The sequence below is a fragment of the Arachis hypogaea genome, chromosome 2 (genome assembly GCF_003086295.3).
Source record: "Arachis hypogaea cultivar Tifrunner chromosome 2, arahy.Tifrunner.gnm2.J5K5, whole genome shotgun sequence".
Taxonomy (NCBI): Eukaryota; Viridiplantae; Streptophyta; class Magnoliopsida; order Fabales; family Fabaceae; genus Arachis; species Arachis hypogaea.
In genome coordinates, this window is record NC_092037.1 from 89,253,182 (window position 1) to 89,306,475 (window position 53,294).

Sequence of the window (53,294 nt, forward strand, 5' to 3'; positions counted from 1 at the left end):
TCCGTAATGTTTCTGAACTAGATTATGCAAAATAATTTGAAAAATACTTTGTTGAATTTAGTAAATAAATAACAAAAATGATTATGACAAACATGTTGAATTTGGGTTGATAACCCAAGTGGGTTTGATGATGTTGTTTAAGTGTGCAGGTCCAAATTATTTTTGTTGCAGTCCAAACAAATAAAACTAAATACTCTCAAGGCTGCTGAATGAAAATGATTCATTAACCTAGCCTATTATCTTCCAAGCAAAAGGAAAGCAACCCTAAGCTAAGCTTCAAACAAGTTCACTTCGGGTAAAGAACAGAGAGGAAAGGGAGCTCCACTTTTTCATCCAAACATCAAAGTTGAAGAAGGAAAAAGCTAATCAAGGCAGCTAATGTCAAATCAAGTTAAGAAAAAGTAATCTAAGTAGAGTTCAGAGAAGTTAAAGGTAATTTGTTTCTTTTAACATGCAAGTCAATTGCTTCACATTTTCTCCTACTTTCTGCATCACCATTTCGGGCAAAATAAAGAAAGTGGTGGCAAAGTTTCTCTGCTGTGAATCAATGGTTAAAATTATTTTTTAGAGACAAAGCACAAATCTAGGGGTTTGGATTTGGGAACCTCACTAAGCAAGCAAGTTGTTGATGCACCTTCCTCATCGATTAAGCCCCAAAACCAGATTTCAAATCTCTAATTTTGTGGACTGAATGAGTAAAAGGTAAAAGGGATTACAGATAGTTTAAAGACTAAGGAGTTGACTTTTGGGGAAGAAACCTTAGCCGTGGCTCAAGGAAGATACAAAAAGGAAAATGTTTTTCATTTGAAGACAAGGAGAGAGAGCTAGAATCTAAGTTTCATTGAGAGCTTCCCTGTGACAGTTCAATATTTTGGACAGTGTTTCTACATCAAAGAAACCTTTCGCCAAGATGGAGAGCTTTATGAGAGAGTGCTGAATCCGGTTCAACTTATAGCATAAAGGATGTGAACCATCATCTCCTTTATGGTTTATTATTTAAGATCCTGTTTCAATGTTGTATATTTTTTTGTATTCATTCAATGTTTAAAGGAAAGAAAAAGTGCCATTGAAAAAAATTCATTGAGAGAAAAGGCTGAGAAAAATACCTGGAGAGAAAAGGCAAGAGTGATTTCAGATTTCTTTTGGTTGTATTTCTATTTTGTGTCATGTACTTGAGAGGTATCCTTTGCTAAGTTGGGTAAGCACTTAGTGTGTTGAGTCTAGGTAGTTACATAGCCAAGTCAAGTTTATGTTGAAGCTTGATGTGTCTCTAATAGGATTATGTTGAGTCCTTGAAATTGGTTTATGTAATACTTAGAAAGATAGTAAAATTTCTAACATTGTAGTGGAGTCTGGATGTAGGTAGCATTGTACTAGGCAACTAAACCAAGATACATGGCTGTGTCATTTTCTTCTTTCCTGCTCTGATTCTGCTTTTGCATGATTCATGAGATAAAATGAAATTGTCTCCTGTATAATTGACGTGAGCGGAAATTGGCAGATTAAGAATTAATAGGGAAATGCCGTTGCGAGTACAGCTCTTAACCGGAAAAAATCCACTTGTCAATTTAGAAAAAAGGTTGTCACAAATTTTAGAAATAAAATACTGGGAGTATGAGTCCCAGGTCGTCTTCCAACGAGTTACAGGAAGATGTGCTATTTTATCAATCAGAGGTTTTCAAAAGGGGTTTTGAATTTGATGAACAGAAAATTAAATTAGAGAATTTATATGATTTAAATAAAATCTTGACCGGGAGAAGATTAATTGGAAGTTCTATCCTTGTTAGAATTTTATCAAGAGCAATTAATAATTGGTCATTGTTTATATTTAGTTAACCCTCAACGAATGAAGAAAAGTCAAATTAAAAGTCAACTTCTATTCACAAGTCCTAATCCTCTACCTTGGAAAGGATTAGAGTTAGCGACTAACAAGCCAACCAATAATGAACCAATTACAATTGAACTCTTGAGTATTCTAACTCAAGGTTCTCCTTTTAATCAACTCCCAATCAAGTTGAGGGACTACTCCATCATCATAATTATATACTTAACAAAATCAATGGGAGAAATAAGAGAAGACATAATAAATAATAATGAAAGAGATTAATTAAAAGTAAAAATAGTTTTGCATTAATAAACTATGAAAATAATCCAATGTCAACTCTGGACAAATTAAGAATATGAAAGAGTAAATGAAAAGTAAATAATAAACTATGATGACCAGTACCAGAGGTAGACTCTTCTCAAAAGCTAAAGCCAAAAATCTTCAAATCCTATTTTATGAATGTCAAAAAGAGAAACTTAGGGGAGAAGTAAAATCAGATCTAAAAACTTGAAATTGTGCGGAATGAATTGTTGCTGTTGTCTCTGCATGTTCCCTGACTCTAATCTGTATTTCTGAGTCGAAAACTGGGTTGAGGTGCCGCCCAGAATCAGTGCCAGCGACTTCTGTAATTCTGCAGTTCGCACACGTCACGCTGCCGCGTCATCCATGCGTTCGCGTTACTCAGCGTTTTTCGTACCACGCGTGCACGTCGTCCACGTATTCGCGCCGTTCGTGTAGCTTTCAATCCGCGCGGTCGCGTCAGGCACGCGAGCGCGTTACTGTGATTTCTTCCATTTCGCGCGGTCGCGTGAGCCATGCGACCGCGTGACTTCTCGCTGGTCATCTCCTTAATTCCTTCTGTTCCTTCCATTTTTGCACGCTTCCTCTTTATTCCTTATGCCATTCCTGCCCTATGAAGCCTGAAAAACTTAACACACAGATCACGGTATCGAATGGTACGAAGGAAAATAAAAATATACAACTAAAAGGTCTTTAGGAAGCAAGTTTTCAATCATAGAATATTTTTAGGAAGGAATTGTAAATACATGCAAATCATATGAATAAGTGGGCGAAGACTTGATAAAACTACGCAATTAAACACAATATGAATCACAAAATAGCGATTTATCAATAATTCAATACACAAACCAAATTGAAGCTAAGTTATAAGTTCTTGTTTGAGACTTCATTAATCAAGTTTTAAAGCAGGCCATAGATTTAACCCCCTTCTCTAAGCCATTAAAAATCTTCAAGTGGTATCAAGAGTTAGGTCTCAAGAATCAAACTTCACAGCTTGGAAGAAAGGTCTAATGGTACACAACTTGGGTGCAAACATTGTGGCCTACACTCTAACAGAGGGTCAGTCAAACAACAGGCATCCCTTCTTTAATGGGAAGAACTATGCTTACTGAAAAGAAAGGATGCAAATCTTTATTTAATCAACCAATTACGACATATAGAAGATAGTTGTGAATGGTCCTAAAATTCCTACAAAGACTAGTATTGATGGAGTGTTGACTCTAAAAGAAGATGACGAATGGAATGATGATGACAAAAAAGAAAGTAGAGCTGAATACAAAAGCAATTAACTTGATGCACTGTGCTATCAGTTTCGAGGAGTATAGAAAGGTATCTAGATGCAAAACGAAAAAAAAACTAGGAGAAACTCCAAGTCACACACAAAGGCACCAAACAAGTCAAAAGAACAAGGATTGATATGCTATGAAAAGAGTATGAAATATTTATCATGAAGGATGCAGAAAGCATTAATGAGATGTTTAAAAGATTCTCAATCATCATAAATAGCCGAGATACTATGGGCATGATCCACACTAAACAAACTCTGGTGAGGAAGGTCCTTATAAGCCTTACAAAAGAGTGGAAAATAAAAGCTATTGTCCTAGTCGAGAGCAACAACCTGAGCCATTAACCTATGATGAGTTGAGAGGAAAACTTTTAGCATATGAAATCACACGCACCAGCCAAGATACTAAGAAAAAAGGAGTGGCCCTAAAATCAAATGTTGAGTCTTTAGAAAGTGATTCAAGTGACAGTTTTTCGGATGACAAACTTGTCTTTTTGCCTAGGAGATTAAGGAGGCTGATAAAGAACAAAGGCAGGAACAAGGGCTCAAGTTTACAGGAGTACAAGAAGGATTTGAGCAAAGTAATATATCATAATTTCAAGGAGGAAGGACACTTCAAGTTTAACTGTCTAAAACTCAAGAAAGAGGATAAGGCAAAAAAAGAGAAGAAGCAAATGCTCATGGCTTCTTGGGAGGATCTCAATAACGATTCAGATGAGGAAGAAGACTCTAAAGATGAAGCTCAAATATGTTTCATGGCTAGTGATGATCAACTAGAAGAGGTAAATTATTATGACTTATCTCTTAAAGACTTACATGTTATTGTTGATTATCTCACCACTACAAGAAAAAAAATAATATTTGTAACAAAAAAATTTGTTACAAAAAACTAAAATTTTGAAACAAAAGAAATTTGTAACAAAAAAAAAAGGTTGTTGCAGTATGTCCCGTTACAAAAAGTTTTTATAACAAAAAATAAAACTGTTACAATTCAAAGTAATATTTTGTAACAAATTTTTTATACAAAAATCAAAATTTGTTACAAAAGTGATAATAAATTTTTATCTTCAAAATATTTTTTGTGACAATATATTATTTTCTATCATAAAATTTTGTTACAAAATATAACTTGAATTTGTAACATTTTGTTTTCTTTAGTTACAAAAGTACAATATTTTTGTAACAATTTTTTTTAATACAAATTACATACATAATTTATCAAATTATTTTTTTAATTAATTGATATATTAACTACTTTATTGAGCAAGTCAATATTTATATAATATGTAAAAATATAGATAATTCAAACATGTTTCATTTAACTAAAATTGTTTTAAAATAAAATAATATTAATGTCTACATTGATTAGTTCTACAAGTTATATTTATTACACAAGTTCAACCAAAAGTTAAAAGTCTAACATAGATTAGTGTCTCTATGAATCAAAATATTCTTGAGTCCTTTAGGTAGCATGTTGTCACCATTTTAGCACTCCTGTAAATAAGAAAAACCGAAACAAAAAATTAGAAACAACATATAACACCAATTACAATTTTTTCATTAACTTTTATTCAAAATTTTTAGAAAAAAAGTTGGCAAAATCCTCCTCTAAAACTTGGATATTTTCACCATCTACGGTTCCATCAATAACAACTAATTCATTACTTATTTCTCAGCCAATACACAACCAAATTTATCAAACCAAATAATAGGAAATTTGTCATTTACCAACCATGATACAAGTAAAATGTAATAAATATATTCATATACAATTGAACTATACTAATAATATATGAATCATCTATGAATATGTATTAAAACCATGGTTCTGAAAACAAAATTGGACCGGCCGGTTCAATCGAAAAAACTAGAAACCGGTCATCTAGCCGGTCCGGGTAAAGTCAGAAACCGCCTGGTAAAAAAACCGGTGAGAAAACCGGTCGAACCGGAGGTTAACTTGTGAACCGGGAGAATCGTCCGGTTTTTTAGCGGTTTTTGGTTTGGAAATTAAACTACTAAACGGCATCGTTTTGAAGGTGAAAAAAAGAGGAAGGGCTAAACGCAACAAAGCCCTAATCCTAATCTCAGTCTCACACTCTTCGAAGGTAGGAGAGAAAGCACCCACGGGCCACAATCGACCAGCCCCTGTTCGCCGTCACATAGCCACCACCATCGCCACCGCATCCCACCACCATCGCCACCGCATCCCACAGGCACAACAGCGACGGCGTTGACCACCGCAACCACCACGGCGTCCTGTTTCCTCGCCGAGCGCACCTCCTGTTTTGTCGTCTCCGAGCTCCTCTCCTCGTTGGTCGTCGCCGAGCTCGCCTCCTCCATCGTCGTCACCGAGCTCGCCTCCTCCTTCGTCGCCGTGACTCGCCGAAGGTAATACTCTGTTCTTATTCGTTTGTGCCTTCCACCTCGCTTCCTGTTTAATCGTCGCCTCCTCCTTCCACCTCGCTGCCTTCTGATTTATTAGCTTGCGATTTGTTCATGATTTGTTATCTGTGCTTTATTTTATAATTTTTTTGTTCATGATTTGTTATCTGTGTTCATGTTTTGTTATCTGGATTCATGATTTGGTATCTGTTCATGATTTGTTATTTGGATTCATGATGAGGTCATCAGAAAAATTATGTTTGAGGTCATCAGAAAAATTCTGTGTTCATGATAAGGTTATCAAAAAAATTCTTTGCTGCTTCTTGATTTTCTGAGGTTATTTGTTCATGATGAAATGAGTTGCTACTTCATGATTTTGGCTGCTGAATTATTTATTTGTTCATGCTGGATTACATGATTTTGGTTGCTGCTTCATGTTTATCTGGATTACATGGTTTTCTGAAGCTGAATCTCTCTACCCTGCATCGCTCCGCCGCTCGTGCCGCTCTCTGCGCCACCGCGAGCTCATCCGGCCACCACCAACTCTGGGCGGCACTACTTCTGCTCTTCTTCCCCTTTCCATTTCCCAGTCTGTCTCTGCTACATTCCAGGTCCTCTGCCTCATCCTTGCTTCCTGCTCTATTTCTTTACTTTCTTTTATTAATTCTGTTGTTAATTTTAGTTAGATTGCTGATTAATTCTGTTTGTTAGGATAGATAGATATATATGCTGTTAGGTAGCTAGGTTGTGGTTAGAGGATTCTAGGCCTGATAATTGTTCCGTTCTTGATTATCCAACATGGCTTAATACTGCTTGTTTGCTGAATGATGTTGGTGTGATCATTACTGTGCTGTTTCTGTTTCATGTGACCTGATTCTACTTACTGCCCTGCTGAACTGCCCTTCTAGAAATTGCTCTGTTTTTAAACTTGTTACTTAAGAGTTGAACGTGGCACTTTTCAAATTCTTAGTATCACTATATTTCTCTTCCTTAATGATCTATGAAGTTGTTTAGTTATAAACTTTGATGTTTGAAGTTGTTTGTGAACCTCTAATATTAAGTTATGGATAATTTATTATGTGAAATTTTAAATTTTATTAAGTTAGAAATTATTGAATTTATATATTTAAAATTATTTTTAGGTTTTTAATAATTTTATTTAATATTTAATTAAACCGGTTGAATTCCGGTCGAACCAGTGAACCATTGAACCAGTGACCTCACCAGTTTATTGACCTGTCCGGTTCTCACAACATTGATTAAAACCATAAGCAATTTTAGGAGTACCTTTAATTGTCTAGTTTCTTTCATTGTTAAAGCGCGCTATGAAAGAGTTCACAATGGCTTGTTGAGCTTCCAATTGAGCTTTTACTCGAGCTAATTCTTCCTCTTGCCGTGTTCGTTACTTTTCAAGTTTTTCTTTGAGCACATCTATTACACAAGAAAAATTCAACTAAAAATTTCAATAAATTAATTTAGTTCATTGTATCTACTAAACAAGTTAATGTATCCTCTAATTTGACGACCTTCTTCTAAGTTATCACATACTTAAATGATTCAGTTAGATGATTTACATGAACAAATATAAAACTTTCTTTTGTATAATTATTCATTGATAAATAATAAACGCTACCTTGCAAGGTACTCATTGCAGTTGCTGCACAAGCTGGATTTGCAAAATTCACAAAACAACGAATAAGAAGATCTCTACAATGCTGCAATGAACATGCATTTCAACGTAAAAAAAGTCACAGTGAATTTCAACTAATATCCACACACTCAAAATTAGAGAAGCTAATAATATTACCAACAATATACTACATATTTTGATTCTTTGCTCACAAGCCTCACTTCTCTATATCCAATAAAAGGGCGAAAAATGTCTAAGATAACATCAAGGGATGTGAAAAACTGAATAAGCTTAGTTTAAGAATGTGAAATTAGACTAACAATCAAACTACTATTCTTTAATAATTCAGAAGTAATCAAATCAATTTATTCAACCATTCATCATAACACAGTCACAAACAACAAACCAATCAAACCATTGAATTATCAATATATTAATACTGAAATTAATTACCATTCACTTTCACAACCAAAATCCTATCACAATCAGAGCCAAAATCTAAACTCAATAACATTATAATTTTTAACATAGTTGACACAACATAGTTAGCTAAAATTTAGAATTTCAGCATTCTCAAACGATCAAGAAATCAATTATAATTGCAGTCACGAATCCAATAATCTAATCAAAACTCAATACACTAATTGAAACACCAGAACATCATCCCAATACTAAACTAAGCACAATTTTACAACCTCAAACCAAGCCTATTTCTATCAATTAATCACACAAAATATTTATAAATTATTTGCAGTTACTCACTAAACTTCATTGGCATTCATAAGTTAAAACGATTAATTTTAAAATAAATTCCTACTTCGATGTCACAATTAGGAGAAATAGGAAGCGAAATTATTGCGGTAGCAGCATCAACCAAACAGTTTGCAATGGTAGTAGTAATGGCTCAGCTAGAAATTAAAAAGAACATAGCAATAGGCGAAAGCAGCTTTAGTAGCGACTTCCAGTAATCCAAGCAGCAGTGAGGAGCTCCGGCAGTGACGCATTAGCAACAACAGCACTGTTTCCCTTTCTTACCTTTGATTCTCGCGACGCTTCTCTTTTCTCTACACATAGCGGCAATAGTTTCTTCCGACAGTGGCTCCTTCTCCGATGAGCTTCAATGGTGGCAGTGGCAGAACAGAACGACGGCGACACTAACGGCGAAGCCTCGAACCCCTCTTGCGTGTTCTGTTCCTCGCATCAACGGTGCCTCAGTAGCGACTTCCCGGGCTCCTTCTCTCCCTCCACGACCTCGCACTGGTGACGGCCTCCTCGCGGCTCCACAATGGTGATGATGGCAAGCTTGCAGCAGATGCGATTGCAGCTCTCTCCCCATCGACGATCTCTGGCCTAGCCCACGGCTCTTCTCTCCATGCATCTTTTTTCGACGAAATCGATGGCAACGGCAAGGCGTGTGACGGTGACAACAGTCCCCTTTTCCATCAACGACATCCCCCCTTCTCCTCTTTTCCTTCTCCTGGCGCACCTCTCCCTCGAGCCTTCTCTCTTTTCTCTTTGTTTTGTGTGTGTGTGTTAGGTTAAAGGGGAAAGGGAGGGGGTTAAGGTTAGGGTTTGTAATTGAAAATTAAGGTTTTTGATTTGGGAATTTAGGGTTAAGGTTAGGTTTTTATAAAGGAAAATAGATAAAATAGATATTTTGATAAAATTGAATGCTGGAATAATAATTTTAAAACTAAGTATACTTCATTAAAAATATTTATGAACACAATTTATCAACATATTGTTGAGTTCTAATAATTATTTTTAATTTAAATTATAAATTAAACATATTAATTATAATTTATAAAGTACAATTTAAACCCGAAATATCAATTCTTTAATTTAAATTATTTAACTCTTCATTATTTTTTATTACCAAAAATTTAATTTTAAATTATATAAAATAACCAATTATAATAAAATTCACAAAAATATTAATTAACTTAACTCTAAATATTCATAAAACTAATTTAATTACTTTAGATTAATTTCTAACAATAAAGAATTCAAATTAATAAAATAAACCATAATTTATTCATAATAAAAATTACTTAAATTAAACTATATAATTCTTCTATTACTGAATTTTAATCTCTATCATACAAAATATTAAATTATAATAAAATTACATAAAAATCTTGATTAATATAAAAATTAGCTTATCTCCGAACAGATGCTTTGCAACGACGACAAAGCGGTGAGGACATGATGGAACAGACACAACGACGCCAGAGCGGTGCAGAATCACCATCGATGATTACGACGGCGACAACGGCTTCACGCAACTCCAATGGTGACAACGGCGACGGAGCTGGCAATGATAAGGGCAGCCAGGCTCCCCTCTAATGGCGGCGGCGCTACTTCCTCTCTCCATCGCGAGCTCGTCTCTCTTCTCGCGTTATGACTCTCCCAACGGTGGCTCCCCTTTTCCCCTCTCCTTCCTTCTCTTTCTTCCCCCTCAAGCTCCCCCTCTCTCTTTTCTTTCCTTTTCTTTCTGTGTGTGTATGTATGGTGAAGGGATAAGTGTGTGTGGGTTGGGGTGGGGGTTTGGAAAAAATGGCGAGGGTTAAGATTAGATTTTGGAGAGTGATATAAATTAGGTTACTTTTTATTAGTAAGAGTTAGAATTAGAGTTTTTATTTTTTATATTTATTTTTATTTTTAAATTTGCACTATTTTTATTTAGATTTAACAATTAATTTTTTTAATTTAAAAAATTAACTTTTAGTCAACATTCAAAACTTGATTATTAGTAAAAATTATATATTAATTTTATAAAAGAATATAAAATAATATATACCATTTTTAAAAATTAATCAATTAATCTTTAATTTTTTTATCAAAAAAATAATTAATTAATATAAAAATTAAATTTTTAAAACAAAATAAAATTATCTTAAAGATTTTAACATTTTAAAATAATTTTTTTAACTTACAAAAATTATTGTATTTTGTGACAAACAAATAACTTGTTACAAATAATATTGAATTTTGTGACAAATTATTTTTTTGTTACAAAATAATTAGAATTTTTGAAACAAATGGATATTCTTTTACAAAATATTTTGAATTTTTGCAACAACTCCATCTTTTGTTATAAAATATTATAAATTTTTGCAACAAAACACCGATTCATTACAAAAGCCAATATAATTTATAACAAAAAAATAAGTCATTACAAAATAACAAAAAGTTTTGTAACAAAGTATATTGTTATTACAAATCATTATTATTATGTAATAATTTTAAATTTATTACAAAATTTTGTTACAAATATTACATTTCACCATTTCAAAAAATTGCTAAATAAATATAACAAATGCAAATTTGAAAATGAAATTTTGAAAGTTGAAAATAATTTTTTGAAAGAAAAAGTAAAGGAGACCGAATATGCTATTGATTTTGTTGAAGAAAATAGATTTTTAAAATTTGAAATTGAAAAGTTTCAAAAAAAGCACATTGTTAATCATTCTCAAGAACTTGTTGCTGAAAATCATAGATTGAATGAAATGATTAAAGTTTGAATAATGATTTAGTAAAATTTGCATATAGTTTGAGCAACTTGGACACATTACTTACTAATCAAAGACCATTATTTGAAAAATCAGGTTTGAATTATGTAACTAAAAATGCTACAATTTTTGAAAAATTATTTGCTAAATTCACATCACCATCTTCAAAAACAAAATCCTCATTTGATAAATCTGATCTTGAATATTCATCTAACAATGATGCTGCCTTTAAAAAGTCATATTTTGTTAAAAATGCATTATCATCAAGAACGGATTCTACTTCAAAAAATTCTAGTCTGAGTTGCTTTACAAGTAATTAGTTTGTTTCTAAAAAATCACACTTTGACAAAAGAACCTCATATTCAAGAAACTCATTTGTGTAAAAAAAATTATGGTTTCAGTTATATTTCAAAAAGAAGTGCCAATGCTAGAAATAGCTTTGTCAAAAGAAATGCACCTTTTCTAAAAATTAAAAAAATTCTAAACCTTTAATCACCATCAACACCATAACTTCAATCGGTTTTAGCAACATGCACACAGAAATCACTGCTTTAATTGTAATAAACTTAGTCACTCTTCTTTTCAATGCTTTATTGACAAAAGAAGAGTAGAAAACAAAATTACAAAGTTGTTTGTGATTTCAATGAACTTGGGCAACAAAGATAAATTAACTTCAAAGAATCCAAATTAGTTTGGATACCTAAAGTTACTTAAGAGTGTGTGCAGATTTGCCTAGTATCCAATAAAAAAAAAAAGACATATAGTATTTGGATAACAAATGTTCTAGGCACATGACGAAAAAATCAACATTATTCTTTGTCAAACTCAACAAATATGATGGAGAATTTGTGACTTTTGGTGATGACGATAAAGGTAAAATCATTGCAATTAGAAAAGTAGGTAAAGATCTCTATTTTCATTGATGATGTCTTCTTGGTTGATGGTTTGAAGTACATTCTTTTGGGTATTAGCCAATTATGTGATTTGGATTACTTGGTAATTTTCAAAAGATCAGAGTATCTTGTTGTGAATGAAAAGTCTGATGAAGTATTATTTGTTGTAAATTGTTGTGATAATGTGTATGACCTCACTCTTGATGAATTAAAGAATCAAAATGTAGCTTGTTTTTATTTTAAAAAATTTAAAAAATGGTTATGACACAAGATTTGGTCATGCTAATATGTTTCAAATAAAGAAGCTTGTTAAAAAGGATTTAGTGAAAGATCTTCTTAAGATTAAGTTTGACAAAAATATCACATTATCAAATAGAAAAACAAAAAAAGAGCTCTTTTAAATAAAAGAAAGACATTTCTATTAAAAAACGACTTAAGTTGCTACATAATTCTTCTAATTTTTAATAAAAAAATATTTCAAAGATAGCCTGATAAAAAGAGTGATAAAATTTTTCATAATTCTTCTAATTTTTAATAAAAAAATATTTCAAAGATAGCCTGATAGAAAGAGTGATAAAATTTTTCATAAGAGATAAACTATAACGAAGTGACTTAATAAAAATAGAGTATAAAATTGTTATTAGTACTACTGTTTTTTTTTTTTGCATTATTATACCTAAAAATATTAATAAAATAAAAACTAATTATTTTATTAAAATTAATATAATTATTTATTACAAATATGATAAAAATTAACTCTTATTGAAGAGTTATCAATATACCAATGTGTTTAAGAGTAGATTCATGAATCCTGATAATACTTAATAGGACATGGAAGTGAAGTATAAAAGATTAAATGGAAAAGAATATATGAAGAACAAAGCAAAAGCACTAGGGAAACGAAACACATAAGTAGTGGAGAAGTGGAGAAGTTACAATATCAGAGCATATTATTACGCAATGCAAGTAGTGGAGAAGTTACATTTAATACCCAAACAATACCAGGGAAACGAAACACATAAATTTTCAGGTGTGTTTTTGTGAAAAGAAACCAAGTAAAAAGAGATTAATAAAAAGACAATTTAATTTTTATTAATTACTCAAATAAACAGTGCAAGAATGAAAGATACAGAAAACGATAGAGAACAAGTATTGAAATTTTCAATGATGTTACGAGAAGATAAATTAAGCATTTTAAAATTTTATGAAATTTTATAAATGAAGAAGGGTAGGAGTACAAAATTAGAAATGTTAACGTTTATCTGAATTTATTGTTTGTAATAATTATTTATTATAAATTTAATTTTTTTAATTTAATAATTTAATAATATGTTTTATCAGATATATTTAAATATTAATATAATGATCTGATAATGAAAACTAATAAATTTTAAGTGAATGTTATGGTACTTAAAAAGTGGTGTCTATTTACTAAAAGAATTAAAAAATTTTATTTAATTTAAAAGATATAAAAATAAATAATTTTTAAAAATTAAAATTTATTACAAAAAATAAGTTAGACAAAATTTAAACAAAAGTTCGTAGGTATCATAAAATTGGCCTAAATTCTAATGATTGTGTAGTTAGCATTCCTCGTGCAGAACGCAAGCTGAAGCAGCTTCCACCACCACTACAAACAAAATTCACGAATTCAGTTTCAAAACCCACAAGAACATAATCAATAGGGCTAAGATCAGAACAAATTTCTTGATAATGCTGCCTGACAAGTTGGATGATGTTATCCTTTTGCTAACTGCACCTCTGACAACTTTCCTCTCTATTTTAGATCCAAAACTAGGGACATCATCATCGGATGTTACCCTAATTACTGGACCTCTGGCAACCTTTTTTTGTATTTTAGAATAAAAGGTAGGGACATTATCTTCATCAGATTCAGATGTTACCCTAACCGGACGTCTGACTTTTTTATCTATTTTTGAACGGAAACTAACGACGTCTTCACGGGAGTCGGATGTTACCCTAGCCGGACGTCTGGCAACTTTCTTCTGTATTTTTGAATGGAAACTAACGACGTCTTCATCGGGGAGTATCCTAGCGGGACGTCTGGCAACTTTCCTCTGTATTTTTGTACGGAAACTAGGAACATCATCGTCACTTGTTCCCTCTCTAAGCCGATCCATTACTGATGGCAAATATAGGACCAGTTGGAACGGCTTCTTCTCTTTCTAGCTACACATCTCAGAGCTCATTCACCCGAATGTTCTATGTATAGTATGATCTCGACCTTGAGACAGACCAGGGCCATATATAATGATGGAAGGATTTGTGGTCATATTCATCAATTACAGCCCAAGTAAATAAGTAATTTTATTAAGAATCTTTGGTCAACATTATATTTTCTTAAACAAAACCCCTATATACTTTTAAATATATATAATGAAAGACTAATTAAAAAATGACTAAGTCTAGCTCCCCTCAGTCAATGAGTTCATATACATGTATCAGTTAATTATCCATACAAATTCAACCTACAACCGTTTTCTTTATATAATAATCGAAGCCAACATCTATCTTGATTCTTAAACTGGAAAAAATTATATTACACAGCGATAATAATGAGGATTGCAGGATTAAGTAATGATAAGATCATAAGAGAGGAAGGTTAGCAAGCCTGCAACTTTTTTTAGTCAACGTTAATCAATTTTTTTTAATTGTGTTATTTATGTTAAATTTTATATCTTAGATTATAAATTTTAAATTTTAAATTATAAATTCTTAAAAAATAAAATCTTTTTGAATTAAAAAAATTAGCTAATATTAATTATTCATAAGTATTTTAGTCTTTTTAAATTGAGAAATTATCTACAATAAAATTGTAAAGAGTAAGTTGAAAATATAAAATTGTCACAATCTTTTTATTCTGAAATTGTATGTCGTTTCCAATGGTAAGGATTGTACCTGCTATAAGGACACATACACTCAAGTTAATATGCATTGCAAGAGACATTAAATTAGAGATTATATTTATATGTGAGTACATGTATTTAGAATAGTATCTATATTATGAGACGATGATATTATTATGAGTTCATTTTATATGATTCCGAGATTATGAATTGTCTTTTAAATTTAGTTGATAAATGAGAATAACTTTTTTTTTTTCTTTATGATTTGTTCATAAGATGTTTGATCAAGGGCAATGTATGAGAGAGCAAAGCAACGACGATTGAGTTTAATTTCTGTTCGGAAGGCAAAACTGTATTTAAGGCAAAAATTTATACAAATTTGGACAAGACAAAAATTTGGGTAAGCTCTAAAATATTCTGTATTAAAATGTATTTATATAAATAAAAGATTAAACTCAACGATGATTTTGTATTAAAATGTATTTATATAAATAATTATACAGTATTAAAATGTATTTATTCCAAATGCAAAAATTTAGAATTTTGAAACTTTAGAGGATGTAGATGTGGTTCTAATTATGATTAATTATGAATAATGTTATATATATTTAAATTTTATTGTTAACTAATTATAATTAAGTTGATATAATATAACAAAAATTAATTATAACTAATATTATTTTAAATCTTATTGTTTAATTTAATTAGATTTAATTCAAAAAAAATTGAATATATAACATTATTCAATTAATTATAAAGAGTGATGATATAGATAAACACAAAAACTAGTCAATATATAATGGGTTTGTAACCTGTGTCTTAGAGCACGTCTTAAAAGAACTATAAAAAAATATTTGATTAGAAATTAATAAAAAATTATTATTTTCAATACATTAAATACATTAAAATTTTAAAATTTTATTATTATTATATTTTTAATATATATTTTAAAACACAAAATAATTAAATTCGCATATATTATATTCAGTAAAAAGAATGGAAGAAGAAAAGAGAATTCGTCAAAAGTAGAGAGGTAGCTAGCTATTATATAATATATAATTTTGGAAGGTTATCAAGTGTACCACCGTATGAATATGGAACATTTCAATTCCAATAAATTGATCCGTCTAGATTTAATATAGATAATGGTGATGGTGTTGATGCAGTGTAAAGAATGTATTGTGAAAAAACAGCAAAAGAGGCCCACGGTACTCTGAAAACCGATACTATCGTTGTGCATAGTTTAAAAAATTGAACGCCAACTTTGTGGTCATAGCTGTGACAAGTGTGCCAAATTGAAGTGATTGCTTTTTTTTTTTTGATCAAGTGGATTGGACAGTCCCCAATCTTAAGCATTACACCCATGTTACACACACACACAACACACTCACACACACTACCATGGATAATTGGGTATCATGGGTTCCTTAAACCAACAACCAGCCTCAGCTGGGACTAGAACTCGAGTGCAGCATTGTATGAGGCAGATAGTTAAACCATCTGTGTTGGACCTCTGCTGCGAAGTGATTGCTTTAGTTGGGATTAGGAAACTTAGCCGAGCTGACATTCAGTTGGGCTATGGGCTCAAAAAAATGGACTTAATATAGGAAGTTTTTTTTTATGGGAATGTTATAATGGAGTAATTTTTGTTGGGATAACAAAAACATAGTGGCATGAAAAAAATTGGTGAGTACAAATTAGATAAAAAAAATTTGTGAATACAAATTTTTGGAAATTCTTCTGATCCTGCTTTTTCTCTGGTGTGATCCCATTCTCGCGCTCCCAAGGAAACACTGCCGCCATTAGTGGTGGTGGCTTGGCCACAATCGGAGAAACACACCATGACCGACTTGCAGCCGCCACCGCGTTCATCTCGGAAGCCTTCGCTTCAAGCACCGCTCATCTGTTCCTTCTTCCTCCTCGGTGCCGCCTCCTCTGTTTGCCGTTGTAGCGTCGTCGGCACCGCGTAAGAGCTCAGATGTGGTGGTTTTGGTGGTAGTCACGGTACCGTCACCTCTGTCGGTGATGAATCGGCAAAGTTCACCCTCTCCATCGCGACCACGCCGCATCGAGTCCCATTACTGTTACCCAAATTGGTCTCATCCACTGCTCGTACATCCATCTCGACACCGTCAATCCCAATCGCGCTAGGTAATTCCAAATATGCCTCTGAATCTTCTAATTGGTGAATTGCTTGCGAAACCCTGTAATGTTGATTGAAATACTGGATTGATTGGAAATTTGGCTTGTTCTGTATTTGCTGTGAAAAGTGGAACTGACGGATAGATTTGAATTTCTGGGTTTGAGATTTGAATTTTTGCTTGATCTGCACTTTCTGTTGAATCCTCTTGTTGTTGTTAAGGGAGGAGGATCTGTAGATGTTCGCTCGCAAATGAACTGGTTGGATGTCATTTCCTTCAACTAATCAGACTAGATATCTGTTTGTTGTCAATTATACTTTTCTTGGAAGAAGTCCTGTTAAGTAATTATCGCACTAAGTTTATTTGGGTCGTTTGAGCAGAAGATGATGACACTAACTTTTTGCTCCTTTTGGCTGTGGATTCAAGGCCCTTTTGCACCACTTTGTTATGTGTCTTGGGCAAGGTTTAGCACATGCTAGAACCTATATCCCGTGTTTATGTCAATAGTGTACTGGAAATCAACTGATGTATGACTTATAAATTTTGTTAAGTTGAACTTAGGGGATCAGCTGCTCCTGTAGCAACTAAAACAAGTCCATTCATGCCTTGGATGATTGGCCTTATTTTAGTTGTGTGACCCTGAATCCCTGTGTAGGTTCTAATTATGTGAAAAACTTATGAAATGTTGCATCGTATCTTGTTTTCTTATTCGCACAGGTAACTTAAATAGTTACTAACAATATGTAGATTTTCAACTGAGTTGGCGATATCATCCTTTCAAAATCGCGTGGTGACCTCATAAATTAATTTCTCGCTTAACATTTTTAGGTGTAGTTATTTCACTCGACTTGAGCTACGGAGGAGAATTGAATCTCCCAACTTTCCTGCCGATTATATTTGTGCCTTGCCGCTTTTGTTGAATACGGAATGAGGCGGTTAACGTACATGTCTAACTTATTTTACATTTAAACAGTATTCATTTATCCCAATTCTAATAAAAACGGTCGGAAAGATGAATAATGTAGATAATTGAACAAGTCATGTCCAACATAAAGGAGTTTTAGGAGAATGAGAGTTGAGTTAATAGCAAAGGTTCAGCTACTTGGATGGGCAATAAAAAAAATCCACGCAACACAGAATTGTATAATAAAAAGAGAAATGGGAGTTTTTTATGAACTTTAAGTCTTTTATCCTCCTTTTAAATCAGATAAAATTATTTAATTAAATCTTAGTTAACCACATGGCTTTGTTGGAGATAAACATGTTGGTAACTTAGTTTAAGTTAAGTATTAATTACAAAAAATTCTCTCATTTCCTATCAACTTCAGAGAAAAGTTACCTCATCATTCTCTGTCATTTCCTTAGATCATGCTTCTCGAATTTTATTATTGTTATAATACCCTAACAAGTTACGAAAATATTTTTTAAATACACCCAAAATCTCAAATTTATAATTTAAAATTAGACATTAAAAACATGGTTTCATACTATGTTAATATCTTATTAAAAAAAAGCCTCTAAATCTTAGTATTTCTTACTTTTTATTTTTAGTAGGTTTTTTTCATGAATTACATATTTGAACGTGTTAAAATGATTAAGATGTATCTCTATAAAAAATAGTTTTTCTTTTCGTTTATGACACATCGAAAGTAGTGTCTAAAAATTGTTTCTAAATTGTATTTTGTTAGTCATCTAAAGTGGCGAAACTGAAATGAAAGTTTTCAATTTTAAATCTTTAAATTAAGTTTCAAAATTAAGATTTAAAATTCTAAAATTCAGCTTTGAAATTTTCAAGTGTAAATTTTATACACTTTTTTATAACAAAGAATTTAAAACTGATGCTTATTAATTGTTTGCACAGTTGCGTAACTCAACCTAAGCTGCATGTGATATCTTGTATGTATTCCTGCTAAATGTCAAATGAGGTACATTTGGACAAGGTAAATTTCAGGTTATAGTAATAGTAATTGAGAAGTACAGTGACCCAATAAATCTATACCAGTCTCTTGTTTGTACATGGAGAAATGTTTCTAAAATTTAGTAAATGAGTACTCTCATGTACTTGCTGCACTCATGCGATGACTTCACTCTTAAAATCATCTTTGGGGTTGCTCTCAGATCCAGGTGGATTGCTTTGAGAATCAAAACTTTGGATTGTTATATAACACAGGTTGATTCGGTATAATGAAATTGCACATACTTGCAAATGAACCACCATGTTCTATGGGTCAAGCTGATGGTAATCACCATGGTTACCTCATAACGAATATAATAACCTCATTCAGATTAAGAAGAAAAATCTTCACACAAAATTAATTGACACTGCGGGATTCATCTCTTTAGAAACATTTAACATATTCAGTTCAGTTTGGACATTTCTTTACCTGTTGCCAACACACACCTCCCAATTCCTTCATAGCATCTCACCCTTACCATAAATCCTTCTTTTGCGTTCAAATTTAGCATACTTTCGTTCGACGGTTGTTGCTTTCATTGCCAGCATATGACACCTGCAACAGATTAAAATCATGGCTTAACATCGACTGTCCCCTGTAACCGAATTGACATGCTTAAAGAATTTTATGCTTATGCCATCTCCTCCTGTGCGCAGGCAAGTACTCCACAAACTTTTGAGGCAAAAGATCATGGTTATGGTCATCCACAAAACGTGCCACAAACCACTTTCCCGTTCCAATCCTTGGCTTTATCCGCATCTCGGCAGGACACCCATAACGGGTGACAACCTTGTGCTCTCTTTTGCGATCCTGCTTTTCTAACCATTTCTTGTCCCGAAAACCTTCTCTATTGCACAAATACGTAATCTGCACAAATTTCCCTCTCTTGTTTTTTATCTTCTTACCTTGTCGAACAGCAAAACCCTTCACCCGGCTGTACTCTTCATATATACGAGCAGCTTCCTTAGGATTGTTGAACTCCATTCGCAAAAAATCACCAGCCATTATTGTCACAACTTCAGCCACGTCCATTTCATTCTCAACACTTTGCTGTCCTCCAGCTACCTCAACCTCATCATCTTCCATTCCCATATGTTGTGCTATTTCCTGAAAACACAATTAATTCATATATTGAGTCCACATTGCCAAACTTAAATAATGAAGCTATTTGCATATTCACATTGGGTTGCCGCATTGTAAAATACATCTTTTAACCAAACCTCCTTACCAGATACCTCTTCGAAGGCAATGTCCCCCACCCTTTCACTCACTCCATCCAATACCGCCTCATCCGCAAATGTGCCTTCCATCCAGGACCCCATTGCGAATCACTTTGTCTGACCTGCACACCACCTAATCTCAATGGCTCAAAACAAGCAGGTGTTGAAATTATTATTTTCAAAGATATCTCATCAATTCCAATTTCAACAAGCAATTATTTCATGCAACCTGACTGAAACAAGAACAATTCACAACCATACACCTCAAACACTATCATTAAACCAGTAATTTCAATTTCATGATCGTTCACATTAACTCAACATACTCTTTACATGCAACAATTAACCATTTTTCTATCTCACTTGTAATCTCCCACTCAAATCCTTCCCAAATTTTAATTCCTAATGACCACGTTGCGAGCACACTCCCAACATTACTGCAGTTCGCTCATTCATACTTTCCACTGCATTAGCAGCATTACCCACCTCTCCTACAATCCAATACTCAATAAACCACCATCAATGCCTCACAATACACCATTCTCAATTGCAAGCAAACTATTAAACATGTATATACTTCATCATAAACATCATCTACATCTAATGTGTCTTTATTACTAACCTTAGTTGTAGTATTTGTCCGTCTAACTTTGTCCACTTTGGTCTCGATGCATTCAAGTGAAATTCCCTTCTTAAAATGATGGTCCACCGTATCCAACATCTCCTAACGCTGCCCGTCGCACCCTCCGTTGCCATTTCTACCGACCCTCAAGCCTTCACCGTCTTCCATTTCTGACACCACTGGAAGCCCCAATTTTGCTAACTAGCGCATTCAATCCCAACACCAACTTGGTTATTGCTCTCTCCTCACTTCAATTCAGCTGAGTCTGTTACCAACTTGGCTATTGCTCTCTCCTTATTCCAATCCAGCTGACCCTGTATGTAATTTCCTAAATAAAAAATGAGGATGTTATTGTAATTTCAGTGTTTGTATAACGACAAAAAAAAAACACTTCTACCCGTTAGTGCTAGGAACAATGCTATTCCAAAAAGGACAATGGCATACCTGATAACTTTCCTATAATTTTTTGTGCTAACTCCATCATTTTTCATTTTATATTTTTTTTCTATTATTTCCATCATTTCCAACATGCCTGAGGTAGAAAAGAAAGGTAGATTATTGTTCTGGACCATAACTTCAGACCTATTATTTCGATCCACTAGGTCGGTTCATTACTGAGGTCCGAGGTCTGAGGATGGAAAAACTCTTTAGACCAACAAAGAAAAGATTAATCCCGATATCCCTCCAAATTCTGAGAAATTTGATTTCTCTAAAATGAGATAGTTTGTAAAATAATTAAGTAAAAAATTAATTATTATTAATTTTATAATTTTTATAAAATATATATTTTATTATCTTAATTTAAGAGTAATTATTTTTTTATTTTATCATTTTATCAGCTTTTTTACTTTAGAGGATTTTGATTCAATTTTAAGAATAACTTCTTCGACTTTTCCAAAAAATATAATTGTGAGGATCTTCTCAAATTAAGAGATTTTCGACAGATTCTCGTAATCATTGGAGATAGAAATTTTAGACTCTTCAAAAAATATTAATTTTAACTCTAATTTTATTACACTTCTTTATGGTAGATTGAATTACAATGTATTTTAAAAAATCATAAATATTATAAATTGAATACAAATTAAAAATAGAGAAATACAATTTATGTGCCCTTTTCTTTTGGGGTTGAAGTGCAGTAGAAAAGTATTTGAAAGAAAAAGAAGGAATTTGTCCATATATAGTTACATTTTTTTTGCTTTTTTCTTTTTTATTTCATGTCATTGGAAATTAGGAGTTTGAGATAAATAACCTAATAATAATAAGTGTGGTTGGACTAATATTTTTAATATTTATGTTTCAAACTCATAGTTTATATTATTTTCAAATTGTAGGCTATTTTTAAATAGATCCAAATTATTATATCGATGCATGTTAAATCCCATAATATATATAACACATGTTACCTGATCAATAGTCATTATACATTTAGTTTGAGAGTACATTTATACTCCAAATTTGTTAGATGATAATTAAGTTAGTCAAGCTTAGTTTGTTGAAATTTGTATAGTAGGTTAGTTTGTTAGTTTTTTAATTGTAAGCATATATATTATAGAACTTGAGTAAGTAGTTTTTTGTATGGTTCATTCTCTCATTTTGGAGATGCCAACACTCATGCTTTTTCTCTCTCAAAACCAACTTCTTCTTCCATCTCTTTCTTCCACTTTCTAGAACTTTCTTCTTGTTCTTCATTCATTCTTGATTTCTTTAGTTTTCTTCCTCCATTTTTTCACTTTTCTTCACATCTAAGCTTACACGACATAAATGATGAGAGTTGCTTCACCTCAATTCATGGTTCTTTAACATGGTGCGGTGAGCGTGGAACAGAGGTGAAGGCTCTAATCACGAGCACTGATGTGAAAGATCTAATAGGTTTGAAGTTTGAATCAAACTTGTGGTTTTGAGCATCCGAATCTTGAAACTTACAAGATCATTGAGTTGAATCCCTAATTTTTAGAAAGAATGGCCAACCAAACCTCGAATTTCGACATTCAAACACTTGCAAACCTCGTTAATCAGGTTAATCAATTGCAATCAGCAGCAAATCGAGCGAACAAAAGTCTGATTATGGATCCAATGAGTCCGTATTTCCTGCATCCTGGTGAGAGTCCAGGAACTCCTTTAATTTCTGTGATTTTAGGTCCCAGTAACTATCATGCTTGGGAGAGAGCTATGTCTAGAGCGTTGAGATTTAAAAATAAATTGAAGTTTGTTGATGGAACTTTAGTAAAACTATTGGAAGATGATTCACTGTTTGATGCGTGGGATAGATGCAACACATATGTGGTGTCTTGGTTGAATTTGTCTTTAAGTTTAGAGATAGCACACAGTGTGGTGTGGATGAACGTTGTTGCAGATATATGGCGTAATTTGAGACATCGCTATTACCAAAGAGACTCTTTCAGAATGGCTGAGTTACAAGAAGAATTGTTTAGCATAAGGCAAGGAGACCTCAAGATTACTGCATACTTCACCAAATTGAAAGGAATTTGGAAAGAGTTAGATAATTTTTGCCCAATTCCAGCATGTAAGTACTGCACTGGAACTTGTGATTGTGGTTTAGATGTGATGAGGAATTACCAAGAAGATGCCAATGTAGTGAGGCTCCTCAGGGGACTAAATGATCAATTTGTCGTTGTGAGGTCCCAGATCATGTTGATGAAGCCGCTTCCAACGGTAGATGCAACCTTCTCACTTTTTTTATAGCAAGAGAGACAAAATGCAGATATCATTGAAGGAAAAATATTGATAACCACGGGTGACACTAGAGCCAATCAAGGCTTTAACCCTCAGATCAATATGGCCACTAGAGGAGGTAGGAGCCTTAGAGCCAGAAGGGGTAGATTAAATGGAAGAGGAGGCAGAGATCAAACTTACAAACAGTGTATATTTTGTGGTAAGAGTGGACACACTGAGAATGTATGCTATAAAAAGTATGGATACCCACCTCATATGAGGAGTGGCAGTGGCAGTGGAATCATCAACATGGTTACTGATTTGAATGGTGATAATATTAGTAACAACACTCAAGAAGCAATTAGCAAGTTAGAGGCTCAGTTCTCTGCAGATCAGAGAGCAGCATTATTGGCACTTCTTGAAAGGGAGAATAATCAACAACAGAGTCATAACACAGGTTCTAATCACACCATTTCTCTACCATCAAATCAAGATATCGCATTCATTATGTCTTTGGCCATATTTAGTCCAAATTCCTGGGTCATAGACTCAGGAGCTAGTGAACATATTTCTTTTTCATTAAAATCATTCAAAAATTTGTATCACATAAAACCTATACGCATTAACTTGCCTGATGGTACTCAAACAGTTACTGACGTAGCTGGAACAATAGAATTTAGCAACACATTTCATCTAGTACATACATTATACATTCCCAACTTTAAATTCAATCTCATTTCAGTATCAAAATTGACTACTGATCTGAAATGTGAATTCGTTTTCAATGATTCTACTTGTGAGACACATGATTATCTCTCCAAGAAGATGATTGGAGTAGTTGAACAAAGAAGAGGATTATATACATTTGAGAATCTAACAACTATTGCATCACCAAAACTGCATACAGCATTATCATCTCTTAGTTGGCCTCACAACTCCAATAAACATGAAGCAGGAGCCTTATGGCACTTTAGACTAGGACATATACTATTTCAAAGAATAAATGTAATGCAAAAATCATATGAATTTTTGACAAATAAAGGATTTATGGATCCTTATGATTCTTGTCCCTTTGCCAAACAAAGAAGGATAGCTTTTTCGCATAGTTTCTCTTAATCTTTAGTTTTATTTGATCTTGTACACATGGACATATGGGGACCTATAGGAACACCTTCCATGGAAGGTCACAAATATTTTCTAACAATAATAGATGATAAAAGTAGATATACCTGGTTGCATCTCATGCGCTCTAAAGTTGAAACTGTTTTCCATGTGCAAAATTTTGTCAATTTCGTACAAACTCAATATGGCAGCACCATAAAAAAAATTAGAACCAACAATGGTCTTGAGTTTAAAATGCCTTCTTTCTACAATTCCAAAGGCATAATTCATCAAACAACTTGCGTTGAGACACCTCGACAGAATAGAATTGTAGAAAGAAAGCACCAACATATTTTGGAAGTTACTAGAACATTAATGTTTCATTCAAATGTACCTAAAAGTTTTTGGCATTTTGCTGCAGCTCATGCTGTCCATTTAATCAATAGGCTTCCTAGTGTGTCCCTCAATGAATCATGTCCTTATCAAATTTTAAAAAATAAATTACCTAAAATTGTTTACTTGAGAGTATTTGGTTGCCTTGCCTACGCATCTACATTGACTGCACATGGGAAGAAATTAGATACAAGAGCTAGAAAATGTGTACATCTTGGTCATAAAATTGGAGTTAAAGGATATCTTTTATAATGATTTGTCAAATAGAGAAGTGTTTTTGTCAAGAAATGTCAGTTTTTATGAATATGTACTACTTTTTTTACAAACTGAGAAACTTGAATCATCATTACAACATCATGCAGCACCCTGCATACCTACACATTATACATTTTTTGACCCTTTTGACTCACCTCATCATAATATCATCAATAATAACACAAATCACACAAAATCTAATGGTACTTAGCATGCATCTCATGACTCTCAACACACTTCTGCATCCATTGAGCTAAGCAATGACAATTCTAATCAAATTGCACCTAATAGTCCTCAATTAGAAATTACTCTTAGAGGTTCAGCACCCCAAATAATACTTCATCAACATACATTACATGAAAACCATGAGTTGCATTTAGAGATACGAAAGTCACTTCGCCCTAAGAGACCACTGTCTTATTTGAGAGACTTTCATTGCATGATTGCCTATTCCAATAGTTCAGCTACTACCAACACCACACATAAATATCCCCTCTCACAAGTAGTCTCATATGATTCGTTGTCCCCAAAGCACAAAGCATTCACACTAGCTGCATCCATGCATTTAGAATACAAAACTTATGATAAAGTTGTTAAGGATTCGAACTGGAAAGAAGCTATGAATAATGAACTTTCTGCTTTGGAGATGAATAAGACCTGGACACTTACTGAATTGCCTATTGGAAAAAAAGCAGTGGGTTGCAAATGGGTTTTTAAACTCAAATTGAACTCGGATGGATCTATAGAGAGACACAAAGCACGCTTGGTGGCACAGGATTTTTCTCAAACTAAGGGTGTTGACTACAAAGACACTTTCAGTCCTGTAGTAAAAATGAACATGTTTCAAATAATTATGGCTATTACAGCTATCAAGAATTGGCATTTGCTCCAATTAGACGTCAATACAGTGTTTTTACTTGGAGATCTCAATGAACTGTCTATATGAAACCTCCACCAGGTCTCAAAATTCACAAACCAGGTCTGGTATGCAGATTAGATAGATCCCTCTATGGATTAAAACAAGCAAGTAGACAATGGAATACAAAACTTGCTGGCTCTCTAACCAAGACTGGCTACACTCAATCTAAGCATGACTATAGCATGTTTACCAAGAACACTTCGAAGGGTTTCACTGTTATCTTGGTATATGTTGACGATTTAGTGGTTGCAGGTAGTGACTTGCAGAAAATTCTTCACATCAAGACTTATTTGCATAACTTGTTCAGAATTAAAGATCTTGGGGAGCTCAAATACTTCCTTGGCATGGAAGTAGCTCGAAGCAAGAAGGGCATTTCTATTTATCAGAGAAAATACTGCCTTGACTTACTGCATGATTATGGAATGCTTGTTGCCAAACTAATATCCACTCCTATGGATTATACCACTCATTTATCAAAAGACTCGGGAACCCCTCTAGCCTCAACTTTAGAATATCACAGAATTGTTGGAAGACTCTTATATCTAACAAACACAAGACCTGAAATTTGTTATGCAGTATTTAGATTAAGTCAATTCTTAGATTGTGCTACAGATAAACATTTTCAAGCAGCATTGAGAGTGTTGAGATATCTCAAAGGAGCACCAGCAATGGGTTTATTCTTTTCTTTAACCACTGACCTCACTTTCTCTGGCTTTTCAGATAGTGATTGGGGAACATGCCTAGATTCTAGAAGATCCATCACAGGGTATTGTTTTTTCTTGGGCACTTCAATAATTTTATAGAAGATCAAAAGGCAAGATACAGTTGAAGCAGAGTATAGGGCATTAGCTTCAGCAACAAAAGAGGCGCAATGGCTTCATTACATGATGAAGGAACTTCAGATTGACCAATGTAAAACCCGGTTAATTAACGGCTAATTAACCCATAAATGAGAATTTATTCTAGAAAGCCTAAAACGTGATTTTTATGGCTAAATGTGATAGAGGAGACTGAGACGAGAATTTTGGTACCAATTTTATAGAATTCGGACCAAGATTGGACCGAACGGGCCAAACCGGGCCAATTGGACCCAAAGTGGGCCCTTGGCCCAACATAACTTAACCAAAACCCTAGTTTTCAGCACTCTCTCTCCTCATTTGTTACACACACAAGCTGAAATTAGAAAGAAAGGGAGGAAGAACACTCTCTCAAGTTCTCTCCCTTGGTTGATCTTCAAACCACCATAACTTTTGATCTAGAGCTCCGATTGCCGCCCCGTTTGCGGCCACGCGTTCACCGCGGAGAGCTCTACAAAACCCATACAACCAATATTGAGGTAAGCCACACCTTGCTGTTCGAAATCTCAGCCCCTATTTTCGAGTTTTATGGGTGAAATGTTGAGATTTTGGGTTCTTTGATGTTATAGGACCCAACTCTCTTGAAGGAGAAGGTTAATCTTGTCTCCTTGGACCTTGGGTGTGGTAAGATTCTCAACCCTAGTGTATTTTGTTGTTTTATGATGTTTGGGTTTTGAAATGTTGTGTATGGGTATGATGATTGTGGCTTAGGTTGTGTGTATATGAATATTGGAGCTTGATTGGTGATTTTGAAAAGCTTGGAAAGGGTTTGGTGGTGAAAAATCTGTTCTTGGAGGTGTTGAGGCCTTGAGAGCTTGTGGATAAGTGATTTGGAAGTGCTCCGGTGGAGCTTGGGAAAATCGGCTAAGGTATAGTTTCGGTTTCCCGTATCTAATATGTAATGTGGTAGGAAATACTTAGGCTAGAGGCCCTAAGATAGGCATTGAATGGTTGATGTTGTTGAATGATTGAGATATATGATGTGGTCATATATGTGATGATGATTATTGATGCCTTGGTGGTATGATGTATGAGAAATATGCATGTTGTGATATATGCTTGATGATTGGTTATGGTTGAATTGTGGGTTGAACCATGTTGATGGTGAGTATGATGTTGTTTGTGTACCATAATGATTTATTGGAATTGGTGTTGTTGAGAATTGGCATGAGGAATAGTATACGATATGTCAATATGTTTGAGTTTGAGCCACTTGGGTGAAGTGGGATAAAATGATGATATAGTGATTTTGTATATTGTGGGTTATGTGTCAATGTGTGAGTTGAGGAGGCTTGATGTTGAATTTGATACGTTTGAATTGATTTCAAAGAAAAGGGATGAAATTGGCATGTTTTGGTTGATTTTGGAAAGAGTTGAAAATGGTTTGTTTTGAAAATGGCATATTGTGGTTTTGTATGAAAATATGGTTTTTGGGCATACTTTGACGGGACATAACTTGGACTACGGATCTCCATTTTGTACCAAATCTGTTTAGAAATGAAATTGGATTCGGGATGTCCATGCCGTTCGAAGAACGGGTGAAAAACGATTTAAAATGAGGAAGTTATGTCCGTTGGAAGATTGGGGTGTAAATCTGTGAAATTCTGCAGCTTTTAACTTAGAAAATTTTTAGCAGAACGACCCCTTGCGCGTGGGCGCACCTGGCGCGTACGCGCCGATCTTCCGAGAAGTGCCATCCACGCGTACGCGTGATGTGCGCGGGCGTGCCGATTGTGCTGCACCCAATGCCCAGCCATTTTCCAGAGAGTTATGCCAGGACTGTGCCGGTGTTGTGCCTGGGGCACGAGAACACCCGCGCGTACGCGTGGTTGACGCGTGCGCGCCGATGGGCAAGTTGGTATCCACGCGTTAGCGTGCATGACGCTTACGCGTCGATGAGTTTTTAAGGCCATCCACGCGTGCGCGTGGAGTGCGCGTACGCGTGGCCCTGTTTTCATCTCAAAGTTGATTTTTGAGTTTTAAAAGCCAAATTTCATACTTCTAAGCCTCCGAACTCACCACTTATATCTTAAATCAGTATGATATGCCTAGCTATGAGAGAAGGAGCTAGTGGATGTGGTAACTTGCGAGTGAAGCAAGGTAAAATGAATGATCATTGAGGATCATTGATGAATATGTGAGATGTGGAGGATGGTGGTGGAAGTGCTTGTTATGCCATTGGCCGAAGGGCCGTAATTGTTTATGAATGGGCTGGTTCTGGATTGAACCGTGAGCCGGAATAGCTGTGTATGCTATGGATATTGGCTGGTTATGGATTTAACCGTGAGCCGGATGGCTGATATGGATGTTGATCCATGGATGAGAATTCATGCATGTTTATGCTGAATTATTGATATTTGTGATTTGCACTTCCACTCTCGGAGTTACGAGTTTTCCTGGGTAGTAGCAGTGACTAGCCACCACGTGCTCCAGGTTGAGACTTGGTACTCTTCTGACCCTATGTCATAAGTGTGGCCGGGCACTGTGAAAGACCCGGATGAGCTCGCCCCCGTATATATTCACCAGTGAGGGTGATGGATATAGATCATGATTATGATCAAGTTTATGACGAGTATAACTCGAGTTGGGGATGCATGACAGAGGGACAGTCTGATGGTTAGCTACCAGGACTTGTCGGGTTGGCTCTATAACCGACAGATGATATCATCAGCCACTAGGGACAGGCATTCATCATATGCATACTATACGAATTGTTTGAGATTGCCTATTTGATTGCATATTACTTGCTAATTGTCTAAATGCCTTACTTGTTCCTAATTGTACATTTCTTGTTTGATATAACTGTGTTTGCTATATTATACTCCTGCTGGTGGTTGGGAGGCCTGAAGGAATTGGAAAGGGAAGTATTAGTTAGACTGAAGAATCCTTAGTCAGATGCCCTTATATGGTTTAGCTTGTTTATAAGCTTTGACATTATCTGGAGGAAGCTCTAGGATTGCCTATGGCTTTCCTCTATTATTATGTATTATATATGTGGAAACTGTTACCTGCTGGGAACCTCTGGTTCTCACCCATGCGGATTTTGTGGTTTTCAGATGCAGGACGCGAGGTGTCCCGCTGATGCATGCTGGAGACTTCTGTTATTGCGAAGATCCTTTGTTCTTGGGGCTATGTTTTGGTTTATATGTTTTGTTTAGATACTTTTATCTCCATTTAATAATACAGACTGTGATGACTCCTCTTATGGGAGATTTTTGGAGAATAGGTTTTATGTATTTGTGTCCCTTTGGGTTTCCTTGGGGTTTTCCTCATTTTTATCATATGTATATATTGTTATGCTCGAACCGGTTATCTTCGCAGCCGGATCTTGAGTCTTGATATTCCTGTTTTTGACACTCCTTTGTATATATATAATCTCGCGCTGGTTATTCTTGTTCGTTACGTTTTCGATCGGAGTGTTGCGCTTTTGAGTTGCGGTTTTTGTTTACCCCTTTTTCTACAAAGGCTCCTAGTTATAATCAATTATTCATACTACTATACGTACTAAATTTTTATTTTAGAGGTCGTAATACCTTGCCATCTCTGAATTATGACTTAAGCATAAGACTCTGTATGGTAGGGTGTTACAACCAACAACGACCAATGAGGATTTATTGTGATAGTCAATCAGCATTACATATAGTTGCTAATCCTGTTTTTCATGAGAGGACAAAGCATATTGAAGTGGATTGTTATATTACAAGGGATAAATGGCAAGAGCGGGTCACTAAGTTGCTGCCAGTAACAAGTGCTGATCAAGCCGCAGATATTTTAACTAAAGCTCTTGCACCTAGCCTCTTTCGAAACTATCATAACAAACTTGGACTATTGGACATTTGCACTTCAAGTTTGAGAGGGAGTGTTACCTGATCAATAGTCATTATACATTTAGTTTGAGAGTACATTTGTACTCCAAGTTTGTTAGATGATAATTAAGTTAGTCAAGCTTAGTTTGTTGAAATTTGTACAGTAGGTTAGTTTGTTAGTTTTTTAATTGTAAGCATATATATTATAGAACTTGAGTAAGTGATTTTTTGTGTGATTCATTCTCTCATTTTGGAGATGCCAACACTCATGCTTTTTCTCTATGAGAACCAACTTCTTCTTCCATCTCTTTCTTCCACTTTCTAAAACTTTCTTCTCGTTCTTCACTCATTCTTGATTTCTTTAGTTTTTTTCCTCCATTTTTTCACTTCTCTTCACATCTAAATTTACACGACAGAGATGATGAGAGTTGCTTCACCTCAATTCACGATTCTTTAATAATACATACATTAAAAAATTCATCACAAAACACACAAATATATTAACATATAAACTATACTAATACTCAAAATTTTTAGAAATGCTGGGAGAAATATTACTAACTTAGGCTGTCTATTGTTTCCGCCTCTACTGGAGAAAAAAAATATAAAGATTTTGTCATGTAAGAAGAGAAAATAATAAATAACTACCTAATTTTTTATCTTAAAGATAAATGAATTTTTTTTATTAAATTTAAATATAAATAAATTCTTAACTTTTGTAAATAGGAGATACATAAATTTTTTCGTATTGAATGCATAAAAGTTAGAAAAATTTATGTGTCTCTTATTTATGAAAGTTAAAAATTTATTTGTGATTTAATTTAGTAAAAAATTTATTTATTTTTATGATAAAAAAAATTAGACATTTATTTGTCTTTTTCACGACTACTTTTAAAGAGCAAACTTACGATTTTGAAAAGCACAAAAAAATATAAACAACTTATTTTATATTTGGTAAAAAAAATATTATATATTCATATTTTTTAAAATTAAAAATCTATGATAACTTTATATATTAATAAATGCCTATATTTATTTTATTTGTATGTTTATTATATTTATATTCATTCAAATTATTTTAAATATTAAAAATAATTTTATCAAGTATAATTTTTGCAGTTTGTATTTTTTAAAAGTTACTTTTATTTTTATTATTAAATATAACTACTATAATTTTTAAAAAGTTATATATGTTTAAACAATTAAAAAATAAACTAGTTTAATTTGAAAAAAAATATCTCCAGAATTTTGAAAAAGAAAAAGAATAATAATATTCTTTTATCTCTACAGTTTTTAATCATTTTAGAATCATTCATAACCGTTTTAAATGAAAGACTAATCAATTAGAAAAACATGACGAAGTGATTGATCTCCCCTCGGTCAATGAATTCACATAAGACAGCTGTTATCCAAATAAATAACTCTTATTATAACAAACGACCAAATGGAGAAACTTGAAGTCTTGAGTCTTCTCTTTAATATTAAGTTATTAACAACTAACCTTGATCACCGGCTAATTTATTTTGTTATTATAATTACCTTAAGAACCATATGGGTTTATTTTAAGTAGATAGAAATTAGATGTGGTTTACATGTAATATATTAGAGAAATATTAGGGACTAATATGTTTATTAACATTAGTCAATATTTAGTTAATATTTGTTTTATATTATTAGAATTTAAAATATAAAATTTAAAATTTAATATTTAAAATTTAAAATACTGATTAAGTATATATATGTTAGCTAAAAATAATAAATTTCACCTATAGTATTGTTCATATAATTGTTAAAATGATTATGTACAAACAAAAAATCAATTATTAAATCAATCATCATATATTTATATATATAATTATATTACATAAACACAAAAAATAATTACTAAATTAATTATCAAAATAAATTATATAATAAAATATAAAATAAAAAATTAAACAACATATATATTTTTACAAAAAATATATAATAATTAATTTAATTATTAATTTATTTGTATACCCATAATATTTTTTATATTAATATATAGATCCATGTAAAACAAACCGTCAAACTATAGTTGATTATCGATCTGTCTTTTCATGTGGGTCTAATATATAGATAAACTCCTTTATCTCCTCACTCCTCTCTTATTTTATGACTGAAGCCTAGGATTTTTTATTTTAATAAATAAAATAAATGTTTTAATTATCATTTTAAATAAATTTAAAATTTATGACCGAAATTTATCACGGTGTCTTATCTATTTTATATTGTAAATAAGATAATTTTGTACGTATCTCGTTTATAATGTAAATAAAATAAATACGCAAACGTAACACGTGTATATCTCATTCACACGATAAATAAAATACGTACAAGGTTATCTCGTTCACATTGTAAACGAGATTGGGCAACGACTATATATATAACTTGTTGACAGCGTTGACTGGGTCCTAGTTTAAACTTTTTAACTACTTTTTCCTCTTTTTTATCCCTTTCTGACCATATAATCGATACATATGACGATGACGCACGCAGCTGGTAAAGACAGAGACATCAACAGGTTGAACGAGACTTCGCATTATGCTGAAGCAACCAACTTTGCGGTTAGTTCTAATTTATTAAATTTTACGCAATCCTATATAGATAAATGTGTGTATATAGTGATGGTTAGAATAGTAGCAAAGAATTAGAATATAGTTTATATAGTTAGTATACAATAAGTCATTAGTAATAATTTAAATATTGTAAACGAAATACGTGTAAAATTATTTCGTTTACAGTGTAAATGAAATAAGTTAGTGTAACAGATTTTGATAATAACTTTTAAAATTATTTAATTCGATAATTATTAGATTTAATTTATTTATTAAATTAAAAAATCCCTGAAGCCTAAACATGTAATAAAAGTCACATATAATATAGGTGTCTGCTGTATATAAAATAAAAAATATCAATCACCAGGCCATTCATGAATATTACGAACTTCCAAATATTTTTAACATAATATACAACAAGATTAAAAATAATTTACATACGGAGCACAGTTAGGTATTTAGTTAATAATTTTTAGTTACATATAATTAATAATCATATGTTTGCTTAAAAAAAGAAGTGTAAAAAATAATATATTTTTAGTTGACCAAATATTCCAAAAAAAAACTTTTGTTGTTCATGTAACATTGTCCATAACAAAAAAGTCTAGGTGATTAGATTTTTGTAACTAATATCTAATTAACGATTTTACTTTTATGTCCTTCACAGTTCACAAAATATATATATATATATATATATATATATATAGTTAATTTCTTTGCTTTTTCTTGTATTGGCTATATATTAGACACAAAAAGTTGTTGTTCCCTTCCTTACTATTTCGTGTTACAATTTTCGTTTCCTTTTAATTTGTGTTTAGATTTTGTGTTGAAATATAATCTAGTCAATATCAAGACTCATCCGAGATTATCGTATTGTTGAAGATGCGATCAGACTTCAGTTGGATGATTCCAGTGGAAGTGATGCTGGGTGCTCTGGACCATGAAGAAGTCCATTCATGCAGCATTTCAAAGGTTCCACCAATGCTTCGAGCCCCCAACGAGGACGCTTACAAGCCAAAGCTGGTGTCCTTAGGACCCTGGCACAAGGGAGCAACACGCCAGCTTCTCCTAATGGAAGAAGCAAAACTGCGCTACATGCGCGACTTTCTTGAAAGAAGAGAAACTGGAACGGATACAAGAACATCAGAACTCAGGCTTCGCGATTGCGCCGTTGACATGATCAGTATGGACAAAGCGATTACTGCCTGCTACAGCGGCGACACAGAGACGGATTCCCATGAGCTCTCCAGGATAATGATTGTCGACGGTTGCTTCTTGTTGGAGCTTCTCATAAGACTTGGTTATTACATGTCGAAGAAGAACAGCAATAGACACAGCAATGATGATGATGATAGCTATCTGGGTGATCCTCTCTTTGAAACAGAGGAGAAGGTAAGATCTGTTCTCAACGACATCGTGATGCTCGAGAACCAAATACCCTTGATCGTTCTCAAGAAGTTGTACTACAATGTCTTCCCTGATGAAGACATTGAAGTCAAAGATGACCACCGCGTTGCCAACATCGTGTTCGGTGCTTTCGGTTACACTCCGGTAAGAATCTCTTCAGGTGCCGCTCACATACTCCACCTCATTCATCTGGCCACGGTTGAAGAACGTGACCAGTTAGAGAAGAAGAGAGGGGTAAAAGCGTCTCAAGAGCTAAAGCGATGCGCTACTAGGCTCCGGGCTTCCGGAATAACCATTCGAACCGCCGCAAATAGCAAAGGCAACGGTAAAGTTCCGGATCTGTTTGAAGATATTTTTGACTTCGACATAAGATTCAACGAAAAAGATAAGGTGCTGGAAATTCCGGCTCTTCGTATCAAGGAAACGACGGAAGTGAGATGGAGGAATTTGGTTGCTTGGGAGCAGAGCAGGATTTGGGTGAAAAGGAAGTACACTTCGTATGCTTTTTTCTTCAAAGGTTTGATATGTTGCAAGCACGACATTGAACTGCTTGAGAAGAAGGGAGTGATAGTGAACGATAGCAAGAAGAAAAAAGAAGAATTGCTAAGTATGTTTCGGAAATCTGCAAGGGTTCTGAACACATGGATCCAGGTTATGGCGGAATTTGTGAGTGCTTAAACCAGTATGAGGCCGAATCCAGGAACGCGTTTCGTGGATTGGGTATAAGGAGTTGGCACAGGTGCAGGAAGGTTTTTGAAATTCTTATGTACTATGTGTGGAATTGGTATGATGCTTTGATCCGTGATCATATCCCTACAGTGTGGAAATTCATAGGAGTTGTGGCAGCTATTGTTCTGCTTGTTCTTACCATCATGCAGACATATTATTCAGCTCGTTCTAGTGGCTAGTCAACTAGGAATCTCTCTATTTTTACATTGGAATTTATGCACCATTTATTTTTTTTTTCTTTTCCTAGTTTGATAACCATAATGGAAGCCTCTATGTGCTTTCAAGTTTGATAGTTTAAACTTTGAATCCATGAAAGTTTTTGTTGGCCAATTAATATTTCCACATTTTTATTGTTTTTTTAGTAGGTGAAGTAATAATTTCGTTAGGTAGACAACGGAGATTGTGAACGACGCGAACAATAGACTACAATTCCGACACATTAAAGGTAAAAGAAAAACAAACCTCCATTTCCAATTACCCTACCAAAAATTCTATTTTCACATTTCAACTTTTAACCATCCATTTTTACCCTACTGTTATTGTCGCACCTCTACTATCCCAAATCTCCGATTGGCGCCACTCCTTCCCTCACCAGCCACACTTATTGCTGTTACTCCATCCTTCATCACTTATCCTCAGTGTAGGCTATCAACGCTTCTTCTCTCACCAGCCCCATTATCGGCGTCGCCCACTTCCTCACCATCAACACTCATCGTTGTCGAGATCTTCTCCCTCATCTCCTTTCTCTCACCTACGCTGCCGCACTCTTGTTCAAGCTGCGCGGTCGCCTTCTACAGGTAGAACAGATCGAGCAATAGCAGTAGAACCAAGCAAGCTACAATACAAAAGACATTGTACACTGCTGTCACCGCCAACTTCAGCAACATCATTTTTTACTACAAGAAGGTTAGTGATAGTTAGGGTTTTATTTCTTAAATGAATCTTTATTCAATGTATTAGGCTCCAAGAAATAGTTAGATCTTTTTGTGATTTGGTTGAATTATTGGAATGTTTTCATCATGTAGACTATTTTTTATTTTTGAATAATTGAACTCAACTGAAAAAAAAAACATGTGACTGTTGCTGATATGCTTTTTTTTCATTACTATATGTTTCGCATTTTGGATTAGTTAATCTAAGATTCAGGTAATATATACCGGTGATTGTTTTGTTTACGTAATTAATCTTTTGCTTGATTTCATATGTGTGAGTTAATTAAATAATTGATTGAAATTTATTTTGGTTGTGCTTAAATCAAGCTAATTAAATTTGGTATAATAATAAGAATGTAGTATATGTTTCTACTATGTACTGGGGTTCAGACGCTAGTTATAGTGGTTTGAAAGAGATGTATTTTGATCGGTTGAAATAGTTGATTTTACGTTTTGTTGTAAACCATTTTAAATGATTGGATAATTGGGTTTAAACGGAAAAAAAGGGGTCAATGTTGATAATCTGCTTGGTTTCTATTTTTCTCAATTGTACATGTTTCTCATTTTGGTGTCGGAGTTTTTTTTTTCAAAAAGAAAAAGAGTACAACTCAGCTTGACATTTGTTGAATTGATATTTCTTGTCAATCTAGAACTCAAGTAGTATGCACAGATATTCAATTGTTGTGATATTTTGAATGAGATGTACTCTAATTGATTAAATTAGTGGAGTTTTTGTCTTCTTGGAAACCATTTTAAATGGTTGAATAATTGGGTTCAAATGAAAAAAAAAGACGAGTCAATGTTGATGAATTGCTTGGTTTCTATTTTTCACGATTCTATTAGTTTCTCACTTTGGTTTGGGATTTTTTTTTATAAAAAAAAGATACAGCTCAATTTGGCATTGTTGAATTAAAATTTTCTGTGAATTTAGAACTCAGGTAATATGCAGGGATGTTTATTTTTCCTTATATGCAGATGTTCATTTTAACTTGAGTGTGGATTTAATCTAAACAGTTAGTTTAGACTTTGTTTAATTGTTAGTGACATGACATAATTAACTTAGCTTTAGTAGTATGCATTCATTATAGTTTGCTAATTAAAATGCATGGTTATTTTATTATTCATTGGATGCTTGTTCTCGAATCAGCTTGTAAAGTTCGGATGGTGTGAAACCTAACCTTTTATTGGTCCTTAACAGATCGTAAACGCACCTGATTTGTGCTACTGAATAGAATAGCCAAATGGAAAAAATGTAATACGCAGTTTACTGTTGTTGGCTTCGACTTCAACATGAATGTACTTGTTTCTCACAGCTACCTCCTATTTTGGTAGAAACTAGTAGAGATGCGTTGTTCACCTTGCTATATGAACGGTATGATTAGCCACTTGGAAAAAAAATAATGCCGAATTGAAGCCGAAGGAGATCGAAGATATTGGATTCAGATTCCTAAAGCAAATCCAGTGCTAGCCTGTAAAACAGGGCATCATGGTTCAGCTAGCAAGGGACTGCGATGTAGGAACAAGCATATTGAGAGTATATGTCGGTAACATTCGCGTTAATGCCAAATTGATTGGGCGGGTTTTAGGGATTTCTTTTGCTGGTGAGTTTGTCTTCCATATTAAGCATCCTTTGTTGTGTCAAGTCGTTTGATTTCAGTATTCGGTAATTGTATGTACTTTAATGTTTCAAAAATGCAAGCGACGACTTCCCCACACTCGACAAAAAGAATGCTGCCCATGTGGCAATCAAAACACAATTCCAAAAAAGAACGACCATCAAACTGCACGATTTCGTCTACAGCTGCTTTATAGAAACTGAAGTAGACAAGATGGAGTTCAGACGGCACTTCATCCTAGTAGTGCTAAAGATATTCCTGTGCCCAACAAGTCAACAAAAAATATCGCCGTCGCACATACCCCCTATCTTAGATGTCTCGGACCTAAGTAGGTTCAATTAACTGTTGAAGACTTTCAAGTGGTTGGAAGCGACGCTCCGAAAATATAAAACTAAAAAGCACGAAACCTATGGAGGCTACATGTTCGCCCTATTGGTATGTTACATTTTTAAACTACTAGTATATCTGTGGTGCGGTGTTTTATAACCCACAAACTAACCGGCAAGTGCACCGGGTCGTACCAAGTAATACCTTACATGAGTAAGGGTTGATCCCACGAGTATTGATGGATCAAGCAACAATGATTGATTGATTGGCTTAGTTAGACAAGCAGAAAAGGGTTTTGAGATATTCAAAAGGTCAAAGTTCGAACTCAAAATATCAAAAGGATAGACAAATAAATAAGTTGGGAATAAAATATGGAGAAAACAGTTAAGGCTTTGGAGTTGTCTATTTTCTGGATTGACTTTTCTTATCAACTATTTTTAATCATGTATGATTTAATTCATGGCAAACTATATGTAACTCGACCCTAATTCCTTAGACCTTCCTAGTCTCCTCTAAAATTCATTAACTGCCAATTCCTTGGTCAATTAAATCCAATAAGAAGGTGATGATCAAATTCTAGTTTATATGCCACAAGAATCCTAATTATCCAAAAATAAAGGGATTATATGTCACGTATCCCGTTAAATACAAACAATAAGAAATTCAGGATAATATGTTTTCAAGCTGTTGTTCAAGTTAAGAGTTTTTCCAAGTTTTGCAAGAACTCAAATAGAAAGAGGGTCATACTTCTGTTCCACCCAAATTCATAAAATAAAGAACGAAAACAATTATTGAAATATAAATCAAAACATAAATTAAATTAAAAAGAGCAAATGAATCAATCCATATAATAGACAGAGCTCATAACCTTAACAGTGGATGTTTAGTTGCTCATGGCATGTGAAATGTAAATTTGTATAGAATTTCATAATGGAATCCCCCTAATGGAATCTCAATAGAAGAGAAGTCTCCCCTTTTTATAACTAATACTAATTAATTTAAAATCTAATATCTAAAATTAAGATAATATCTTTTCCTATTTTAAAATCAAATTTGAATTTAAATCAGAATTAACTAACTACTCCGTGTCTTGTAACGTGGGGACCACTTGGCTTCACAGGATCCGCGCCTAACTTGGGTGCTAAAATGGGGCCCAGAAATCACCCCCAGCGTTTTCTGCACGTGGCGCATGTCATGCGTACGCGTCGATGGTCTTTTTCGCAAGTCACGTGGATGCGTCGGTCACGCGCACGCATCGCTGTGCAATTCTTCAAATCACGCGTACGCGTCAGTCACGCGCACGCGTCGCCATGGAAAGCTCCAAATCACGCGTACGCGTCAGTCATGCGTACGCGTCGCTCCTCGCTGCCATCTCCTTTTGTTCTTGTGCTGCAGAAACTCCATCAAATCCAGCCGAATGCTACCTAAAATAAATAAAATTGCAAAAGACTCAAAGTAGCATCCATATTGGCTAAAAGATAATTAATTTTTTATTAAACTCAACAAATTAGATGCAAATTCACTAGGAAAAGATAAGAAAGATGCTCATGCATCAATCCGGCATACCATTTATTTATGTTGCAAATCAAAAGTTGTGAACTTCTTTTCTCTAGGTATTGTACTTCCAGCGGTTGAAGCATGGTCCGCTTGATAATTATCAAGAACCGGAACCATGGGTCGCCACATGGACTATTGCTAAACTTGAAAAGAAGGCAACTAATGTTATTTCCAAGGTACTACCCTAGACGAATTCTTTTTTATATTGTACTATGATAGCTTGCTTCCACATGAATATGATGTTTTTTATAATCCGAACGTTTTTTCTCATATTCAACTTGGATGATTACTAATTGATACTTTGGATCATTAAACATCAGGGACCCATCACAAGCAAAGTGAAAAATGGTGAAAAACCTAAGGGGGGAGGGGAGCAAGTAAGACAACAACAAAATCACACACTAAAGAAGCGTGCTCAGAGAGGGCGCAAAAAACTTCATCACTTCCGATGGTAAGTTCCTATTGGAATTTGAGTAAGCTACATTGATTCTCTTTTAAGTAAGACAAAGATGCCAACTTTAATTGAGTACATCATTTGCTAGTTTGGTATAGGTTTCTCTAATTATAGAAGTGATCTTGTATTTTGGTATGAATTAGATATTTTGTATGTTTACAATTTTAGTATTCTTATGTGAACAATTGCATGGTTATTCTCTGATTTTCTGAATGTATTCGAATGGAGAAGCACCGACGCTAAAGAGCTCAAAGAGGAATCCATAAAAAAGCAGCCCATTAAAACAACAGAACAACCACCATCAGGACAAGGACGTGCACTCCAATCGAAAAAACAGACAACTGTAACTAAGGTGAGTATATTTTATTGTGTGTATATGTTCTGTTCTTTATACCATAATTTGTCTTCATAATATAGCTGGATGTTAATTGAACAGAATTCAAATGGATGTTTATTTCCTAATTATAATGGTTGTTTTTTATTCAAATTAAATATATATCTTAATTAATTTATTAAATAAAAAGTTAATTAATACTAAATGCACAACCAAAATAATCGTGCTTATAAACTAAATCATGATATACTTTCTAGTAAATACAAATCCGAAATCCTTTACCTACTTGATTTAGAAGCTATATAAAATACCATGCATTGGTAGGTTGCATTCACACGTGTATATATTTTACTTTTATTAAAGTATATATATATATATATATATATATATATATATATATATATATATATATATATATATATATACTTACTAGATCATTCCCATCAATTTTCTACTATTTTCTTTTAATTATTGTATCTATTTTTTTATATATATACCGAAAACAAGGTTTTATTGCATATAAGTAGTCAAACATTATTTATAAATGACACATTAAATATTAGCAACGAAATTTATACAGAATCATCTTCTGCTATTTTTTTGTATGTTCATTTCTAAACATTTTGGTTTTTTTTTATGCCACGTTGAATATTTACATCAACACAGAAAAGTAGGACAACGACGAGAAGAAAGATGTGCGTTGTCAAAGGTTAATCATGCAGAGACAACAAAAAAATCACTTTTCAAAAAAGCTGCCTCACAGCGTACCGAGACACATACAGTAGTTTCCAACTCTAATAACGAGGATAATGAGTAATCAATTGCCAAGAGAATGTGTCGACTGTTTCAATATACAGGGAACCCACAAGATGAGAATCTAGGGGATGATGAGGTCAATGTCAATCATGAAAAAACTCCTAAAAGGCCATCAAACCCCAAAGACCCTGATTCAATTACACCATTAATAGTACTAGTGCAACTTACAGGATATGATTTTGACAGGCAAGTTGTTTGTGATAAAATCTGTTGTTTGTGCCTGTTTTGCATATGCTATGATTCCAGTTCCTTTAAAAACATAAACTCTTTCTTTTATCTAACATCAGTTGCATTCGACATAGGGACTTTGACATGTATGATGCAGATTTTCGCAAACTACTATTGGCAAGTGTATCGAATCGTATCAAGTAATACTGCAGGAGTGTGTTATCATTCCCACGAAGATTAACTGACTAAGCAAGCAATGGTCAATTGATTAATCTAGTCAGATAATCAGAATTTAGGATTTTAGAATTCCTTAGCATAAAAGCAGTGAATAAAATAAGACAAATAGTAAATGGTTGGGAGAGTAATATGATTAAAAGAGTTAATGTTTCAGAGATGTTAAACTTCAGGAAGAATGCTTTTCATTCTCTACTTTAATCATGCAAGATATATCTATGGTAAATCATTAGTAATCAAATCTCAATCCCTTGATAATTCAATTTCTCTTAACTTAATAAACCACCAATTCCTTGATTAATTGATTATGAAAAGAGGTGAACTACATTCACTGATTTAGAAACTACACAATTCACAAGAGTTAACCCTAGTTGATTCGATGTCACTTATCAAGTCTAGTTTCAAAACTTAAAGAATTATGAAAAGGAGTTTTCAAGCTTAATTTCAAAAACCAAATTTTTGAATATGATAATTAGAATTCAGTTTAGATTAGAACTATTTCCCAATAGATTCAAACCCTTGTGATGAAGAACGAAAACTCTTTCTTGAGAAAACATCAATGCATTAGTCAAAAGTAGAAAGGCTATAACATTAGTCCATTAGAATTAACAGAACTCCTAACCTTAACCAAAGAGATTAGTGACTCATGCTAAGGTTCAAAATCAAAGACAATCTATGAAAAATGGCCCAAAGGTCCCCGTCAAAGTTTTTCGGGAGCCTTTTATACTTAACCTAAAACAAAACCTAAAATTCAAATTCAAACTTCATTAAAACAAAATCAAATCAAATCTTCCGAAATTAATCTTCAACTCCCATTGTGATTCAGGTCCAAAGCTTAGTGATTCAATTCTTCAACAATGCAATGTGGACCTGGGTTATAACTTGATGCTTGTGGGTTCTTATGCTTCGTTATTTTTTTAACTTGTATGATTCTATTGTTGCAAAATTAGAAAAATTTGAGATATATCCAATCCAATAAAATAACCATTCACTTAAGAGTAGAAATAACTATCCGCATGCCTATGAATTAAATATCCAACATGCCTAGTAAATTTAACTAGCTATTAATAATTAGACTATTAAAGCGTTTGGCTAAGAGTGTTTAAACTTTTAGGGCTAACAAGTTAAAGATTGAACCCAAAATATTTTAATTATTAAAATTTTAATATATATCATATTATAAAATCATTTAGTTTAACAACTCCATTTAATGCGCAAAAAAGAAATGACTAAATTTTTCCGGTCACAATTCAAAAGGTGAAGTACTCCTTAACAACTAAAAAAATTTTTAATTAGTTTCCAACCATTAAAATAACTCGAACATCCATTATATTTTAATCAAATAATCATTCTCTTAAAAATAAAAATATCATCCGCACGCCTAGCGAATTAATATCCAGCATACCTAGTGAATTTAACTAGCTATTAATAGTTAGACTATTAGAGTGTTCGGCTAAGCATGTTTCATACGTATATTTTTGCCTTGTGTCAAACTTTTAAGGCTAACAAGTTAAAGATTGAAACCTAAATATTTTAATTATTAAAATTTAAATATATATCATATTATAGAATTATTTAGTTTAAAAAGATATTAGTGTGTAAACAACTCCATTTAATGTGCAAAAAAAATGAGTAAAAAGACAAAAAGACAAAGCCAAACAGAGGAACCAAATTCTATTTCATCACTTTCTGACTCAATAATGTCCGTAACTTTACGACCTGTAATTGAACACAAAAAGACAAAGCCAAACAAAGGAACCAAATGAGATATCATACCATAAAATAACTATCAGAAAAATAAATAACGAGTGAATAACCAAAAAATCAGACAAACACACAACAAGAGACATCTAATTGTATTAAATCATCCAACAAGAAATAACCATCCTGAATTTTTTATTATTGAAACTCCTAAATGTTAACATAAAATCAAATTTTTTGTTTATTTTACATGTATAATTGTTTTTTTTTTAAATATTATTATTACTTTTAATCTTTCATCGGAATTATTATGACTCTCAAATTACACTAACAACACAGTTCCAAAAAAAGTATTACGTATATATGAATAAATTTTTTCTAAAAATGAAATGAGATAATTTAGTCTATAGAAGCCCATTTCACCATTATCATATGAAATATCTCACTTGATTTTATCAAAGTAAAGTTAAATTGAGATTATTCGTTTCAATAAAGATGTTTATGTTCTTTACACACACATATATATATGACCAATTTATTGTTATAAAATATTTGGTTGAACTGAAAATTATTATCATTTGTCTTATTATACGGATAAAATATAATAGAATAATCCATTTATGTTATGAACAAATATCCGATTTGTATTAAAAATAAACAACCGCATGCAAAAACAATTTCTACTGCATACCTTGTCGGATTGTTGACGCTCCACAACGCATAAAGTCAAAATGTTGCCATCTGAATGCATAAAATGGTCACTGTTGTAGGAGCATAGGGCATTAGAACCTCCTTCATCAATTGAGGACTTCATCAATGGTCCAATGGCATGACTTCAAGCCCAAACACAGTAATGATTTTGGGATAGCTGATGCGGCGTCACTCTTGATGACTACAAAAGGGTCCAGAGACTAATATGGTGCTCAGAACTGAATCTCGAAGACTAGTATAGATAATTTTGAATTTGAGAAAATTATATGATAAAAGATGTAAATCAGAGAGACCACTTTAAAAATTTTATCGAGCTATGTGATGTTAAGCGAGTGGAAGTAGAACCCATCTAGAACTGAATTATGGAGGACTACAAACAAAAAGATTATATTTGAAGCTGTGGTTAGAATTTCTTGTTAAAGTAGTGACAGTTAGGGAATCACTAAAAGAAAATCGGCAGATAGCAGCGGTTGTTAATTCGCTAGAAGATAGCGTGCGGCTAAACATTTAGCAACAGTTAATAGTAACCGCTGGAATAACCGCTGCTAGATGGTATTTTATCGCGATATGTTTTTGCGGCTAAACATTAAACTAGTATACTTGGAGATGGCAGCGGTTATTAAAATCGCTGCAAAATGCCATCTTTCAAAAATCAGTTGTTCTAATATAGCGGCGAATTTTTAACCGCTGCCAAATGTAATTTTATGGTTTTTTTGTTGGTTAAATCCAAATTTTCATATATAATCATTATTTTAATTTCTGTTACGTTATTCCACTACGTAAGTTGCTTTAATAGATTAAAACAACCAAGAATTAATCAAATTAAAAAACACAAAATAGAACAAAAATATTTACACAAAAGTCTATCATTATAAGAGAAATTTGTCTTCAGTGCATCAATGTCTGTAAACTAGAAATTTAAACTCAAAAATCATTAAACAGCAAATAATTAAAAATTGTTCAAATTCAAAGTTGCTCTATTTCTATTGACTTGATTCCATGATTTTTCATTCAGATCATTATAGTGCCAGAAGATCATATTGCACGGGATACGGGCGGTGCACTTCCCAAATCTTCTAGATCTGCAGCTACGTCAGGTGGCAAATTACCTCCTTGTTGCTGGATTAGGTATCTTAACAAATTTTCCATTGTCTGTGTCTTTGCCTTTTCCTCTGCTGCCTTTGTCTTTAATACTGCTGCCTCTGCCTTAAGTTCTGCAATCTCCCTCTGATACTCCTCAACTTGCACATTGGAGACTGACTACTGTGGAATATTACGAAAACACTGAGTGGGACATGGTCCGAAATCCATTCCATGAACTCGTCCTGGGTGCTCCTTGCTAAAAACTTGTGCAAGGGAATCATTCTGTGAAAGCTCCTTGCTGGAGGCGTCTTGGGTCTCAATTTGCTCAATTGCTTCCTGCATACATGTGATATTTGGAGTTACACTAATTTTAGATCTATAATTGTAAATCCAAAAAGAAAACTGAAAAATTAAACATGATTTACACCAACAACATGCACATCTTCATTTATATACGTGCCATCCTTGTTTTTTATGTGACATGGTCCATATCTCTCCTCTACCAATAGGTCTTCCCTGTCGTTGCTCCTATAACATTCATGTGGACACAATCATAGTTAAAAAAACTCTATATTACAAAAAAACTAAGCAAAAATCTGAAACTGAATTATTGTTATTGATTACTTCTTCGTGTCTTTTTCTGGCCACTGTTTTAGAACCTCCAGTATGTGTGTAACGTTGCTTTGAACGGTATGCAGCATTTTTTCTGCACTTCTCCTACAAACAAAAAACTAGGAACATAAATGTGAATGGGATAATTTAATACGTTAGAGGTATATGAAATAGCCATGTACAATTTTAGGAAAAAAACAAAAGGTAAAGGTATTTTGGGTAGAAGTTTTTCTACTATCACAACAAATACAGCATATTTAGCAATAATTCAAAGAGTTTTAAAAAGAATAGAATGAAATAATGATTGAATATTTGTTACATTTGTCGAGTCCTTCAACCGATATTCAAGAAACCACTTCCAGTGATTTGCATCTATTCCTGATGGTTTATGGTTGGCATTTTGCTCAAAAGTCCTTCTACTATCATAAAACTTATGGAACAAATTATTTTGTGTTCTTCCAATTTTTTCCGATCCTTTGTATGATTCTCCACTTTATTCTTCTTCCTCCATCGTCCTCATAGTGAAAGACTTGCTACAAACCAAACACATCATAAGTAACAAATATAATACTGATTATACGTAAATTACTTGCAAAGATGTATTATACTTTAAGCATTTTCTGGTAGGTTCTAGCTTATACAAGCATGGTTTAAAATAAAAAATATAACATGCAATAGGTTGTTAGTTAATCTAATCAAATGTTCATACCCAAATCAGTGGAACTATCAAGCTCAATTAATTTCCAAATGAAACAAATGATGCTGGTAATGACACTCATCATATTACTGTAACATATATTCAATATAGTATCACCATATTGTCTAATCTGAATGCCTTAGATTCAATAATAATAAAGCTTATTGAAATTTACTATTTAATGTGAGGAAATTAATACATGTACAACACATAACATAAGAAGATGCATGATGAATACCTTCTGTACTATACTGAGGACCAAATCACAAAATCATCAACCAATCACGTCTGTAATGAATTTTTTTGTATTCTCTTTTCACATTTAAGCAAACATAAATTAGTTTTTTGCTTGCTTTGTGCATGAAGATTAGGAAAGAAAATAATAATTCAATTTTTTATTTCAAGTACAGTTCTGGAAAATATGTATGAGAACATACATGTGGATTCTAAGGAATAAATATACACACATATTAGTTAATTGTGAATATAAAATTTTATTAACTTTTAATTTAATTAATAAAAGGAGAAATGTTAATTTATAAAATTTGAACTATTAATTATCTTCATCAAGAATTACAATTTAATTATATAGAGACATTTGAACTTCAGTATTAGGATAATGATTCCACTTATGCAACATTGTACTCTTTTTTTTTTTTGACAATTTGATTTAACAAAAAGAAAGAAGTAATAGCTAGTCAAGGGAAACTTGTTTACATTAGTAGCATTTTTGTAAATCTGTTGAGGTTTATTATTATTATTATTATTATTATTATTATTATTATTATTATTATTAGTTGCATTACTACATGCGAAGGGATGAACTAATATTATGATGAGTCCTAAGTAAAGTAACTTATCATAAGATCATATATATTAAGATTTTGATGTGCAAGGATAAACTAATTAAATAATTCAGTAGCGATGGGGTAACTTACATCATTATTAATTTTAAATTTTTTACTAATTTTTATAATTTATAAAAAAGTTAGATCATGAGTAATTAATTAAATTAACAAAATTTAGGTTAGATTCAGAGTTAAAATTAATTACGATAAGTCAACTAATTTTATTCAGTTACTAATATAAAGATATGTCACAAGGGGCAAATTACCCTCTAATTTAGCAAGGGTTAAATAGAATTCACCAATATATATATATATATATATATATATATATATATATATATATATATATATATATATATATATATATATATATATATATATTCAATGAATTTGCATGGTTGACATTCATGTGTGTGCGTATCAATCTTCCCCTTGTTCTATTGATTTAAGAGAAACAAAATGAAACATGTTACAATTGATCTTAAAGTTGATCGACATAAAAACAACTTCAAGCTGTGGTAAAGCATTATTTTTTAAAAATAACTCTAAAATTACCTTAAACTGGTCAAACACGTGCTCCTTGATAGCCTTGTTCATCGTCTTCAAACTTTCTTCACAAATTGGTAACTGTTGAAAATCAGCCCCCAAACTCCCCAAGAATCCACTTAATTGGCCAGCTGACTGACCTACTTGTTGCATCTCTTTGTTATGGTGGAGTATGATCTTCCTTCCAGGAGGAAGTGCTAATGCCTCCTTAACCGTGAGATCCATGTTTTTAATCACGCCGTTTTCTAATGGAGGAAACAAGTGTACAACATTGTAGTTACAGAGAGAATTATAATTCAAGAAAAAGGTAAAATATGATTTTTAAAATACGAGCAAAAAATAATACCAATGACTTCAAATTTCCAAAAATCGGTGTCCTTTTTTGCTGTTAGCATTGCCTCGATGTTCAACTTCATGTGCGGCAAACAAGTCGTCGACCTGATCATTGAATGGCTCAACCTCCTCCGCCTCTGGGTCATAGTCTTTATCTTCTGAATAGACATCTGCACCTTCATAACCATCCCAACTCTCTGTGCGCATTGCAGGAGCTCGAGTGTCACCCATGTCAGTTGGCAGAGTCAACCGTCTTTCATTGCGCGGTAGTCGAAACGGTACTTCATTAGCACGAGGTTGTTGAGCACTGTTGTGGGAATACGGATGTGGAGGCGCTCTAGCACGTCATTGTGCACTTGAAGTCTTAGCTCCCGCATACGTCGTTCCATCCTAGTGTACAAAAACAAATTACGTGGTAAAATAACCAGCCTATTTTAGTATACCCACAAATGAAATTGACTAAAAATCAATCCTAAAATGCAACTGAAATTTATCATGATCAGACCAACATTGCTTAACTCACCAGAATGGCTTGGGTTTGCTTATCAAGGGCAGCAACAGTTCTGGCTCCACTACTAGCGGTATACCGAGGTTTCCTAGGCATCTGATTAATCCTTTAAACAGCATAAGGTCATTACACAATTAGTAAGAGATGGACAATGTAAAGCTCAAGAGTACAAAACACTCATACCTTCACCAACAGACTGCTCTTACACACATACTTTTTAAAAAAAATGCAAATTATAACTTAAGTTTTCTTTTTAACTAAGGAACGTATGCTTCGGTACCGTTATCTGATTGAAGATCTTTTTCAAAAGATGTTTATTTGTTTTAATATTTTTTCAAGTAATCAAATACTAAAAACAAAACATGAAAACGGAGGTGGGTTGAGAAACACTGAGTAATTGTGCAGTTCTTGAAGTTAGCATCACAAACAATCAAAACTGTATGTTTGAAGCATCTTTTTATTTGTTTCGTAACACTGATAGTGTAGTGAATAGCCCCAAAAATTTTAGAATCCGTATGAGAAAAGAACAACAGTAAACAGTTTACACATAATCCTTCAGAGGTCTTGATTGGATAAACCCTTTCCCTTTCACCCTTTATGCAAACTAACAAATCTGCAATTGAACACTATTAGCTTTCTGACGGACGCTTTGAATATGAAAACCACAATTAATTTCAAAGACATAACAAAAGCTCAAATTAATTTATATGCCTATATTATAAAACTGAAATGAAATTAGACAAATATTAATGTTGACTAATTTATTTAAAAATACTTAATAAAATTAAAGGAATCAGTAATTTAACCTGGGAAACTAGTAGCTATAAAGATTGAAAATCAGTAATTTTATTGAGACTCTTAAAATTTATGAACTTCATAAAAATGTTGCTCTCTGTGCTATGTGCAATTTTGAAAAACTAAAAGAAACTGAAGCTACAATTTTTACTCATACTTGCAATAAATTCAGTTTACTGATTAGTGTTGAGTTTAGTCACTTGTAAGTAATCAAACACAGACCATGTATTGGCATAATTAAAGATTAGAAATACATGGCTCAGATTAGCAACAAAGACAAAAAAGGTTTGATGTCCATCATAAAGGATCAGTGGATAAAAAAAAATAAAGAAAGACCCATGCCTATGGAAGGACAGGGACCAATGAATTATGCAGCAGAGCACTTCCTTAAAGAACTAAGTCCATATACATGCGTATCATTAATCCATAGACAACACAGTTCACTCATTATTAATTGTATTTGAAAGAACGTGTATATAGATCCTTTAGGAATTAAATGAGTACGAAGTGGTGGGTGTATATAGACAAAACAGTTCACTCATACACCTTATATATATGTACAAATTTTTCATTATATATTAACACATGTAAACAAAAATATAGCTTCTGAGAAGGTATATTCAAAGTTAGTTCCTTTTTTTTTCCTGTTGCCAAAAATCAGAGGTTATTCAAAATAAGCTTGACTAAGCACACTAAACAATCAATTACTGAGGAGATGCATAAGCAGAAATTTAATGCAACAATCATTTCTGGGTGTACATCTTATTAGCGATTGAAAAAGAGATCGTGTTAAACATAAAAAGGAATAACATAAGCTTATTATTCGGTCACATAAATAGAAATAACTAAGACGGAAGCAGCAACATTTAAGGAGGAAGCTATGAGAAGAAATGCATGTCCCCGGTGAAAGAGGGGTTTCATAGACTTACTTTTGTTGTTGGATGAGTGACATTGGATTGATGCCAATGAAGATTGCGTTTCCGAATATGATCGAGGGTGCAAATCCAAGAAATACAGGAAGACCAAGCGACGAATAGGGGTAAATGAAACAATGGTCGATGATCCCTGAGACAGGCAGCGACGGCAAATGCTGGTGGTCAGGCAGCGAATGTGGATTTGGAAGATGAAGAGGGTTGGAGCTCTTATGCTAGGTTTATCCATTTAGCAGGTTTTGTTAACTTAGTTTAAGTTGGGTTACGGTTTACGCATTTTGGGGGAAGGAAGTGCTGTGGTCAAAGAGGTGGGTGAAACTAACCCCTAAATTGTTGATAACATTTTTAATTAGTTTCGTATTATTCTCTATCGGATTTTTCACTGATTATGCTATTATTTGTTTTTAACAGCCCGTTTTCTCAAATAAATTATTAATTCCTTTTTAAAAATTAATCCTAAAAGATACATTATGTTATGCTTAAAAAATAAGATAAGATTACACTTATCCGAAATTTATAACACGTTTTTGTGATTTGAATTTCAAAAAAGATATCTGGTTAGTTATATTTTTTTCTTAAAAGTCTATATAATTACTTGCACTCTCTCGTATAATCACAAACATTGTCATACTAGATAGTCTTCTTCTTCTTTTCCATGATGGGTTATCAGTGCTTATAATTTTCTATTATTTTTTTCCACATTTACCATTCATCCAGGTATCACCTTATCAGTTGTGAATACCTATCCAGTATACCATATTCATCTATTCATATTTCGAAATTACGAATCTTGTTTCAGAAGTTGTTTCTACTTAATATTTTTTTTACGCATGACTATTTTGTTAATTTGGACTACTTATGTTGTATTTAAAATATGGACTTTACATTATTAAATTTATTTACGATTTATAAATATTCATAAGTAATATAATCTATTTTAAGTTAAACAATGGTAATTTTTTTTGTAAAGGTTTTTTTTTATTATTGTTGTTCTATGTTACGAGTGACAATGATTTATTTTTAATAGATACCTGATGTCGTCGACCATTTTGAATTTGTTTCGGATTTTGATTGTTGTTTCTGAAATATTAAATTAATGCTAAATTAGTTAGATTTGTAATCATTAGTGTTACTAAATTCATATTTTATTCAAACATTTATGGAGATGTACTAATTGTATAGATGAATTTTGATGAAGTGTATTTTTAAGTAACTAATCCTTTTCTTTTTTTGTTAGACATCTTTGAGACTTACAATGCCTCATGGGAGTGCAGAGACCACAACAGGTGAAGGTGTCGAGACGATGATTTAGAGTTACCATATTTGTACGATGATCTAAGTCAGGAGGCTCAGGATTTTACCGATCTTCTAGCGGATGGAGCAGAGGAATTATATCCCGGGTGCGAAAAATACTCAAAGTTGTCTTTTATAGTGAAGCTTTATCATATTAAGTGTATGTGCAGAGTGAGTGAGAAGGCTATGTCCATGATGCTAGACTTACTACGAGATGCATTCGAGGAAGCAAAACTCCCGCCCACATTATATGAAACCAAGAAGACCATTAGAAAGCTAGGGATTGAATACAAAAGGATAGATGCATGCCTGAATGATTGCATGCTGTATCGGGGTGATGCTGAGAACGCGATCAAGTGCAATCGATGTGGGACTTCTGATGCACCACTAATTCGTGGTACATCTTGCGCTTAATTCAGTGGATTTTATCCATTATTCTCACACTTATTCATAGAAATCGCATGTTCCACATTTTCCTTCCTGATTTTGTGCTATGATTGAAAACATGCTTCTCTGGCCTTAAATTTGCTAGCTTTAATCCTCTCTCATTACCATTCGATGCCGTGATATGTGTGTTAAGTGTTTTCAGGGTTTATAGGGCAGGAAATGAAGCATGCAAAAGTGGAAGGAATACAAGAAGTTGAAGGAATTGCTAAGCTGTCAGCCTTGACCTTTTCGCACTCAATCAATCATAACTTGAGCTACAGAGATTCAAATGAGGCAGTTTTAGTTGCGTTGGAAAGCTAATATCCGGGGCTTCGAAATGATATATAATTTGCCATAGTGTCAGTACAGCTAGGCTACACGCACGCGGGATGAACGCGGACATGTGGGCTGTTTCTGGCCCAGTTTCAAGCCCAAAAAACACAAATTAGAGGCTGGGAGTGGAGCAGAATGGGAGACACTTTTCATTCAAAATTAGGGTTTATATGTAATTTTTAGAGAGAGAGGCTCTCTCTTCTCTCTAGGTTTTAGGATTTAGGATTTCTCTTCTAATCTTATTGATTACTCATTGTTACTACTTTAGTTTGTGAACTTTTGATGTTAGATTCAATTCCCATATTAATGCAATTACTTTTCCTATGGTTATCGTTGTCTTCATTGATTTGTGTTATTGATGTTTGCAATTGGTTGCTTAGAATTAATATTCTCTCATTAATTCTCTATGTTTTCCTTTTATGCCTTCCAAGTGTTTGATAAAATGCTTGGGAGAATTCTAGCTTAGACTTTTATGCTCTTGGCTTAGGATGGTAACTTAGGAACTCTTGAGTTACTAATGTCCAACAATTGATGATTGGGGCCGTTAACTCTAGTTCTTACTAAGTGAATTAGTAGAGAGCTAGGACTTATGGACTTGGATTGATATAGCTCATTTAACTTTCCTTTACTAAGCTAGAGAATGATTTAATGGGATTGATCCTTGCCAATTCTCATGTTGTGGTT

General features: G+C 33.3%; 4 protein-coding genes and 1 long non-coding RNA gene across 15 annotated transcripts; 3 read left to right on the top strand and 2 right to left on the bottom strand.

Moving 5' to 3' along the window:
• The first annotated feature begins 16,325 nt into the window (after nt 1–16,325).
• Nucleotides 16,326–17,543, top strand: LOC112750034 (uncharacterized). Its single transcript, XR_003175324.2, has 2 exons — nt 16,326–16,845; nt 17,057–17,543. It is a non-coding gene; the product is annotated as an uncharacterized lncRNA (long non-coding RNA).
• Nucleotides 17,544–18,765: 1,222 nt separating this feature from the next.
• Nucleotides 18,766–21,052, bottom strand: LOC112750035 (protein FAR1-RELATED SEQUENCE 5). Of its 8 annotated transcripts, none has more exons than XR_011873769.1 (5): nt 20,633–21,052; nt 20,019–20,143; nt 19,696–19,897; nt 19,220–19,345; nt 18,766–19,091 (listed from the first exon to the last, which is right to left on the bottom strand). XR_011873769.1 is itself a non-coding variant. In XM_072219743.1 (4 exons), exons 2-4 carry the CDS (start codon nt 20,110–20,112, stop codon nt 19,326–19,328), a joined length of 309 nt encoding a protein of 102 aa, XP_072075844.1. In that variant the 5' UTR covers nt 20,113–20,143; nt 20,633–20,898; the 3' UTR covers nt 18,766–19,325. The 8 variants fall into 8 exon arrangements, 3 of the variants coding, with proteins under 3 accessions (XP_072075844.1, XP_025654337.1, XP_025654325.1); XR_011873770.1 differs by having other exon boundaries at nt 20,019–20,132; nt 20,633–20,938; XR_011873767.1 differs by having other exon boundaries at nt 19,058–19,091; nt 20,026–20,143; nt 20,633–20,898.
• Nucleotides 21,053–22,594: 1,542 nt separating this feature from the next.
• On the top strand, nt 22,595–23,338 carry LOC140177215 (uncharacterized). Its single transcript, XM_072210254.1, has one exon. The coding sequence runs from the start codon at nt 22,595–22,597 to the stop codon at nt 23,336–23,338; it is 744 nt and encodes a 247-aa protein (XP_072066355.1).
• A 10,628-nt stretch (nt 23,339–33,966) lies between these two features.
• On the top strand, nt 33,967–38,395 carry LOC140177927 (UPF0481 protein At3g47200-like). Its single transcript, XM_072211624.1, has 2 exons — nt 33,967–36,260; nt 37,485–38,395. The coding sequence occupies exon 1, from the start codon at nt 34,101–34,103 to the stop codon at nt 35,301–35,303; it is 1,203 nt and encodes a 400-aa protein (XP_072067725.1). The 5' UTR covers nt 33,967–34,100; the 3' UTR covers nt 35,304–36,260; nt 37,485–38,395.
• A 6,646-nt stretch (nt 38,396–45,041) lies between these two features.
• Nucleotides 45,042–50,850, bottom strand: LOC112750061 (uncharacterized). Of its 4 annotated transcripts, none has more exons than XM_072211662.1 (8): nt 50,556–50,850; nt 48,847–48,937; nt 48,337–48,713; nt 48,000–48,235; nt 46,219–46,432; nt 45,912–46,004; nt 45,722–45,815; nt 45,042–45,623 (listed from the first exon to the last, which is right to left on the bottom strand). In XM_072211662.1, the coding sequence occupies exons 3-5, from the start codon at nt 48,509–48,511 to the stop codon at nt 46,343–46,345; spliced, it is 501 nt and encodes a 166-aa protein (XP_072067763.1). In that variant the 5' UTR covers nt 48,512–48,713; nt 48,847–48,937; nt 50,556–50,850; the 3' UTR covers nt 45,042–45,623; nt 45,722–45,815; nt 45,912–46,004; nt 46,219–46,342. The 4 variants fall into 4 exon arrangements, with proteins under 4 accessions (XP_072067763.1, XP_072067768.1, XP_072067752.1 ...); XM_072211667.1 differs by having other exon boundaries at nt 45,719–45,815; XM_072211651.1 differs by having other exon boundaries at nt 45,713–45,815.
• Nucleotides 50,851–53,294: the final 2,444 nt, after the last annotated feature.

Bases quoted from the DNA above. Each gene is read 5' to 3' on its own strand.
- LOC112750035 (XM_025798552.3), bottom strand. From the start codon at position 20,112: ATGGGGTCCTGGATGGAAGGCACATTTGCGGATGAGGCGGTATTGGAT. The intron at 19,898-20,025 runs GTATCTGGTAAG...TTGTGTTTTCAG, and splicing joins GGGACATTGCCTTCGAAGAG to GAAATAGCACAACATATGGG.
- LOC140177215 (XM_072210254.1), top strand. From the start codon at position 22,595: ATGGCCAACCAAACCTCGAATTTCGACATTCAAACACTTGCAAACCTC.
- LOC140177927 (XM_072211624.1), top strand. From the start codon at position 34,101: ATGCGATCAGACTTCAGTTGGATGATTCCAGTGGAAGTGATGCTGGGT.
- LOC112750061 (XM_072211662.1), bottom strand. From the start codon at position 48,511: ATGGTTATGAAGGTGCAGATGTCTATTCAGAAGATAAAGACTATGACC. The intron at 48,236-48,336 runs GTATTATTTTTT...TTCCTCCATTAG, and splicing joins TTGGAAATTTGAAGTCATTG to AAAACGGCGTGATTAAAAAC. The intron at 46,433-47,999 runs GTAATTTTAGAG...TTTGGTTTGTAG, and splicing joins ACGTGTTTGACCAGTTTAAG to CAAGTCTTTCACTATGAGGA.